The 72,089-nt window shown below is 48.3% G+C and overlaps 1 protein-coding gene across 4 annotated transcripts; it reads right to left on the bottom strand.

The window, feature by feature from the left end:
• Positions 1–12,415: 12,415 nt before the first annotated feature.
• On the bottom strand, positions 12,416–19,413 carry LOC100278107 (uncharacterized). 4 transcript variants are annotated; one of them, XM_023300757.2, is made up of 3 exons: positions 18,582–19,413; positions 14,387–14,991; positions 12,416–14,272 (listed from the first exon to the last, which is right to left on the bottom strand). In XM_023300757.2, exons 1-3 carry the CDS (start codon positions 19,312–19,314, stop codon positions 12,767–12,769), a joined length of 2,844 nt encoding a protein of 947 aa, XP_023156525.1. In that variant the 5' UTR covers positions 19,315–19,413; the 3' UTR covers positions 12,416–12,766. The 4 variants fall into 4 exon arrangements, with proteins under 4 accessions (XP_023156525.1, NP_001348235.1, NP_001348234.1 ...); NM_001361306.1 differs by having other exon boundaries at positions 12,418–14,991; positions 18,582–19,406; NM_001361305.1 differs by lacking the exons at positions 12,416–14,272; positions 14,387–14,991 and adding an exon at positions 16,432–16,961 and having other exon boundaries at positions 18,582–19,406.
• Positions 19,414–72,089: the final 52,676 nt, after the last annotated feature.

A 72,089-nucleotide genomic window follows, 5' to 3' on the forward strand; every position in this document is an offset into this window, starting at 1 on the left:
ACAAAGTTCAAGGGTTGAAGAACGCAAAGGAGATTTGGGATTTACTCAAAACCGCGCATGAAGGTGATGAGCTCACCAAGATCACCAAGCGGGAAACGATTGAGGGGGAGCTCGGTCGGTTCCGGCTTCGCAAAGGGGAGGAGCCACAACACATGTACAATCGGCTCAAGACCTTGGTGAACCAAGCGCGCAACCTCGGGAGCGTAAAGTGGGATGACCACGAGGTGGTTAAGGTTATTCTAAGATCACTCATTTTCCTTAACCCTACTCAAGTTCAATTAATTCGTGGTAATCCTAGATATACTAAAATGACCCCCGAGGAAGTTATCGGGAATTTTGTAAGTTTTGAGTGCATGATCGAAGGCTCGAGGAAGATCAACGAGCTTGACGAACCATCCACATCCGAGGCGCAACCGGTAGCCTTCAAGGCAACGGAGGACAAGAAGGAAGAGTCTACACCAAGTAGACAACCAATTGACGCCTCCAAGCTCGACAATGAGGAGATGGCTTTAATCATCAAAAGCTTTCGCCAAATCCTCAAGCAACGGAAGGGGAAGGATTACAAATCCCGTTCCAAGAAGGTTTGCTACAAGTGTGGTAAGCCCGGTCACTTTATCGCTAAATGTCCATTATCAAGTGACAGTGACAGGGATAACGACAAGAAGGGCAAGAGGAGAGAAAAGAAAAGGTACTACAAGAAGAAGGGCGGTGATGCTCATGTTTGTCGGGAGTGGGACTCCGACGAAAGCTCAAGCGATTCCTCTGACGACGAGGACGCCGCCAACATCGCCGTCACCAAGGGACTCCTCTTCCCAAACGTCGGCCACAAGTGCCTCATGGCAAAGGACGGCAAAAAGAAGAAGGTTAAATCTAACTCCTCCACTAAATATGAGTCTTCTAGTGATGATAATGCTAGTGGTGAGGAAGATAATTTGCGAACTCTTTTTGCCAACCTTAGCATGGAACAAAAGGAGAAATTAAATGAACTAATTAGTGCCATCCATGAGAAGGATGATCTCTTGGACTCCCAAGAGGACTTCCTAATCAAGGAAAATAAAAAACATGTTAAGGTTAAAAATGCTTACGCTTTACAAGTTGAAAAATATGAAAAATTATCTAGTGAGCTAAGCACTTGCCGTGAGATAATTGACAACCTTAGAAATGAAAATGCTAGTTTAAATGCTAAGGTTGATTCTCATGTTTGTAATGTTTCAATTCCCAATCCTAGAGATAATAATGATAATTTGCTTGCTAGGATTGAAGAATTAAACATTTCTCTTGCTAGCCTTAGATTAGAGAATGAAAATTTGATTGCTAAGGCTAAAGATTTTGATGTTTGCAATGCTACCATTTCCGACCTTAGAACTAAGAATGAAATGTTGCATGCTAAGGTTGTAGAACTTAAATCTTGCAAACCCTCTACATCTAATATTGAGCATGTTTCTATTTGCACTAGATGTAGAGATATTGATGTTAATGCTATTCAAGATCACATAGCAAAATTAGATGCTAAAATTGCCGAGCATAACTTAGAAAATGAAAAATTTAAATTTGCTAGAAGTATGCTCTATAATGGGAGACGCCCTGGCATCAAGGATGGCATTGGCTTCCAAAGGGGAGACAATGTCAAACTTAATGCCCCTCCTAAGAACTTGTCTAACTTTGTTAAGGGCAAGGCTCCCATGCCTCAGGATAACGAGGGCTACATTTTGTACCCTGCCGGTTATCCCGAGAGCAAAATTAGGAAAATTCATTCTAGGAAGTCTCACTCTGGCCCTAATCATGCTTTTATGTATAAGGGTGAGACATCTAGCTCTAGGCAACCAACCCGTGCCAAGTTGCCTAGAAAGAAAACTCCTATTGCATCAAATGATCATGTTATTTCATTTAAAACTTTTGATGCTTCTTATGTGCTTACAAGCAAATCCGGCAAGGTAGTTGCCAAATTTGTTGGGGGCAAACACAAGGGCTCCAAGACTTGTGTTTGGGTACCCAAAGTTCTTGTTTCTAATGCCAAAGGACCCAAAACAGTTTGGGTACCTAAAGTCAAGAACTAAATTTGTTTTGTAGGTTTATGCATCCGGGGGCTCAAGTTGGATACTCGACAGCGGGTGCACAAACCACATGACCGGGGAGAAAAGGATGTTCTCCTCATATGAGAAAAACCAAGATTCCCAACGAGCTATCAAATTCGGGGATGGAAATCAAGGTTTGGTCAAAGGTTTGGGTAAAATTGCTATATCACCTGACCATACTATTTCCAATGTTTTTCTTGTTGATTCTTTAGATTACAACTTGCTTTCTGTTTCTCAATTATGTCAAATGGGCTACAACTGTCTTTTTACTGATATTGGTGTCACTGTCTTTAGAAGAAGTGATGATTCAATAGCATTTAAAGGTGTGTTAGAGGGTCAGCTATACTTAGTAGATTTTGATAGAGCTGAGCTCGACACATGCTTGATTGCTAAGACTAACATGGGTTGGCTCTGGCACCGTCGACTAGCCCATGTTGGGATGAAGAATCTTCATAAGCTTCTAAAGGGAGAGCACATTTTAGGATTAACAAATGTTCATTTTGAGAAAGACAGGATTTGTAGCGCATGCCAGGCGAGGAAGCAAGTTGGAGTCCATCATCCACACAAGAACATCATGACGACCGACAGGCCACTTGAGCTACTCCACATGGATCTATTCGGCCCGATTGCTTACATAAGCATCGGCGGGAGTAAGTATTGTCTTGTAATAGTGGATGATTATTCTCGCTTCACTTGGGTATTCTTTTTACAGGAAAAATCTCAAACCCAAGAGACTTTAAAGGGATTCTTGAGACGGGCTCAAAATGAGTTCGGCTTAAGGATCAAGAAAATAAGAAGCGACAATGGGACGGAGTTCAAGAACTCTCAAATTGAAGGCTTCCTTGAGGAGGAGGGCATCAAGCATGAGTTCTCTTCTCCCTACACACCTCAACAAAATGGTGTAGTGGAGAGGAAGAATCGAACTCTTTTGGACATGGCAAGAACCATGCTTGATGAGTACAAGACACCGGACCGGTTTTGGGCCGAAGCGGTCAACACCGCCTGCTACGCCATCAATCGGTTATATCTTCACCGAATCCTCAAGAAGACATCCTATGAACTCCTAACCGGTAAAAAGCCCAACATTTCATACTTTAGAGTTTTTGGTAGCAAATGCTTTATTCTTGTTAAAAGAGGTAGAAAATCCAAATTTGCTCCTAAAACTGTAGAAGGCTTTTTACTTGGTTATGACTCAAACACAAGGGCATATAGGGTCTTTAACAAGTCCACTGGACTAGTTGAAGTCTCATGTGACGTTGTGTTTGATGAAACTAACGGCTCTCAAGTAGAGCAAGTTGATCTTGATGAAATAGGTAATGAAGAGGCTCCGTGCATCGCGCTAAGGAACATGTCCATTGGGGATGTGTGTCCTAGGAAATCCGAAAAGCCTCCAAGTGCACAAGATCAACCGTCCTCCTCCATGCAAGCATCTCCACCAACTCAAAATGAGGATGAAGCTCAAGTTGATGAAGGGCAAAATCAAGAAGATGAGCCACCTCAAGATGATGGCAATGATCAAGGGGGAGATGCAATTGATCAAGAAAAGGAGGATGAGGAAGAACCAAGGCCGCCACACCCAAGAGTCCACCAAGCAATCCAACGAGATCACCCCGTCGACACCATCCTCGGCGATATTCATAAGGGGGTAACCACTAGATCTCGTGTTGCTCATTTTTGTGAACATTACTCTTTTGTTTCCTCTATTGAGCCACACAGGGTAGAGGAAGCACTTCAAGATTCGGATTGGGTGGTGGCGATGCAAGAGGAGCTCAACAACTTCACTAGAAATGAGGTATGGCATTTAGTTCCACGTCCTAACCAAAATGTTGTAGGAACCAAATGGGTCTTCCGCAACAAGCAAGATGAGCATGGTGTGGTGACAAGGAACAAAGCTCGACTTGTGGCCAAAGGATACTCCCAAGTTGAAGGCTTGGATTTCGGTGAAACCTATGCACCCGTAGCTAGGCTTGAGTCAATTCGCATATTATTAGCCTATGCTACTTACCATGGCTTTAAGCTTTATCAAATGGACGTGAAAAGTGCCTTCCTCAATGGACCAATCAAGGAAGAGGTCTATGTTGAGCAACCTCCCGGCTTTGAAGACAGTGAGTATCCTAACCATGTTTATAGGCTCTCTAAGGCGCTTTATGGGCTCAAGCAAGCCCCAAGAGCATGGTATGAATGCCTAAGAGATTTCCTTATTGCTAATGGCTTCAAAGTCGGCAAGGCCGATCCTACACTCTTTACTAAAACTCTTGAAAATGACTTGTTTGTATGCCAAATTTATGTTGATGATATTATATTTGGGTCTACTAACGAGTCTACATGTGAAGAGTTTAGTAGGATCATGACACAGAAATTCGAGATGTCGATGATGGGGGAGTTGAAGTATTTTCTAGGATTCCAAGTCAAGCAACTCCAAGAGGGCACCTTCATTAGCCAAACGAAGTACACTCAAGACATTCTAACCAAGTTTGGAATGAAGGATGCCAAGCCCATCAAGACTCCCATGGGAACCAATGGGCATCTCGACCTCGACACGGGAGGTAAGTCCGTGGATCAAAAGGTATACCGGTCAATGATTGGTTCATTGCTTTATTTATGTGCATCTCGACCGGACATTATGCTTTCCGTTTGCATGTGTGCAAGATTCCAATCCGACCCTAAGGAATCCCACCTTACGGCCGTAAAACGAATCTTGAGATATTTGGCTTATACACCTAAGTTTGGGCTTTGGTACCCTCGGGGATCCACGTTTGATTTGATTGGTTATTCGGATGCCGATTGGGCGGGGTGCAAAATTAATAGGAAGAGCACATCGGGGACTTGCCAGTTCTTGGGAAGATCCTTGGTGTCTTGGGCTTCAAAGAAGCAAAATTCGGTCGCTCTTTCCACCGCCGAAGCCGAGTACATTGCCGCAGGTCATTGTCGCGCACAATTGCTTTGGATGAGGCAAACCCTGCGGGACTACGGTTACAAATTAACCAAAGTCCCTTTGCTATGTGATAATGAGAGTGCAATCAAAATGGCCGACAATCCCGTCGAGCATAGCCGCACTAAGCACATAGCCATTCGGTATCATTTTCTTAGGGATCACCAACAAAAGGGGGATATCGAGATTTCTTACATTAACACTAAAGATCAGTTAGCCGATATCTTTACCAAGCCTCTTGATGAACAGACCTTTACCAAACTTAGGCATGAGCTCAATATTCTTGATTCTCGCAACTTCTTTTGCTAGATTGCACACATAGCTCATTTACACTTTTGATCATATATGCTATGACTAATGTGTTTTCAAGTCTATTTCAAACCAAGTCATAGGTATATTGAAAGGGAATTGGAGTCTTCGGCGAAAGACAAAGGCTTCCACTCCGTAACTCATCCTTCGCCCTCGCTCCAATAAACGGACCTTGTCTTTGGGGGAGAGATTAAAAGCCCAAAGCAAAAGGACCGAACTTCGTCTTTGGTATAATCTTAACTCCTTTACTTATGACCAAAGGGGAAGATTGTACTTCTAGGGCTCTAATAATTCCGTTTTTGGCGATTCATGCCAAAGGGGGAGAAAGTATGAGCCCAAAGCAAAAGGACCGCACCACCACAAATTTCAAAAATTTAGTGCTTTCCAAGAGTATTTTTCAATTAGTATACTATTGTGTTCAAAAGGAGGAGAAAGTTAGTTTTTCAAAAATAAATATCAAAACCCTCTTGAACACTAAGAGGAGGATCTCCTTTAGGGGGAGTTTTGTTAAGTCAAAGGAAGAGCATTTGAAACAGGGGGAGAAAATTTCAAATCTTAAAAATGCTCTGCAAACTCTTATTCATTTACCTTTGACTATTTGCAAAAGATCTTTGAAATGGATTTACAAAAGGAATTTGCAAAACAAAACATGTGGTACAAACGTGGTCCAAAATGTTATATAAGAAAGAAACATTCCATGCATATCTTGTAAGTAGTTATATTGGCTCAATTCCAAGCAACCTTTACACTTACATTATGCAAACTAGTTCGATTATGCACTTCTATATTTGCTTTGGTTTGTGTTGGCATCAATCACCAAAAAGGGGGAGATTGAAAGGGAATTAGGCTTACACCTAGTTCCTAAATAATTTTGGTGGTTGAATTGCCCAACACAAAATCTTTGGACTAACTAGTTTGCCCAAGTGTGTAGATTATACAGGTGTAAAAGGTTCACACTCAGCCAATAAAAAGACCAAGTTTTGGATTCAACAAAGGAGCAAAGGGGCAACCGAAGGCACCCCTGGTCTGGCGCACCGGACTGTCCGGTGCGCCACCAGACATGTCCGGTGCACCAGGGGGACTCAGACTCAAACTCGCCACCTTCGGGAATTTCCGGGGCGACTCGGCTATAATTCACCGGACTGTCCGGTGTACACCGGACAGTGTCCGGTGCGCCAAGTGAGGTCGGCCTCAGGAACTCGCCAGCTTCGGGAATCGCCAACGGCTAGTCCGCTAAAAATCACCGGACTGTCCGGTGTGCACCGGACTGTCCGGTGCGCCTCCGGAGCAACGGTCTTCTCCGCGCCAACGGCTCTCTGCCGCGCATTTAATGCGCGCTCCGCGCGCGCAGATGGCAGGCTCGCCCATGCTGGCACACCGGACAGCAAACAGTACCTGTCCGGTGTGCACCGGACACCCAGGCGGGCCCACAAGTCAGAAGCTCCAACGGTCAGAATCCAACGGCAGTGATGACGTGGCAGGGGGCACCGGACTGTCCGGTGTGCACCGGACTGTCCGGTGCGACATCGAACAGGCAGCCTTCCAACGGCCACTTTTGGTGGTTGGGGCTATAAATACCCCAACCACCCCACCATTCATTGCATCCAAGTTTTCCACTTCTCAACTACTACAAGAGCTCTAGCATTCAATTCTAGACACACTAAAGAGATCAAATCCTCTCCAATTCCACACAAAGCCCTAGTGACTAGTGAGAGTGATTTGCCGTGTTCATTTGAGCTCTTGCGCTTGGATTGCTTCTTTTCTTTCTCACTTGTTCTTGAGATCACAACTCCATTGTAATCAAGGCAAGAGGCACCAATTGTGTGGTGGCCCTTGCGGGGAAGTTTTGTTCCCGGCTTTGATTTGAGAAGAGAAGCTCACTCGGTCCGAGGGACCGTTTGAGAGAGGGAAGGGTTGAAAGAGACCCGGCCTTTGTGGCCTCCTCAACGGGGAGTAGGTTTGAGAGAACCGAACCTCGGTAAAACAAATCCGCGTGTCTCACTTCATTATTTGCTTGCGATTTGTTTTCACGCCCTCTCTCGGACTCGATTATATTTCTAACGCTAACCCGGCTTGTAGTTGTGTTTATATTTGTAAATTTCAGTTTCGCCCTATTCACCCCCCCTCTAGGCGACTATCAGAAAGGCTCACTCAGTCTAAGTGAATGTTTGAGAGAGGGAAAGGGTTGAAAGAGACCCGGTCTTCGTGACCACCTCAACGGGGAGTAGGTTTGCAAGAACTGAACCTCGGTAAAACAAATCACCGTGTCATCCGCTCTTATTCGCTTGTGATTTGTTTTCGCCCTCTCTTTCGGACTCGTTTATATTTCTAACGCTAACCTCAGCTTGTAGTTGTGTTTAAGTTTGTAAAATTCAGATTTGCCTATTCACCCCCCCTCTAGGCGACTTTCAGAACCCCTGATCAGTATTGGGCTCGGAGCCCTGAAGTCCTAAGGCGGTTTGTCCGAACCCTGCTGAGGGCCGAGCCTTTGAACCTCTGAACAGTATCTTTCCATGCCTTTTTTCCTCCCGAAGCGGCAGGCCGAGGTAGAAGACGACTTTTTCTGATTCGTTGTTCCTTTTCCGAGGGGGGTTGACAGAAGACGCTTCTTTCCAGTCTGATTGCCGGGAGGATAAAGGGCAGTGAAGTCGAGGGGAGAGGGCGTACCATTTGAGACGGGATGCGGAGCGGCGCTCGATGCATTTTTCCTTGGAGGGGACACGATCATTTAATGTGACAGGACATCTTGCCTGTCAGCCGACCGTTCGCGGCACGCGTGCACGCGGGATTCGAAACGGTCGTCGCCCAGTCGTTTTTAAATCACACCTTGGTGGCTCCGTCTGTCCCTATAAAGCTGACCGAGAAGAGGGCTTTGGGCTGTTACCTTTGCAGTTTTAGCCTTTTGCCTCCCAACGCCGTTTCCACCTTCTTCTCAAAGAGCTCTTCATCTTCCTATCGCCCTTTCGTTCGTTTCGATGGCGGAAAAGATCATTGTCCTTCCTCCCCGCGACCCGTGGCCCATGTCCTCTGTCACCGATGGGGATCTAGAGGCGCTGGTTGACGTCGGCCTGCTCTGGCCTCGAACCACCGGCCCGCACCTGGAGTGGATCACGTCGCATGATGAGCAGGTGCCGAATCCGCTCACGGGCTACATCGTTAGCTTCACCTCATTCCATGAACGGGGCTTTGGAGTTCCGGTGAGCCACTTTATGCGGGCCTTGTCGTACTACTACGGGGTGGAGCTGCACAACTTCAACCCCAACTCCATCGCGCAGGCGGCCATCTTCTCCGCCGTCTGCGAGGGTTTCCTAGGGATTGAGCCCCACTGGGACCTGTGGCTCTACCTCTTCTACGCAGAACCCTTATCTCTCCCCAGTGAGGTGAGGAAGGTGCACCACGCCATCTGCGCCGGCGGCTGCACGCTCCAGCTACACTCGGACCGGACGGCATTGTACATCCCCGCCACCCTCACCTCTTCGAGCAAGGGGTGGCAGAGCCGATGGTTCTACCTCCGCAATGACGATGGGCGGATGCCGACGTTTAACCCCACTTAAAATGAATCTCGTCCTCAAGATTCGACTTATAAGGGTTATGGGTATAACTTTACTTTAGCTACAAATCTTTGTTGTGTAGACTCTTCTTTGAGGAGCATCTTGTTGTCGATTGCAAACGCAATTTCTGGCTACTCAAGGATCATCCCTTGGCTTCTAGTTTTCGCGTGGCAGCTAGCTTATTGAAGAAGCGTCAATGCCAACACACAAACCTTTTTAAATACAAACCCATGTATTTCTTCCTTGATTGGTCTTCTATTGCTTCATTAATAAAACTTGGGTGACCACTTCTCATTCAGAAACTTATATGCTCGGATGATCTGATCCTCCACAAGCTTGTTGCATATACATGTGAAAGTGCATTCATCCCTTTTGTGGGTTTTGGTGATTTGGATCACAACACATTTAATTGTCTAACAAATTTGCTAAGTGTTGAACAAGAAATTCAGTATGATGAACATACTTGAACAGTGCATAATGATCAGTGAACAAAAGTTCAATACAACGTTAAATAATCAATGAGACAATGCAAATGGATATAATATGGTCTATATATTGGTTTGAATATATGGACAAGATCTGAGAAATCACTATACATAAATATGATCAGAATAGGGATTGAAGTGATTAAGAGGATTGGTTAAGCCAAAATAAATAAAATATCTGTAGATGGGGCCCACTCGTTAGTTCTGAAAAAATTAGGTGACCCTTTTTTGACAAAGACTACAAACTTGAGCGGTCCATTTTTACAAGAACCACAAGTTACGACATATTTTATAGAGCGACAATGAAGGATGACCTATTTTGACAAATTTCTCGATGATAATGAAACTAAGTGAGAAATTGTTGGGGACTTGTTCTCAAATGCTATGAATTAAGAACAAGGCAACACAAAAAGAGGTTAATGGTTAATGCTCTTCGTCCTTCGAAGCATTATTGCCTTAGGATATAACGATCTTCGGACGAAGGTCATGAATGATGTACCTTCATCATCGCAGTACATGTTAATGAAAAACGAAACATATGAAACATAAGAAATAACATGAATAATCATATGAAATTATTAATATATCATTACTAAATCATCATGGATGAATAAGAACAATATTGAATTACATTTGTACCTTCGGCTTGACAGAAGGCAAAAAGTCCAAGTGTGACACACGAGCGAGTACAAGTCAGCGTGAACAGTACAGGGGTATTGTTCACCTATTTATAGGCACGGGACGCAGCCCGGTCAAAATTACATTTATGTCCTTGACAACTAGTTACAATCATGACACAAATTACCATGGACCGATTGGTCTTTTCCTCTTTAAGTCGGTGCAGCCCTTCGTCTCAAGGCATGTCGCTATGCCGAAGCTCCCTAGATGGTAGCTTCGGCATGTCCCTTCGCGCTGTATTTGCTTATGTGCTAATCTTCCGAAGGTGTTTCTTCTTAAAGGACATTCGGTGACGAAGCAGACCCCCAACAGAAATAGACATATGTATAGCTTTCACAAACCTCAACAACGAAACTAAACTTGGTTTGAAATGATGATTCTACTTGATTGCTATTCAGAGTACCATCAAATTTACATAATAGGACGACGAGCCGAAGACAAGCTTCGTAACACCTAACGACAATTTATTAGGGACCTAACAACAAGAGGGCAACATGGTTAAGGCATTAGTTTCCCCTATTTCAAGGGGAGAAAAGGTGGTGAAAGGGGTTTTAAACCACTGCTACCAGTAAATGGATAAGATAAGGTAATTGGCTTTCAATTCTTTTCCCCCTGGTCATTCTTGTGTGCCACAATAGCTTTTGAAACAAACTTTTGGCATAGACAATATATAATTTGGACACAAATCAATGAATAACAAAGTGTCTACATGAATAAAGACAAGAGCTTTAACAATAGCATTATACCTTTGGAAGCTCTTTGCTAACTCAAGATAATGTTGATTATAAACTCTACGATGGCCGGTCGGACGCACCGTTCATCTATTTATATGCATTGAGTTCTTATACCATCCTATGTGCAGTTATATTTTTACCCCTCTCTTATATAGAAACACTTCATATTGAAGGGTTTACACAGATTTTCACTATACATGTGTATATAGAAACACTTCACATTGAAGGGTTTACATTGATTTTTCACTATACATGTGTGACTAGTGCCGGAAATTGGACCGGATCGGTCTGGGCCCATCATGCTTTGGGCCAAACAGGCTCGGGCCAAGAAGGCCCAAAAAAACTTTTTGATCGTGTGTTGCCAGCCCAAATAGTAGAAAAAGTGGCATAGCCCGACCCTAAAGCACGTTGTGCCTTCGATGGGTCGTGTCGGCCCAAGCCCGACCCATATATTTGAACCACATAAAGTCTAAATATTACAACCACATAAAGGACATAGCTTACTAAATTAAAGATATTAAACAATGCGAGCATCATTTGACCACAGTCTAAATATTACAACTACCTAAAATCCAAAGCTTACTAAATTAAAGAAATTAAACAATATGGGCTTCATTGGGCCATGCCGGAGCCCAACAGACCAGAATTTGAGCAAGCTTATTAAAACGATAAAACGTTGGAACGCTCATGGGTGAAATTTTGACTTTTAAACGTTTAAACTTTGTGTAAACGTAGTTTTAAACAATATAGAAAAATACCAATATATCATAATTTCAGACAATAATATGAAGTTAAATACCAAAACAGAGAGGTTAGTGGCTTACCAAAACTTCACCCATGAGCTGGATTGAACCCCTAAAGTAACTAATAGACCGGGCCCAAAAATAGCTAATGGTCTAAAATGCATAAAACACTGCGTTTTACAGTTTAGAACGCCAAAACGCTAAAACGTGATTTCAACCTCTAATTAGAGTTTTGACGTTTAAACGTAGTTTTAATAACACTGAATTTGAGGCTCGGTCTAGGCCCGCCTTCGAGCAGTACTAGCACGGCTCATATTATTTCATGTTGACTCATGCTTAGGACTCATATTTTTGGGATGTATCCATGCTTACCCAAAAAGTCCGACCCATATTACGAGCGCTATATGTGACATGCACATTTTTCTTGGTTGAAGTTACTTCAAAGTGTTAGTTTAGAAACTCAAATCTCCTTTAGAGTTGAAGGTGGTTAGATGGAAATTAGTTCATTATTTCTTCAATCTCCCTCAACCCGGAGGAGATTTTGAGTTTTCAAACTAAACCTAAACGTCACTCTTAGACGAAGGTCTTTGCACTCCTGTTATCGTCCAAGCTCCACATAATGCGAAACTTCAATTATGTGCATCGTGCATCAAAGAAACCTGCCTAGTGGCTCATTATTTACTAACTCCTACGTTGCAGGGTGGTTTGACCTTAAGGCTAGTTTAGAAGTCTAAAAGTCAGAGAGGATTAGAGGGGTTAAAATCCCTTTCTTATTCAAAATGGAATAAGTAGTGAATTTTAGTCTCTTTAATTCTCTCCGGTTTTGTGGCTCCTAAACTAGCCCTTAGAGTTTTTCAATCTTTAATCCTCTCCAGTTTTGTGGCTTCTAAACTAGCCCGAGTTTTTCGATCGATAATACTGCAGTTATTATTAAATAGAAAATGAAGATGATTTCAAAAACAAAACAAAACAAGCACTACAACATCCTATTGTACAAGTCTACTTCCCAGTCAGCCCAGAGTCTACACGACGGAGCATAAACCAGAGTACTACGAAACCACACATACGTTACCAAAGGAACAAAGGCACCGGCCAGCCTTCACTCTCTCCGGCCCGGTTGCTATTACGGCTATTTTGCTACCACTGGCCCTGGGGCCCGACCCGACGGATACAACGCGGCAGCTCCATGCAGCTCAGCTGCGGCGACCCCACCTCTGCTGCGCTCGTGCATGCGAGCCCGTGGGGAACTGGGAGCAGGCTCACTGCGCTCGGAACAGGTGGTAGGGGAAGAAGCCGTTCTTGTCCGTGAGAGGCTCCACCATCTTGGCGATCCCCGTCATCAGCCTCCACACCTCCTCCTTGAACTCCTTCTCCCCCCTCCTCCACGCTGGACCCTCACTGCCAGCCTTGGCGTTGCTGGGACGAGGCGGGAACTGCGGCTGTCCAGCGAGGAGTGGCAGGTTGTCACCGGAGCGAGGCGGGTACCCCAGCTGCTGTCCACCGGGGAAGCCGGTGGGGCGAGGCTGGTACGGCAGCGGCGGCGGTAGCCCAGGAAGCGCGGAGGGGCCCTCGCCGTGGCCACGAGGCGGGTATGCCAGCAGCTGACCTGGGGGAGGGGCCAGCGGAGTCCCGTCGGCGCCGCGGGGGTGCTGGTGGTACGGGAGATGCTGAGGCAGCGGCGGCGGCGGGAGCTGCTGCGTGACGGCGGCGCGCGGAGGCTGCTGGTGCGCCGGGCGCATGGGCGGCTGCAGCGTGCGCGGTGGTGGCTGCAGAGCCTGGGAAGGAGCGAACCCGACGGATTTAGCGGCCTTGGCCACCATTGATGAGCCCCCGTCTGCGCCATTGCCATTGCCGCCGACGCTCGGCGGCGGCGCGAGCGTGCCACCGTCCGCGCCGTCCAGCACGAACTTCACACGGGAGACCTCCCTGGTGGTCCCAGAGCTTCCCTCGTCGGTGCTCTTCTTCAAGATCGACTTGGGCGGCTGCCCCACCCCCACGGCCGGACGCGCCGGCGCGGCCCCGGCCCTGGACATGGGCAGCGGAGCTCCGTTGCCGGAGGTGCCGGGCCTGAACGCAGCGGTCTCCATGAGCCGCAGCTCGGAGCGCTGCTGCGGGGCTGCTTCCGGCGCCGCCAGCGGCTCGCGGCCCGCCCCCGCCTCGACCTCGCGGAGGTGGTACTGCGTGTCCACCTGCCCGAACATGGCGTTGGCCTTGGCGTACCTGAGCGCGGCCTCCGCGTCGAACTTGAACCTGTACACGACCCGGCACATGTGGGACTTCCAGTACACGCGGATGCCGTCCACGTCCAGCGGGCCGAAGCGCGCGAACCGCGCCTTGAGCGACGCCACCGACGGCAGCGTGCTGTTCAGCGGGAACTTCATCATCAGCGCTGTCGGCGACGGGGTCCTGACTGTGCGAGCCGACGCCGGCTCCTTCTTCTTGGCTGCGCCCATCTCGGCCTTGTCCTTGGCGCCTGCAGCCCGTGCCTGCTGCTGCGCCGCCGCCGCCGCCGTGTCTTTCTGCTCCAGACCGGCGGCCTTCTTCTCACTGGACAGTACCTTGATCTTATCGAGCTTGGCTTTCTTCTTGATGGCCAGCTCCCCCTGGCGGTCCGATGGCCCGCGCTTGACGCCGGCTTTGGTGGGGTCGTTCCCTGCGCCAGGCCTCGGGGCAGGCTTCTTCTTCTTGGGCGACTGGCCGTCAGTGGCGGCGGCACTGGGCTTGTCCAGGCTCTTCAACTCCTCGGGTGGGTCGTTCTCGTAGCTCTTCTTGTAGTATTTTGAGCGGAACGCGAGGACGAAGGAGCGAGCGGCGTCAGAGATGAGACGTTCGGCGCCATGGAAGGGAGCCAGCGGGAGGTTCCGGATGTCCGATAGTACCTGCGTCAGATCAAGCACGTCGCGGCCCTCAACCACGAAGGCGACCTTGCCGCCAGCGCCGTCCACGTCGGAAAGCTTCTTCTTTTTCTTCTTCTTCTTGGGGTCGCCGGCGGCGTCCGCGGAGTCGGGGGTTGCATCGGGGCCTTCCTCCCGCTCGCGCTTGCGGGGCTTCTTGAGCTTGGTCGCGTTCTTGGGCGCGGCGGGGCCCTCGCTCGGCTGGGCCTGGACGGCGGGAGGGACATCGACGAGCGGGACGCGCCTCTGCAGCATGAAGTCCTCGTCAGCGACGGAGCTCCCGGGCAGCGGCGGTGTGGGCGGGTCGCCGCTGGCCGGGAAGCCAGGTGGTCCGTCCTCCGCCGCGAGCGTGGGTGCCGGCGGCGGCGCGTCTGGGAGCTGCGGCTGGCTGTGTGCGGAGGCCTCGGGCGCGTCCCGGCGCTTGAGCAGGTACTGGTCCTTCTTGCTGGACTTGGTCTTCATGGCGGGCGCTCCGGGCACGATCTTCTCCATGAGCCTGGCGGCGGCGCCGCCGGCGCCTCCCCTCCGGCGGCCGGCCGCCGGTGTGGCCTGGTCCGCCGTCTTCCTGGGGCCCCCTTTGAGCGGCCGCGCTGCAAGGCATCACCATCCGAGTGGGCCATGTCAGTCAGTCAGTCCCACTGTCTCCGTCAGCAGCAGCGAAGCAGAGCAGGCACACAAGAACATCGCAGTCAACGCAAGGCGGCAAGTGCTATCTACTGCCAGTACAAACGTGAATGCTTCACAAATGATTTCTACCTAACAATAATCAAACAAAATAATGCCACGGCCGTGGTATAAAGAAGCTAATTATGCAAAAAGTAGTTATATCTTTTAAACACAATGACTAGTGTCAAGTGTGGTGGCTCACACTTGAGACATGTGGGAGTGGCAACATGGCTAGATCGTGCTGTTCAAGTGATGAAGTCGTACTGTACTGGACGGCAACATGCAGAAGGACCGAATCGACCGGTGTGTCGTAGTGATGGCGGCGAGGACATGCATCAAAGGCCAACTTTAATTTAGCCGTAATTGCCTGGGAAATGTTAATTTACTTCTTGTGTGAAGGAGGAAGCTTAGCAGATGCGCTTGGCGACGCTAATCTCTGTAGACGTGGCAGCAGAGATGCGTGCTGCTGGTGTTGGATGCGGATGGCTCGCTGCCTGCGCCGTTGCTTTCACCTCTCTACCAGCACGAAACACGTCTCTTCTATCCATGAATCGGATGCCATGACAACTTCTTCTGCTTCTTTGTCTATTCATATATAACATTTTTTATATAAAAATAGAATTGAAACTGCAGCAACTCCTAATATTCTTTTCTTTTGGCAAAACAACTCCTAATATTTGGGTTGGTTGGATGGTCCTAATAGGGCAGAACGGGCTCAGACTGTATCGAGCAGCGTCACCTAGATCCATTTTTTTTTGTATAGTCTCGCTAAAAGATTTCGTGCTCTATATTTTATTCTCCTCCAGCAGTGCCATATATATTCCTCATATACCTCTATCTTTTTAAGTCTCCTCTAAAAGATTCAATCTTCCATATCTTATTCTTCTCCGGCAGCGTCATCTATACCATTTCTTTCACGGTTTCCTCTAAAAAGATTTTATCCTCTATCTAATTCTTATATCCCTCTTTTACGATCAAATATATCCCTCTTATTCCTCTCCAAAAGTGACCTCTATATCCCGTCTTGCATACAAAAATATCTATATTAGAGACTTATTTTACTCTAGATTTTTGTATATATGTATTTGTCATATCCTAAAATGTATGTTTTATACGTATTTTAGTTTTACTTAATCTGTTGCTTAAAGTATTAAAATGGATAGAAGAAAGGAGAGAAAATATATAGACAGAGGACAGAATAACATCCTCTAAACACTTTAGAGAACATTGTTAGAGGATAATATAGGAGGAAATCTTTCTAAACGCTTTGGGCCTAGTTTAGATACTCTAGTATTGACCTCAATACTCATGTATTGAGATAAATTGGGGTGTAACTTAAACTATATGGATTAGGGTCAATACTAGAGTAACTAAACAAAACCTTGTTGGGGAGAGTCTGAACCACACTGCTCTGCTGGGCCAAGCGACCAGCTGCAGGGTGACTGGTCCGGGCTAGCAGGAAGCCAAGACCTAGGAGGCAAGGAAAAGAACACAAAAGTACGCTGACGACCACCACCACCAAGGAGAATACTCCTACGTCATATTCTGCACTGCTTCCTGTTTCCGATGCCACCTCCAGGAGACCAGGATTAGTGTTTCATTTTGATCTAGTGCTTGCCTGTGCTTAATCTAAATAGGCTTGCAAAAAGGAGCCTGCTATATGCTCCAAGCCCTGTGCAAAACATTGCCAAGAGCTATCAAGTTAGGCTGAATCTACACTCTTTCCCCAGCGTATAATCTACATTGCCACCACTCTTTCCCCATAGAGCTTCGTCCTCAAGAGGAAGCTCAGAAAGCCTCCAATCGCAGCAATGGGGCACGCACGCACGCCAATCGCTAGTCCAACAGGCTCAATGGTCAGTGATGTACCATCGGAATCTTTCATGTTAGATCCCTGGAAGGCACAAACAACACATTTTGTGAACATAATGGAAGATCAAGGAGAGGCAAAAGGAAGATGATGCCAACATGACATGTGGGACTGGGCACACCAAGCTACTCATTGCATATATAGCAGTCCGCAATATGTTTGGTGAGGGTGGATTTTTCACAGTTGTAATGGGTTCAGTCTCAACGTAGGAATGTAGGATGCAACTTGGGCAAAAACACTCTCCCCGGGAACTTTCACCTAATGCCTGTAAGGCTGTGAAGTGATACCTCGTTTACAGATGTTAGGATCTTATTTAGGGCTTGTTCGGTTATTAATATTTCATGTGGATTGGAGTGGATTGGGTGGGATTGAGATGTATTTTGACTTGCTATGGTTTTAAACCAACTCAATCCCACCCAACCAACATGGATTAATATATAAACGAACAAGCCCTCAAGGAGCACAGTCTAACCAAACCAGTTACTCTGAATGCTCTGATTAACATATCTATTCTGACATATCGTATACATGCTTATATAAATACCAATAGCTAAGGAGCACCACAATGGATCAATGTGGAGCGCAGTGCCTTCCCCTTCACCGTGTACATGCGGACCCAACCAGCTTATCGCAGTGCCTCCTGCCCATAATGAACAGGCAAACAATGCATCCAGAACAAAAGTTTATTATTATTATTATGTCAAGGAATACCCCCAAAGCTATCAGTCCTCACATCTCAACGAGGGACCAACATATTTAATCAGTCGCATGGATGTTCACTCAGAATCAATTTCGCACAGACACAGGTTATAGTGGTTCGTCTATAAACATGAATTTTGTTGCTCTGTACTGACTATATGCATAAGGACTAATTAGGTGCATCCTCCTTGACAAAGCAGAATGAAAAGTTCGATAAAACATGCAGCTTTTATATGTGAACCCGTAATTTAATAGGAACATGCAGCTTTTATATGGATGGAATGAACAGAAAACTGATAATTGTGGTCGTAGTGCAAAAGAACTAAATATACTACAGGAAAAGCTTCCTATGCATGTTTGTAAAACACCTCAAGACTCTAATAACACCATGATGCTAACTAGTCATAGCTTTAAAACTTCATGATGCAAACAAGTCACAGCTTCAGACGCTTCATGCCCGCAAGATCGTGGATGGGTTTTTTTTTATCCGAGGACAAAGCTATAACAAGAAAAGACCTAACTCGCATGCATACTAGGATAGTATCGTATACACACATATATGATACTATCAGACAGATGTTCAATTTCTAGAACAAATGCAGATCGATCTGTGGATAAGCATATCTCATCTTACTAAGTTGGGTTCAATCCCGTGAAACAACACAAGTTATCATTTATTCAACAGCTTTCTGCATGACTACCATCCCAAATTCAATAATCGCTCTCCCTGATGAAAAAGATGCAACCAGCAGTTCAACAGAAAAAGCAGAATAGAAACTATTTGAATCAGATCCACTCCGCTATTCACATCAAAATAATTCGTTGCTTGATCTATAGAAGCAGTGCAGTAATAACGTTGTTTAGCCATCAATTTCAAGTACAGAGCAACAAGAACAACGGCGCAGTCAATAATACAGCTAGGATTGGGCGTGTGAGTGTTGATACCTCGTTGAGCTCGCTCTGCCGCGGCTTTCTGCTCGGCAGCAAGCGCCAGCTCGGGATCCACCCCGAACGCTTGGGCGTAGGTGTTGTCTATCGGCGAGAACACTGCGCGACGGTACGCCGAGAACAGCGCGGCCATCTCCATCCCAGGCACGGTGCGCGCCGCTTTTTCCGCCGCGTCCCGCTGAGTCACGGCGGCGTCCAGCAGGTAGTCGAGCGCCTTCCGCGGCACGAACCGCTGCCGTGCGGCCTGGATCTGGTCGGGGTGGTAGTCAGCGTCAGTGTCGAATGCCGGGACATCGACCAGGAGGAAGTTGCCGTCGCTGGGGTGGGGGCGGAAGGCGTCGGGGCTCTTGCACGGGCAGAGCAGCGCTAGCGCGCTGCGACGGGCTACCTCGTCGACGGCCTCCGCCACGGCGCCGGCGAAACTACTGCGGGTGCTGCCGCCCTGGGCCGCCTTCTCGGTGAAGTGCTCCTCGAAGGGGACGAGCTCGCTGGGCTCGAACCACCCGTAGCTTTTGTCGCCGAAGAAGGCGACCAGGACCAGCCCGTAGCGGTAGCCGCGGTGCACCTCCTCGTCGTCGGTGAGGCTGACGCTGTAGATGTGGCCCGGCCACCACGGGTGCGACTTCACCTTGGCCCAGACCATGTCGCCGAAGCGGGGGGCGCCGTTCGCCCACACGCTGCCGCCTCCGGCAGCGGGGACCATGGCGCCTCCGGCGGCGGGATCGGCCATCCTGTGGAGGAACCGAAAACCTAGATAAGCTTTGGACAGGGTCGATCGGTCTGGGCTTGGTTTGGGCTTCGGACGGTGTGACCCCGGGATCGGAGGAAGGAGGGCATTCCTGGTAATTTTTATTATTATCAGAGGAATAGGGTTTTCCATTATAACAAGGTTGAAATCTGAAAAAAAAAATTAGAGTTTAAGCGAAGGTACGGCCTTCCTCCTATTTCCATAAGAACCATGTGTAAAAACTTTTGTTAGGATTGATATGACGATTGGAGCAAGGATGAATAGTTTTTTAATAAAAAACTAATTATATCGGCTAATTGAAACAAAATATAAAATTGAACTAATCAAAACAAAAACAAAAAATCTAATCTAGATGCAAGGTGGGTAGATCTAGGCTTGGTTTAGGTTTAGGATTTGGAGAAGGGTGTTAATAAAGAAAAGGATGCTTTCATTATAATAAGGTTGATATTTGAGAAATTTAGACAGAGGGGTTGAGTGAAGGTGCAATATTTCTCCCATTTTTATAAGCATCATTTCATATATACAATTTTTTTGTAAAGATCAGCAAGAAGGCATAAATAGTTGTTCCAAAAATCAATTGTACTGATTGACTAAAATAAATATGAAATTGAACTAATAAGTCTAGCTTCATGTAAGTGATCTCACTCTAGCTCAAATATAAAATTGAAGGTAATTGGTCTAACATCAATTATACCTTACAAATATTTTATTTGGGTAACAATAATGTTGAGCAGATCAAGTCTAGTTAGAACAGTTGCCACTACTGCAGGATGGACCCCAATTTCAGCGTATGCCATATGCCCTTCTCCCGGTTTGGCTAGCGAACACATGTGTGCTCTTCTTTCTACCTCTCACTTAACAAGTGTAAGACCATGAAGAGCACTCAACTATTTGAGTTATGTTCCCTCCACCTCAATTAGCAAGGTGAGAGTAAATGTTGCCAAGCACCTCTTCATGAATGGGCCTTTGAAATTTTCCGAGAACATGTACAGTAACGGCTAGTTTCGAGTTGTTGGGGTATTTATACCCCCTCCACCAGCATCAATCATTGTCTTGGTGCCCCAACCATATAACATTCATTGCTTTGAGTTTGAAAGTTCCATGGCATAGTGAGGTCATTAGAAAATCATAATCCCATGATTAGTGTCTCATTAGTGCAAGAGAGAGCCACCTAGACCACCCACCACTCACATTAGGCTTGTCATGGTCAACTGAAAGCCTAGAGCTTGTTACTCTTGGTGATCGACATCACCTAGATGGTTTGGTGGTGATTGGAGCTCGATGATCACCCAAGAGGCTTTGTTGGTGACCCGGCTCAAAGATTGTATGCGGTCATGAGGAATCATCTTATAGTGAGCACTTGGTCCTTACGAGGACTAAGGTGGAGCTACACCCTTGTGCGGGTGCTCTAACAAGGACTAGTGGAGAGTGTTAACTCTCTAATACCTCGGGAAAAATTTGGAGGAGTTTTCTTGCCCTTGCTTTACATTCCGTAATTATTTTGAGCAATTTACTTTGAGTATTTACATTGCTAGTAGTTGCCATGATGACTTAGGTTTTGTTTAGATTTCCCTAGCTTTCGTGGTCTAGCTAAGTAGTTGGATGAAGTTGAGCTTAAGATTAGGGTTTAATCTTTTGCAAGAAATTTCAAAAAGCCCAATTCACCCCCCTCTTGGGCATCGTGATTGTTGGAACTTGCTGACATGTGGTCAAACTAATCCAAACAGTGGGAGAACAGGAATGATTTCATGCTTGTCAACATGGTGGATTAGAGCAACAATGTTTTTCCGCCACTCACATTAGGGTACTGTGCGGGGGTATTTATAGATAACCAGGGGGCGGTCTCACGTTGGCAAATACAATTATGCCCCTAGTTACCTACGTTATCACTGGAATATTCCCCATCCAAGGGTTATTACATGTCATTACTGAAAGTCGCCTAGAGGGGGTGGATAGGCGAAAACTAAAATTTACAACTTTAAACACACAATACAAACCGGGGTTAGCGTTAGAGCGAATATCAAGTCCGGGAGAGAGAGGAAAACAAATCAACCAAGAAAATAAAGTGGATGACACGGTGATTTGTTTTACCGAGGTTCGGTTCTAAAGAACCTAGTCTCCATTGAGATGGTCACAAAGACCGGGTCTCTTTCAACCCTTTCCCTCTCTCAAACGGTCACTTAGATCGAGTGAGGCTTCTTCCTTAATCTCACGGGTCACTTAGACCCCACAAGGACCACCACACAATTTGTGTCTCTTGCCCCGCTTACAAAGCTTGAGAGTAAGAAGTGAGAAAGAAAAGAAAGCCAAGCCAAGCAAACAAGAGCAACAATGAACACAAGGAATCCTCTCACAAGTCCTAATGCGCTAGAGTTGAATTTGTGACTTTGAGCGGATCAATCACTTGAATTGTGTCTTTGGAGTGAAGTGTATTGCTCTTGTATTGAATGCACTGTTGTGAATGCTTGGATGGTTGGAGTGGGGGTGGTTGGGGGTATTTATAGCCCTCAACCACCAAAACAATCGTTGGGGGTGGCTGCTGTCGATGGGCGCACCGGACAGTCCGGTGCGCCACCGGACATTGTCCGGTGTGCCAGCCATGTGACCCAACCGTTAGGGTTCTAAAGCAGTCGATCGTTGGAGCGCTGACTTCTGGTGGCACCAGACAGTCCGGTGCCGCACCGGACATCCACTGTTTAGTGTCCGGTGCGCCTCTGACCTCTGTTCTGACTTCTGCCGCGAACTATAGCGTTGTCAGGGGCACTGTGTAGTCAACCGTTGCGCCGAAGAGCCGTTGCTCCGCTGTCACACCAGACAGTACGGTGAATTATAGCGGAGCGACGCCTGAGAAACCTGAAGGTGAAGAATTCAGAGTCGTACGGTCTTGGTGCACCGGACACTGTCCGGTGGCACACCGGACAGTCCGGTGCGCCAGGCCAGGGCACACTTGGGTTTCTTTGCTCCTTTATTTTGAACCCTAACTTGATCTTTTTATTGGTTTGTGTTGAACCTTTAGCACCTGTAGAATATATAATCTAGATCAAACTAGTTAGTCCAATTATTTGTGTTGGGCATTCAACCACCAAAATCATTTATAGGAAAAGGTTAAACCCTATTTCCCTTTCAATCTCCCCCTTTTTGGTGATTGATGCCAACACAAACCAAAGCAAATATATAAGTGCAGAATTGAACTAGTTTGCATAAGTTAAGTGCATAGGTTACTTGGACTTAAACCAATTTATACTTTTACTAGATATGCATGGTTTGCTTTCTTTTATTTAACATTTTGGACCACATTTGCACCACTTGTTTTGTTTTTGCAAATTCTTTTGGAAAATCTTTTCAAAAACTTTTTGCATATGGTCAAAGGTATATGAATAAGATTTCGAGAAGCATTTTCAAAATTTGAAATTTTCTCCCCCTGTTTCAAATGCTTTTCCTTTGACTTAAACAAAACTTCCCCTGAATGAAATTCTCCTCTTAGTTTTCAAGAGGGTTTTAATAGATACCAATTGAAATTTATACTTGGGATGCTTTTGAAAATGTATTAATTGAAAATCAACATACCAATTTGAAATATATCAACTAAAATTTTTCATCATAAGACACCAATTGAAAAGACAAGCATTATCATTTCGAAATTTTTTGAAGTTTGGTGGTGTGGTCCTTTTGCTTTGGGCTTAATATTTCTCCCCCTTTGGCATTAATCGCCAAAAACGAAGATTTTGAGAGCCCTCTTTACTTTCTCCCCCCATTGGTACAAGTAAATATGAGCGAAAGATTATACCAATTGTGAGAGTGATGTGGAGTGATGGCGAAGGATAAATGATACTGATAGAGTGGAGTGAAAGCCTTGTCTTCGCCGAAGACTCCTATTTCCCTTTCAATCTACGACTTAGCATAGAAATACACTTGAAAACACATTAGTCATAGACATAAAAGAGATATGATCAACAGTAGATGTAGAGGGTTTGCGAGTATTTAATTCATCAATCTTAGCATGTAAAATAGCATTCTCATTTCTAAGATTAGAAATAGAAATATTGCAAACACTCAAATCTTTAGCCTTAGAAATTAACTTATCATTCTCAGTTTTAAGGCTAGAAATTGATTCATTCAATTTATCAATCTTAGCAATTAAACTTGTCGGGGAACATAATTAGGGGTACCCCCAAGACTCCTAATCTCAGCTGGTAAACCCCCATCAGCACAAAGCTGCAAAGGCCTGATGGGCGTGATTCCGGTCAAGGCTCCATCCACCCAAGGGACACGATCTCACCTCGCCCGAGCCCAGCCTCGGGCAGGAACAGTAGACCAAGGCAGATTCACGCCTCGCCCGAGGGTCTCCTCAAGCAACGGACGCACCTCCGACTCGCCCGAGGCCCAGTTCGGGCAGGCTTCGCGGAGAAGCAACCTTGGCCGGATCGCTGTGCCAACCGACCGTATCGTAGGAGCATTCAATGCAAGGATCGTCTGACACCTTATCCTAACGCACGCTCCTCAGTCGACAAGGCCGAAGTGACCGCAGTCACTTCGCCCCTCCACTGGCTGACCTGACAGGAAAACAGCACCGCCTGTGGTGCTCCGACTGCTGTGCCACTCGCCATAGTGAGGCTGACAGCAGCTAAGTCCAGCCTCGGGTGCCATAGGAAGCTCCTCCTCGCCCGACCCTAGGGCTCGGACTCAACCTCGATGCTGGACGACGGACTCCGCCTCGCCCGACCCTAGAGCTCGGACTCAGCCTCGACTCCGGAAGGCGGTCTCCGCCTCGCCCGACCCCAGGGCTCGGACTCAACCTCGACCTCGGACGACGGACTCCGCCTCGCCCGACCCCAGAGCTTGGACTCAGCCTCGACTCCGAAAGGCGGTCTCCGCCTCGCCCGACCCTAGGGCTCAGACTCAACCTCGACCTCGGACGACGATCTCCGCCTCGCCCGACCCCCGGGGCTCGAACTCAACCTCGACCTCGGACGACGATCTCCGCCTCGCCCGACCCCCGGGGCTCGGACTCAACCTCGATCTCGGACGACGGTCTCCGCCTCGCCTGACCCCCGGGCCCGGACTCAGCTTCGACCTCGGAGGAGCCTCCGCCTCGCCCGACCTCGGGCTCGGACCGACCACGACGATGGGGGGGCATCATTACCCTACTCCTAGCTAGCTCAGGCTACGGGGAACAAGACCGGCGTCCCATCTGGTTTGCCCCGGTAAACAAGTAATGATGGCACCCCGCGTGCTCCATGATGACGGCGGCTCTCAGCCCCTTACGGAAGCAAGGAGACGTCAACAAGGATCCGACAGCCCCGACAGCTGTACTTCCACGGGGCTCAAGCGCTCCTCCGACGGCCACGACATCACATGAACAGGGCGCCAAAACCTCTCCGACAGCCACGACGGCATGTACATAGGGCTCTGGCTCCCCTTTGCTAGACACGTTAGCACATTGCTACACCCCCCATTGTACACCTGGGCCCTCTCCTTACATCTATAAAAGGAAGGTCCAGGGCTCTCGCACGAGAAGGTGGCCGCGCTGGAGAACAGGCCGACGCACGAGGCTCGCACCCTCTCTCTCTCTCCCTCGCGAACGCTTGTAACCCCCTACTGCAAGCGCATCCGCCCTAGGCGCAGGACAACACGAAGGCCGCGGTTTCCCCTTACTGTTTTCCCCCCTTGTGTTCCTTCTCGCGCCGACCCATCTGGGCTGGGACACGCAGCGACAATTTACTCGTCGGTCCAGGGACCCCCCGGGGTCGAAACACCGACAAAACTAGCATTTTCATTTCTAAGATTGACAATTGAATCATCACAAACATTTAACTTTTCAACCTTAGTAATTAAACTAGCATTCTCAGTTCTAAGGTTGGAAATAGTGTCATGGCAAGTGCTAAGCTCCTTAGTCAAGTTTTTACATTTTTCTATTTCCTGAGCATAAGCATTTTTAACTTTAACATGCGTTTTGTTTTCCTTAATCAGGAATTCCTCTTGGCTATCAAAGAGTTCATCCTTCTCATGAATAACTCCTATCAATTCATTTAATTTTTCCTTTTGTTGCATGTTAAGGTTGGAAAAAAGAGTAAGCAAATTATTCTCATCTTCACTAGAGCTACCCTCATCACTAGATGTTGTATATTTAGTGAAGGCTCTAGATTTTACCTTCTTCCTTTTGCCGTCCTTTGCCATGAGGCACTTGTGGCCGATATTGGGGAAGAGAAGTCCTTTGTTGACGGCGATGTTGGCGGCATCCTCATCGGAGGAGGAGTCGGTGGAGCTCATGTCGGAGTCCCATTCCCGACACGTGTGGGCATCGCCGCCCTTCTTCTTGTAGTACTTCTTCTTTTCCTTCTTCCTCCCCTTCTTGTCGTTGTCCCTGTTACTAGACATAGGGCATTTAGCGATAAAATGATCGGGCTCACCACATTTGTAGCACACCCTCCTGTAGCGGGGTTTGTAGTCTTTCCCCCTCCTTTGCTTGAGGATTTGACGGAAGCTCTTGATGATAAGCGTCATCTCCTCATTGTCGAGCTTGGAGGCGTCGATGGGGAGCCTACTTGATGTAGAGTCTTCTTTCTTCTCCTCCGTCGCTTTGAATGCGACGGGTTGCACCTCGGGTGTAGAGGTGCCGCCTTGCTCCAAGTTGACAATTTGTTTGGAGCCTTTGATCATCAATTCAAAGCTCACAAACTTTCCTATAACTTCCTCGGGAGACATTAGCTTATATCTAGGATCACCATGTATTAATTGAACTTGAGTAGAATTTTGAAATACGAGTGATCTAAGAATAACCTTGACCATTTCATGGTCATCTCATTTTGTGCTCCCGAGGTTGCGCACTTGATTCACCAAGGTCTTGAGCCGGTTGTACATGGCTTGTGGCTCCTCTCCTTGGTTGAGGACGAAACGACCAAGCTCTCCCTCGATCGTCTCCCGTTTGGTGATCTTGGTCACCTCATCTCCCTCGTGCGCGGTCTTGAGCATGTCCCAAATCTCCTTGGTGCTCTTCAACCCTTGCACTTTATTATACTCCTGTCGACATAGAGAGGCGAGAAGTATAGTAGTGGCTTGGGAGTTGAAGTGCCGGATTTGGGCGACTTCGTCCGAGTCATATCCTTCATCCCCCACGGATGGAACCTGCACTCAAACTCAACAATATCCCATATGCTTGCGTGGAGTGAGGTTAGGTGATTCCTTATTTTATCACTCCACATACAATAATCTTCACCATAAAAACCGGTGGTTTGCCTAATGGAACGGAAAGTAAAGGAGTGCGTTTAGAAATGCGAGGATAGCATAGGAGGATCTTATTAAACTTCTTGCGCTCATGGCGCTTAGAAGTGACGGATGCGGCGTCAGAGCTGGAGGTGGAGGACGACGAAGAGTCGATCTCGTAGTAGACTAGTTTCTTCATCTTTTTCTTCTTTTCGCCACTCCGATGCGACCTGACGCGGGGAGGTGATTCCTCCCTTCCTTTGGTGCCAGACTCTCTTGATGGAGCCTTCCCGTGGCTTGTGGCCGTTTCTATCTCCCTCTTGGCGGATCCTTCTGACATCACTTCGAGTGGTTAGACTCTAATGAAGTACCGGCTCTGATACCAATTGAAAGTCGCCTAGAGGGGGGTGGATAGGCAGAAACTGAAATTTACAACTTTAAACACACACTACAAGTCAGGGTTAGTGTTAGAGCGAATATCAAGTCCAGGAGAGAGGGGAAAACAAATCAACCAAGAAAATAAAGCGGATGACACGGTGATTTGTTTTACCGAGGTTCGGTTCTAAAGAACCTAGTCCCCGTTGAGGTGGTCACAAAGACCGGGTCTCTTTCAACCCTTTCCCTCTCTCAAACGGTCACTTAGACCAAGTGAGGCTTCTTCCTTAATCTCACGGGTTACTTAGACCCCGCAAGGACCACGACACAATTGGTGTCTCTTGCCATGTTTACAAAGCTTGAGAGTAAGACGTGAGAAAGAAAAGAAAGCCAAGCCAAGCAAACAAGAGCAACAATGAACACAAGGAATCATCTCACAAGTCCTAAATGCGCTAGAGTTGAATTTGTGACTTTGAGCGGATCGGTCACTTGAATTGTGTCTTTGGAGTGAAGTGTATTGCTCTTGTATTGAATGCACTGTTGTGAATGCTGGGATGGTTGGAGTGGAGGTGGTTGGTGGGTATTTATAGCCCTCAACCACCAAAACAACCGTTGGGGTGGCTGTTGTCGATGGGCGCACTGGACAGTCTGGTGCGCCACCAGACACTGTCCGGTGTGCCAGCCACGTCACCCAACCGTTAGGGTTCTGACACAGTCGATCGTTGGAGCGCTGACTTCTGGTGGCACCGGACAACACTGTTCACTGTCCGATGCGCCTCTGACCTCTGTTCTGACTTCTGTCGCAAACTGTAACGTTGTCAGAGGCACTGTGTAGTCGAGCGTTGCGCCGAAGAGCCGTTGCTCCGCTGTCACACCGGACAGTTCGGTGAATTATAGCGGAGCGACGCCTGAGAAACCCGAAGGTGAAGAGTTCAGAGTCGTACAGTCCTGGTGCACCAGACACTGTCTGGTGGCACACCGGACAGTCCGGTGCGCTAGGCTAGGGCACACTTGGGTTTCTTTGCTCCTTTCTTTTTGAACCCTAACTTGATCTTTTTATTGGTTTGTGTTGAACCTTTAGCACCATTAGAATATATAATCTAGAGCAAACTAGTTAGTCCAATTATTTGTGTTGGGCATTCAACCACCAAAATCATTTATAGGAAAAGGTTAAACCCTATTTCCCTTTCAATTACAGTGTGATTAGGTACAACACAGATGGATACACCATTTACCCTACCTTCACTATGACTTACAAGTGGGACCAGGCAGCCTAGAGCGGTTTTACATGGGCCCGCTCTAACAGCAACACGCTGGTAGTAACAGTGGCTCCCGTGTTCCGTGTGCCGGGTCTTTGGAAGTCGGGGAGGCCTTCGCCATTCCTGGCCATGCTAGGAACCGGAGAGCCTTCACCTGCCTTGAACGCTCCATCCATCTTAAGACCTTCGCCCCCTCCGTCTTAGGGCCTTCGCTTCCGCTCCGTCCTAATTTATCCCTCTTCTTATAAATGAACCGAGCGAGGGGGCAATCCGCCTTCGCCCAACACTTGCCCCCCCCGAGGGGCCAGTTCAAGGGTCTCTTTCTCCTGCTGACTGCAGAGTGATAATTCTGCAAGGGCATCAATGTCTGGCCTGTACCCTTGAAATTTTATCAAGAATTTTTCGCGAAGTGTTTTCCATGAGTCAATTGATAATGGTGGCATTCTTGTATACCAAGTGAGGGCTGGGCCTTCGAGGACTATAATGAAGGGTTTGGCCATGGTGGCGTCATCTCCTCCGGATGAAGCGACCACAACTTGATAGCTCACGATGTATTATGCTGGGTCGGTGCTGCTGTTGTACTTGGGATAGGTACCCGCACTGAAATTGTTAGGCCAAGGTGATGCTTGGAGCTGTGAAGCAAGATGGCTTCACTCGTCAAGGTAATTTAGTCCTTGGAAAGTAGCTGGGGTCAAGGCTGGTATGTGGAGAGGGTTTTGTTGCGACTGGTGGTGGCCTTCGCCTTGCATGTCTGTGATTTGTCGTTCCAGCTCTTTGGCCTTCTATTCCTCATCCAGTATCATCTGCTGACCTTGGCCTGCATGGTGATGCGCTGACGCTTGGCTGCAAGTATTTCTTTCTGATTCCGTAAGTAATTGTTCTTGATGCGAAGAGCTCGCAACTTGAGTTGGTCCTCAGCTGAGATGCCTAGGACTTCGTCGTCTTCAATGATGTCATCAGCCTCTCAGGGTGAAAACTGACGGTGGCGTCCGAGGTAATCCCTCAGAGCTGCATGTGCGAACAGTGCCCTCTAGGTGGGTGGATTCTCTTGGTGATGTCTCCTGCTGATGATTGCCTCATCCTCGAGGACCTTATGAGGGATGTCGTCAACGAGGGCTGTCTTGCCCTTCTTCTCAGCGAGAAGGGCCACCTTCGCTGCGTCGTCGACGGAAGTGGTGGCCTTCGAAGTCGCTTTCTTGGGAGCCATCGCGGGAATGGTTTTTCGAAGCATGAACGGTGAGCGCCAAATGTTGGAACTTGCTGACACGTGGTCAAACTAATCCAAACAGTGGGAGACGGGAATGGTTTGATGCTTGTCAACACGGTGGATTAGAGCAACATTGTTTTTCAGCCTCTCGCGTTAGGGTACTATGCGGGGTATTTATAGGTAACCATGGGGCGGTCTCACCTTGGCAAATACATTAATTTATGCCCCTGGTTACCTACGTTATCCCTAGAATATTCCTCTCCCAAGGGTTATTACAGGTCATCATAGTGTGATTAGGTACAACACAGATGGATACACCATTTAGCCTACCTTCATTGTGACTTACAAGTGGGACCAGGTGGCCTAGAGCGGTTTTACACGGGCCTACTCTGACAACAACGCGCTGGTAGTAACAGTGGCTCCTGAGTTCCGTGCGCTTGGTATTCGGAAGTTAGTGAGGCCTTCACCATTCCTGACCGCGCAAGGAACCGGCAGAGCCTTCGCCTGCCTTGAACGCTCCCTCCGCCTTAAGGCCTTTGCTCCCTCCGTCTTAGGGCCTTCACTTCCGCTCCGTCCTGACTTATCCCTCTTGTTATAAATGTACCGAGCGATGGGGCAATCCGCCTTCGCCCCAACACTTGCCCCCCGAGGGGCCAGTTCAAGGGTCTCTTTCTCCTGCTGCCTGCAGAGTGATAATTCTGCTAAGGCATCTATATCTGGCTTGTACCCTTGAAAATTTAACAAGAATTTGTCGTGGAGTGTTTTCTATGAGTCGATTGATAATGGTGGCAATCTTGTATACCAAGTCAGGGTTGGGCCTTCAAGGGCTATAATGAAGGATTTGGCCATGGCGGCATCGTCTCCTCTGGATGAAGTGACTGCAACTTGATATCTCATGATCTACTGTGCTGGGTCGGTGTTGCCATTGTACTTGGGATAGGTACCTGCCTTGAAATTGTTAGGCCAAGGTGATGCTTGGAGCTATGCGGCGAGAGGGCTTCGCTCGTCAAGGTAATTTATTCCTTGAAAAGTAGTTGGGGTCATGACTGGTATGTGGAGAGGGTTTTGTTGCGACTGGTGGTGGCCTTCGCCTTGCATGTCCATGATTTGTTGTTCCATCTCTTTGGCCTTCTATTCCTCATCCAGTATCATTGAGAGCACCTAGAGGGGGGTGAATAGGTGATCCTGTAAAAATCAATACTAAACAACACAAACTTGGTTTATGAAATGTTAGTGAAGTCAAAACCACGATGCTAAGACTAGAGAGGGAGACAACTTCTTCACTTAACTGCTCTTTACAAGATGAGTATTAAACTTAGAGCAATTATAAAGTGAGTAGAAGTAAAGACAATCACACAAGAATAAAGACAACTGACACAGTGATTTTTATCCCATGGTTTGGCCAAGTGGAACACTTGCCTAGTCCACGTTGTGGCGTCCCAACGGACGAGGGTTGCACTCAACCCCTTCCAGGTGATCCAATGATTCACTTGAATACCACAGTTCTCTTTATCTCAAGTTTATCCCCTTTGTGAGGAATCTCCACAAGTTGGAGCCTCTCACCCTTACAAGATTGATCACAATGAAACCACAAGAGTAAGGTGGGAATAGAAACACACGCAAGAGCAAGAGGCACAACAATGACACGCACACAAGTCAAGAAACGAGCACAAAACACGGCACAACGAGTTCACAACTCAAACAAGTGCTCAAGTCTCAAAGACAATGAATCAGATGCGTGTTTGCGGAGTCTAGGCGTCTTAGGATGTTCAATGGAGGCTTGGTGTTCTGCTCCATGCGCCTAGGGGTCTCTTTTATAGCCCCAAGGCAGCTAGGAGCCATTGGAGCTCCATTTGGTAGGCAGTAATTGTCTTCTGTCCGTGGGCGCACCGGACAGTCTGGTGAACCACCGGACATGAACAGTGTGCGATCTCCTTCCTTATTTGGTGAAGCCGATCGTTGTAGCCAGAGTCCCCTTGGCACATAGGACAGTCCAGTGGCACACCGGACAGTCTGGTGTGGCCTGGTGACCGTTGGCGCTGGCCACGCGTCACCCGTTGATTGCACGCTGATTTCGTTGCCGACCGTTGGCGCGGGCGTTGCTGGCACACCGGACAGTCCAGTGAATTTTAGCCGCAGTGTCCCCAACAATTCCTGAGAGCAGCGAGTTCGTCAATGCGCTAGCCTGGGCAATGGACACTGTCCGGTGCATACCGGACAGTCCGGTGAACCTGCAGGCTGGTGCAAGTCTGGGTGGGCACTGCCATCCTTCTCTAATCCAATCTCATTTTGTTTGACAAGGTTCCAAGTACTTAGAGGAATGTGTTAGTACCAAAAACAATTCACTAAGGCTAGAGACATACCTTAATTCTTGATTTGCATCTCTTTATCACTTTAGCACATATACACTAAAACAATATATGTTGGGCATCTAATCACCAAAACATTTATAGAAATGGCCCAAGGGCACATTTCCCTTTCAATCTCCCCCTTTTTGGTGATTTATGCCAACACATTAAAAGCAACTAAAAATGCAACAACATTTTCAAAGAGAAGCTAAAGAGTGCAAATTTCAAGACAAATTTATCATAGGATTTGGCATATTTTGATCACTTTTGCCACCACTTGGTTTATTTTCACAAAACAAATTCTTTTTCCTATCTCGATGTCAAAAACACTTGTTTTGGCAAATCAAAAGATTTTTAAGAGTAAATTTGATCAAATGTCAAAAACTCCCCCTTTTCCCATAATCAAACCTCTCCCCCATAACAGAACAATTTTTGCAGTAATAGAGTTTTGATCAAACACCAAGAATCTAACTCTACAATTTTTAAAATTCACAAGTGGTTGGCTGATCCAGTTGCTTTAGCCTTAATTTCTCCCCCTTTAGCATTAAGCACCAAAACAGGAGAACTTGTTGGCCCTTTAATCCCTGTTGGGGACTTGTTCTCAAATGCTAAGAGTTAAGAACAAGGCAACATAAAAAGTGTTAAATTTTAAAGTCCTTCGTCCTTCGAGACTTTATTTCCCTTCGGATATAATGAATTCCGGACGAAGGTTGTGAAGGAAAAACCTTCGTAAGCACAATAAATGATGAAGAAGAATTCATATGCAAGATACGAAAAATAACATAAACACTTAAACATTATTATCAACTTATTTTTATTTACATTACCATATCAACAATAACAAATTATAAATGTACCTTCGGTTTGAAGGAAAGCAAGGGTACAAGTGTGATGCAAAAAGCGAATGCCAAGTTTGCGTGAACAGTACGAGAGTACTGTTCATCTATTTATAGGCAAGGGACGTAGCCCATGTAAAATTACATTCATGCCCTTTACATTTGCTAATAACTCTATAGTAATTCTTCGAGGTCTAATTTGCCTTTTCATCTTTAAGTCGGTTCCCCTTTTCTGCTGCCATGACGAAGCTTTCCTGCGCACAGCTTCGTGATTACCTTGTCCTTCGTCATAATCACCTTTCGTCTTGCTCAGGCTTCGTCCTGACCATGCTCTGTACGTTCATGATCCGAATCCGAAGATACCTGTTCACATATTTCACTTGGAAAAGATTGTCAAATTATGTTTTTGAGGACCTTCGGAAGCCGAAGGCCCCCAACAGTAGCCCCTCGCAATATTAATTTGTTAGAGTGATAAATTCAAATTGCAACATGGACGAAGGCCTTAAGCCGAAGGTCCGAAAAAACACCTTCCCTTTGCTAGAATAGCAACAGTCATTGACAAGCGGGACCCTCCAGTTTTCAACGCACTAGGCGTATAAATAAGAGCTCACCACGGGTTCATTTGGCACACTTTCTTACCATCTGCTATTTCTCACCCAACTTTTAGCTCTTGCGCACCAACACTTGCTTGGCTTTAAATTTTTTAAGCTTCGGTTTCAAGAGCACTTTCTCGGCATTTTCGAAGATGTCTGAAGATAAGAAAGCTGCCGCTGAAACGAAGCTGAGCCTTTCTGAGGAGATGAATCTCGAATTTCTTGAATCAATAGCAAAGACAAATACAGAGAAGATTACTAGGGAGATTTTAGAGGGTTTGTCTGAAGACACTGGTGACAGTGACAGCTATGATGTGGAAAGTGGTGGTGAAGATTCCGAAGATCGACCTTGGCGACCAAGCCATGTAGTTTTTGGAAAATCAAGCATTAAACAGAGCCATCTTGTCAATATGAGGGGTAGATATTTTCGGGATTTATCTATTGTGAGGGCTGACGAAGGAGAGAAAACTTGTCCGACTCCCGAGGAGAATGAAGTCATGATATTCCGAAGCTTCTTTAAGGCTGGACTTCGGTTTCCTTTGAGCAGTTTCGTGGTAGAAGTTTTGAAGATATTTGAAATTTGCCTCCATCAAATATCTCCCGAAGCAATCATAAGGATGGGAATCTTCGTATGGGCCGTGAAGAGCCAAGGTTTGGAGCCAAATGCAAAAAGTTTCTACAGTATGCATGAGTTATTGTATGAGACGAAACCATGGGGTAAGGATCAATATCACAACAATTTTGGCTGTTATGGCTTCGGTGCGCGCTCTGGGTCAAGCTGTCCCGTGCCAAATTTTCGGAAGAGATGGCCCGGGGACTGGATGAAGGAATGGTTCTATGTGAAGAACGACTTGAAGACGCGAGAAGATATTAAAGATATCATCATGCGCCCCATCTGACAGCGCTTCGACCTTCGGAAACCGAAGGTGGACATTGACGAAACAGCCGAAGAATGCCGGAGAGCCTTCGGTGTAGTTTGTTCTTTCATCGGGACGAGGGATTTGATCCAGGAGCATATTGCCTTCAGAGTATGGCCACTTGTGGAAAAGTGGGAAATGCCAAAAGAAACCATCAGCAAACCTGACGAAGGTGGACTAGTTAGGCTAAAATATACCTTCAGATATGGAGATCAGTTTGTCGAGCCAGATGATGACTGGCTGAAGTGTATTGAGGCCACAAGCAATGAACTGCTTGGACCATACTCGAAGGCAGAAGATACTGCACTATCTGCAACCTTCGGAGGCCAAAAGAAGAAAAGACTCAATCGAGTATTTGATGCCATTGGGTTCGTTTATCCTGACTACCGTTACCCAACACGGGGTCAAAAAAGGAAAGATACGGCTTCTGGGAAGGAAGTTGCTTCAGCCGCTCCTAGTGAGCCAGCGCCGAAGAGGAAAAAGTTGAAGGTTCTTACGCACCGGCCACGCTATATTGAACCGGCCACAGTGCCTGAATTTGTCGGTGAAACCTCTTCGGCCCCCGAAGCCAAGGAGCCGACTCCCCTGCCGAATATCGAAGAGCCGGTCATAGCTGGAGATAGAGAAAATAGAAGAACTGAAGGGTAAAGAAACAAGGACATCTGAAATTTTAAGTCCTTCAGCAAAAGTTGAAGTACCAAAAAGCCAAAAGGGTCCAGCAATGACCCCCAAAAGAAAAAGGATGGTTAATGTACTGGATGTATTGGAGACAATAAAGTCTTCGAGCACTACTCCGAAGAAAATTGCCGAAACTCCCGAAGTGCAAATCGAAGCCTTTGGTGCCGAAACTTCAAAGCACCAAGCTGAGACTGAAGCTGGGCCTTCAGATCCCGCCAATGTGAAATCCTTGGAAACCAAAGAAACAGAAGCAGCAGAACAAATTTTGGCTGAAGAAACTGGCACTGCCGCCCCCGAAGCATTTTTCCAAGGTTTCAATTATATTTTACGACATGCTTCGAGGAAAGAGTTGACTGAAAAAGAAAAGCAAGAGGCTCAGTTCTATGCCCAAAAACTAAAATATCCAAAGGGGGCGTTGATATTCAACGGCAGCGGAGAAGAAGACTTCTTGTATTGTCTCCCTGACAGCAAGGAGATTTCTGTCTGTCGGGAGATGAGCAAGAGCTTCAGATTCCCAACATTAGAAGACGGGCTCTCGGTGTTGTCAAAAAACTAGCTGGCCGACAGCTTGGTGTACAATAGCTTAAAGGTGAAAAAATGAGATCTTTGTATTATTTCTTGAAACCAAAATTTTTCGTTTGCCTGAACTTATTAACGCATTTTTTATAGGGCCTTATACTTAGCAATGCCCTCGGGGCACAAAAAGATGCCGAAGACGAAGGATGTACCATAGCCTTGAGCAACCTTCGTTCCGAAGTAATTGAACTAAGGAACGAAGGTCTCGAAAAAGATAAAATATTACACTCGTTAGTGAATAAAATAAAAGAAGACGAAGCTGCTTTCAAAGCTCAAGCTGAGGCTCAGAAGCGCGAAATTGAAGATCTTCGAAAACAGCTAGTTAGTGCTAAAGAAGAGTGCACACTTGAGGAAACAAAACGAGAAATTAGTGAACAATGGGCCAATCATTTAGAAAAAAACGTTGAAGAGCTTCGTGCATCCAAGAAAAGGTGTTATGAAAAATCTATAGAATGTGTTAAGAAAATAAGAACTAGCTTCGCCAGCGTTGGCGCATTCTCAAGTGAGGAAAACTTCATGAGGGGTGACCCCGAAGGCCCAATTGGATGGATCAGCCACGAAGCTGAAGCTTTTGAAGAAGTTTTGAATAGCCGCGGAGACATATGTGCCTTTTCGGGTGCCAGGGGGATTGCCACTATTTTGGAGAGGAAAGGCTGTGACCATGTGAAATCCTTGACACAATCCGAAGCCGCCTTATCTTCTGAAGATATAAAAGACCCCTCGGCCGAAGCAAGCCTGGTCGGTGGAAAATTTTTCACCGACATCTGGGACAATGGTGGCCGGGAGATGGCCCAAGAAATTATACGAAAAAGCGAGAAAGGTATTCATGACGCTAGAAAAGTAGCAGAGGCCGCTGAGAAAAGTGCGGATCTCGAAGGGCAAATAGGTATTGACTAGTAGTTTTGGCTCTTTGTTGTAATTTTTTGATTTCGAACTTGTTTACACTTTGTAACATAGCCGCACTTCCTCCTCCCTCAGAGCCAGCCGAGCCATCGGCGGTCCCCCACGCGAAGGGGGACGACGAAATTAGAAAAATGGCTGAAGCTATCATGGATAAAGTTGTTGATCAACTACTAAACGAAGCTGCAGAAGTAGTTCTAAGGGAAGATTAGATGTTATTGTAAAAATATTTGGAATGTAATATTTGTTGAACAAGATGTGTAATATCTTGTAACTTTGAATGTAAAATATAAGCTATTTATGGTTCAATTCTTTACGATGCATGAAACTTTACATATATACCGCTTTTTGAGCCTTCGGCGAAAAAACACCTTCCCTTCTTTTCATGCTTCGTAAATAATATCCGTATTTGCATAAAAACATCCAATCGTCGTAAAATCAGTAACCAATAGATCTTTTCATTTCAGAGTTTGACGAAGGTATGCTTCTTAGATAATTATTCTTGTGCCTTGGCACTGTTTCTTCGAAACAATCTTCGAATATCAACATTGAACCCCCTTCTTGCATCATTGGTGCAATATGATGTATGATGTTATGCTATGCAAATGATGTGATGATGTGATGTTATGCAAAATGATATTTGCCGAAGATCGACGTTTATTTTTCACTGTAAGCCTCCCTTAGGAGCTTCTTCGCCTTTTACTTCAGCGGAATCAACGTTTATTTTTCGTTGTAAGCCTCCCTTAGGAGCTTCTTCGCCTTTTACTTTCAGCGGAATCAGCGTTTATTTTTTGCTGTAAGCCTCCCTTAGGAGCTTCTTCGCCTTTTACTTTCAGCGGAATCAGCGTTTATTTTTCGCTGTAAGCTCTGCATTCCCTTCGGAACGACTTTTGAGCAGAGAACTTACGCTGCGCTCCCTTAAGAACGACTTTTTGTTACTTCGAAGGTTCTTCCTGTAACCATAAATTCTTATGCTTCGGTAACTTCGCCATTCTGCGGAGAAGGTATATTTTTACTGTGGCAAAAACGAAGCTATTACAAGAAATTGAAAACGACAAGAAGCACTTAGGCTTTCAATAATTGTTCCTTATTAAAAAGAAAATGATACTGAATGCAAAAACTGCTGCCAAGGTAGGATATTTGTTAGTAAATATGCTTCGATTCTGACACAGTACTATTGACTGTGCGAGCTTCGGACTCTTCTCTGAAGTCCCGTTGGAGATGGGTATGCTGACTCCCTTCTAGCTGATGGCCTCGTTGCATTGGTGGTGGCGGTGGAGGCTGTTGCCAAGATGCCTGAGGTTGGCTTGCCGAAGCAACAGAAGCTGCAGGGTGGTTGACTACATACTTTGGAATGTAAGGCGAATGGTACGAAGCAGTATGCATGACTTGCTTCGGCTGGCTCTGTTGGGCTGCAGCTTCTGCTATCTCCTTTTGTTTCTGGATGGTAACATGGCACATCCTGGTGGTGTGACCCTTGTCCTCACCACAGAATAAGCAATAAATTTTCCTGGACTGATCACCAAATCTTCCTCTAAAGCCCCTGGCACCTCTGCCCCTTGGAGCTGAAGGCCGAGGATAGCTCTGCTGCTGCCCCGAAGCCTGGGAGGAATATTGCGGCCTCTGCTGCTGGCTTCCCCTGTCATCAGTTTGAGTGGAATGAATCGATCTAACATGTCTGGGATGAAACCTCCCTCCGAAGCCCCTGGCTATTTCGGAGAATCTGTAAGCTTCCTCCCTTCTCTGTCGAAAGTCATTGTCAGCGCAGATGTATTCATCCATCTTCTGAAGCAATTTCTCCAGAGTCTTAGGGGGTTTCCTGGCAAAGTATTGGGCTGAAGGTCCCGGCCGAAGCCCTTTAATCATGGCCTCAATGACAATCTCATTGGGCACTGTTGGCGCTTGTGCCCTCAGGCGTAAGAACCTTCGGACATACGCCTGAAGATATTCTTCGTGATCTTAGGTGCACTGGAATAAGGCTTGAGTGGTGACCGGCTTCGTTTGAAACCCTTGGAAACTGGTGATCAGCATATCCTTCAGCTTCTGCCATGATGTGATTGTTCCTGGCCGAAGGGAGGAGTACCAGGTTTGTGCAACGTTCTTGACAGCCATAACGAAAGACTTCGCCATGACTGCAGTATTGCCACCATAGGAAGATATTGTTGCTTCGTAGCTCATCAGGAACTGCTTCGGATCTGAATGTCCGTCGTACATGGGGAGTTGAGGTGGCTTGTAAGACGGAGGCCAAGGTGTAGCCTGCAGTTCTGCTGACAGAGGAGAAACATCATCAAAAGCAAAATTTCCATGATGAAAATTCTCATACCAATCCTCCTCGTTGAAGAAGCCCTCCTGATGAAGCTCTCTGTGCTGAGGCCTTCGGTTCTGCTCATCCTGAGTAAGATGGCGAACTTCTTCGGAGGCTTCGTCTATCTGCCTCTGCAAGTCGGCTAGCCTAGCCATCTTTTCCTTCTTCCTTTGGACCTGCTGGTGGAGCATCTCCATATTTCTAATCTCTTGATCCAAGTCATCCTCCTGAGGCGTTGGACTGGTGGCCTTCCTCTTCTGGCTTTAGGCCTCCCGAAGAGAGAGGGTCTCCTGGTTGGGGTCCAGCGGCTGCAGAGCGGCAGCCCCTGTTGCTGAAGCTTTCTTTGGCGGCATGACGAAGGTCTATGCTTGCCGAAGGTGTTCGAAACTCAAAAAGTGGAAGTGAGTTCACCGGAGGTGGGCGCCAATGTTGGGGACTTGTTCTCAAATGCTAAGAGTTAAGAACAAGGCAACATAAAAAGTGTTAAATTTTAAAGTCCTTCGTCCTTTGAGACTTTATTTCCCTTCGGATATAATGAATTCCGGACGAAGGTTGTGAAGGAAAAACCTTCGTAAGCACAATAAATGATGAAGAAGAATTCATATGCAAGATACGAAAAATAACATAAACACTTAAACATTATTATCAACTTATTTTTATTTACATTACCATATCAACAATAACAAATTATAAATGTACCTTCGGTTTGAAGGAAAGCAAGGGTACAAGCGTGATGCAAAAAGTGAATGCCAAGTCAGCGTGAACAGTACGAGAGTATTGTTCATCTATTTATAGGCAAGGGACGCAACCCATGTAAAATTACATTCATGCCCTTTACATTTGCTAATAACTCTATAGTAATTCTTTGAGGTCTAATTTGCCTTTTCATCTTTAAGTCGGTTCCCCTTTTCTGCTGCCATGCCGAAGCTTTCCTGCGCACAGCTTCGTGATTACCTTGTCCTTCGTCATAATCACCTTTCGTCTTGCTCAGGCTTCATCCTGACCATGCTCTGTACGTTCATGATCCGAATCCGAAGATACATGTTCACATATTTCACTTGGAAAACATTGTCAAATTATGTTTTTGAGGACCTTCGGAAGCCGAAGGCCCCCAAAAATCCCATTGCCTCACCAAAATGTCAAATAAGATCAAAAGACGATGAGAACATAGAGAAGAACTTGGGACAAGATACATTGATACCGGAATGCAATGGAAACCCTTTCTTTGGCCAAGTTCATCTTTTTCCTTTCAATTCAACTTTGAGACTGTGTCAAAATCACTTAAGCAAACATATTAGTATCAAGGGGTCAAGTTATAGCACATCCTCCCCCTAAACATGTGCATCATTTGCATAAGGACTTGTGAGGTCCGGGGATGACTTGTATAACTTGAGCACAAAAAATAAGCATGTAAAGACATTAATGCTTAAAGTAACATGATCAAAGGCATAAAACACATGTATGTTAGAGATCAATCCAAGTTACGCGAATCTAAGACACTTAGCTCACTACGCAACCTGCAAAACCTTTTCTCATATAAAGGTCTGGTTAAGATATCGGCTAGTTGATTCTTGATGCTAATATGGTAAATATCGATATCTCCCCTTTGCTGGTGGTCTCTCAAAAAGTGATACCGGATGTCTATGTGCTTAGTGCGACTGTGTTCAACAGGATTATCCACCAAGCAGATTGCACTCTCATTATCACATAGGAGTGGGACTTTGCTGATTGTAGCTAAAGTCCTGGAGGGTTTGCCTCATCCAAAGCAGTTGCGTGCAACACTGTCTTATGGCAACATACTCGGCCTCAGCGGTGGATAGGGCAACAGAAGTTTGTTTCCTAGAGCTCCAGGACACCAGGGACCTTCCTAGAAACTGACAAGTCCCTGATGTGCTCTTCCTATCAACCTTGCACCCGACATAGTCGTAATCTTAGTATCCAATTAAGTCAAAGGTAGACCCCTTTGGATACCAAATCCCGAAGCAATGTGTATAAACCAAATATCTAAGAATTCGCTTGACGGTCACAAGGTGACATTCCTTGGGGTTAGGTATGGCAATTTTACCCGCGGGTTCGGATATCCGTCGGATATCCGACCCGTCGGGTACGGGTTCAGGCATGAAATTTGACCCGTGGGTCTTACCCGTACCCGACCCGATTTTATTACGGGTCAGGTACGGATTTGATTTCTTACCCGTGGGTACTCGACGGATATCCGAAAATAGTGATTTTAGATTTTCAACCTACCAGTACGCTAGCTAGCCGTCCACCCTCGACAGCTCATCCTACTGTCATTCCTCCCTGTCTGCTGATGCTTCTGATCTGGTTCTAGTACTAGTGCCAGTATGTTTGATAAAGTGCCAGTACGTAGTACCAGTGCTATCTAGTACAAGTACTTGAGCTAAGAGAGTGTTAATACACTAGACGACTATGCTAGCTACTCTCCAATTTTGACGAGTTGGAAGTTTATTAACAAAAAAACATTAGCAACACATGTCCAGGGCTACATCTACACGACTGCACTGTGCAACAACATTACGTGCCTCCGGTGATCATGGCGATGTGCGACGCTCAGAACTGCACTAGACTTCATTTAGGGAGAATGCACCAAGCTGCTATACCCGACGGATACCCGATATCCTGCCCGATACCCGATGGGTACGGGCACGGGTACAAAATTTTACCCGCGGGTATAGTCATGGGCGGATATGGATAATCTTCGCGGGTATGTGAAAGGGAATTAGGCTTACACCTAGTTCCTAAATAATTTTGGTGGTTGAATTGCCCAACACAAATAATTGGACTAACTAGTTTGCTCTAGTATATAAGTTATACAGGTGCTAAAGGTTCACACTTAGCCAATAAAAAGACCAAGAGTTGGGTTCAACAAAAGAGCAAAGGGCCATCCGAAGGCACCTCTGGTCTGGCACACCGGACTGTCCGGTGTGCCACCGGACAGTGTCCGGTGCTCCACCGGACATGTCCGGTGCACCAGAGGACTCCAACTCGAACTCGCCACCTTCGGAAATTTCCAGAGGCACTCGCGCTATAATTCACCGGACTGTCCGGTGTACACCGGACAGTGTCCGGTGCGCCAAAAAGGAGCGGCCTCAGGAACTCGCCAGCTTCGGGAATCTCCAACGGCTCGTCCGCTATAATTCACCGGACATGTCCGGTGTGCACCGGACTGTCCGGTGCAACTCCGGTGCAACGGCTATCTCCGCGCCAACGGCTACCTGCGGCGCATTAAATGCGCGCGCAACGCGCGCAGAAGTCAGGCGTGCCCATACTGGCACACCGGACAGTAAACAGTACATGTCCGGTGTGCACCGGACATCCAGGCGGGCCCACAAGTCAGAAGCTTCAACGGTCGGAATCCAACGGAACTGGTGACGTGGCTGGGGCACCGGACATGTCCGGTGTGCACCGGACTGTCCGGTGCGCCATCGAACAGACAGCTCCACCAACGGTCAAGTTTGGTGGTTGGGGCTATAAATACCCCAACCACCCCACCATTCATTGTATCCAAGTTTTCCACTTCTCAACCACTTACAAGAGCTAGGCATTCAATTCTAGACACACCAAAGAGATCAAATCCTCTCCAATTCCACAAAAGGCTTTAGTGATTAGCGAGAGAGATTTACCGTGTTCTTTTGAGCTCTTGCGCTTGGATTGCTTCTTTTCTTTCTCACTTGTTCTTGTGATCAAAACTCCATGTAATCAAGGCAAGAGGCACCAAGTGTGTGGTGGCCCTTGCGGGGAAGTTTTGTTCCCGGCTTTGATTTGAGAAGAGAAGCTCACTCGGTCCGAGGGACCGTTTGAGAGAGGGAAGGGTTGAAAGAGACCCGGCCTTTGTGGCCTCCTCAACGGGGAGTAGGTTTGCGAGAACCGAACCTCGGTAAAACAAATCCGCGTGTCACACTCTTCATTTACTTGCGATTTGTTTTGCGACCTCTCTCGCGGACTCATTTCTTTATTACTAACGCTAACCCGACTTGTAGTTGTGTTTATATTTGTAAATTTCAGTTTCGCCCTATTCACCCCCCCTCTAGGCAACTATCAATTGGTATCAGAACCCGGTGCTTCATTAGAGCCTAACCGCTCGAAGTGATGTCGGGAGATCACGCCAAGAAGGAGATGGAGACCGACGAAAAGCCCACTACAAGCCACGGGAGCACTTCATCGGAAGAGTCCCGCACCAAGAGGAGGGAGAAGAAGAAGAGCTCCTCCAACAAAGGGAAGGAGAAGAAATCTTCTTCTCACCACAAAGAGAAGAAGGAAAAATCTTCTTCCCACAAGCCGCATCGGAGTGAGGACAAGCCAAAGAGGATGAGGAAAGTGGTCTACTACGAGACCGACACTTCATCAACATCGACCTCCGGCTCCGATGCGCCCTCCGTAACTTCTAAACGCCAAGAGCGTAAGAAGTTTAGTAAGATCCCCCTACACTATCCTCGCATTTCTAAACATGCACCTCTACTTTCCGTCCCATTAGGCAAACCACCAACTTTTGATGGTGAAGATTATGCTAGGTGGAGTGATTTAATGCGATTTCATCTAACCTCACTCCACAAAAGTATATGGGGTGTTGTTGAGTTTGGTGCACAGGTACCATCCGTAGGGGATAAAGACTATGATGAGGATGAGGTGGCCCAAATCGAGCACTTCAACTCTCAAGCAACAACAATACTCCTCGCCTCTTTAAGTAGAGAGGAGTATAACAAAGTTCAAGGGTTGAAGAGCGCCAAGGAGGTTTGGGATGTGCTCAAAACCGCACACGAGGGAGATGAGCTCACAAAGATCACCAAGCGGGAAACGATCGAGGGGGAGCTCGGTCGGTTCCGGCTTCGCAAGGGGAGGAGCCACAACACATGTACAACCGGCTCAAGACCTTGGTGAACCAAGTGCGCAACCTCGGGAGTAAAAAGTGGGATGACCACGAAGTGGTTAAGGTTATTCTAAGATCTCTTATTTTCCTTAACCCTACTCAAGTACAATTAATTCGTGGCAACCCAAGATATACACTAATGACCCCCGAGGAAGTAATCGGGAATTTTGTAAGTTTTGAGTGCATGATCGAAGGCTCGAGGAAGATCAACGAGCTTGACGAACCCACCACATCCGAAGCTCAACCCGTCGCATTCAAGGCGACGGAGAAAAAGAAGGAGGAGTCTACACCAAGTAGAACACCTATCGACGCCTCCAAGCTCGACAATGAGGAAATGGCGCTCGTCATCAAGAGTTTCCGTCAAATCCTCAAGCAACGGAAGGGGAAGGATTACAAGTCCCGTTCCAAGAAGGTTTGCTGCAAATGTGGTAAGCCCGATCATTTTATTGCTAAATGTCCTATATCTAGTGACAGTGACCGAGGCGACGACAAGAAGGGGAGAAGAAAGGAGAAGAAGAGGTACTACAAGAAGAAGAGCGGCGATGCCCATGTTTGTCGCGAGTGGGACTCCGACGAAAGCTCTAGCGACTCCTCCGGCGACGAGGACGCCGCCAACATCGCCGTCACCAAGGGACTCCTCTTCCCCAACGTCGGCCACAAGTGCCTCATGGCCAAGGACGGCAAAAAGAAGGTTAAATCCAAATCCTCCACTAAATATGAGTCTTCTAGTGATGATAATGCTAGTGATGAGGAGGATAACTTGCGTACTCTTTTTGCCAATCTTAACATGGAACAAAAGGAAAAATTAAATGAATTGATTAGTGCTATTCATGAAAAGGATGACCTTTTGGATTCCCAAGAGGACTTTCTAATTTAAGAAAACAAGAAACATGTTAAGGTTAAGAATGCTTATGCTCTAGAAGTAGAAAAATGTGAAAAATTGTCTAGTGAGCTAAGCACTTGCCATGAGACCATTAACAACCTTAGAAATGAAAATGCTAAATTAATTGCTAAGGTTGATTCTCATGTTTGTAATGTTTCAACTTCCAATCCTAGAGATGATAACGTTGATTTACTTGCTAGGATTGATGAGTTGAATGCTTCCCTTGCTAGCCTTAGAATTGAAAATGAAAAATTGCTTGCTAAGGCTAAAATTTTTGATGTTTGCAATAATACTATTTCCGACCTTAGAACTAAGAATGACATGTTACAAGCTAAGGTTGTAGAATTAAAATCTTGCAAACCCTCTACATCTATTGTTGAGCATGTATCTATTTGTACTAGATGTAGAGATGTTGATATTAATGCTATTCATGATCACATGACTTTAATTAAACAACAAAATGATCATATAGCAAAACTAGATGCTAAAATTGCCGAGCATAACTTAGAAAATGAAAAATTTAAATTTGCTAGAAGTATGCTCTATAATGGGAGACGCCCTGGCATCAGGGATGGCATTGGCTTCCAAAGGGGAGACAATGTCAAACTTAATGCCCCTCCTAAAAGATTGTCTAATTTTGTTAAGGGCAAGGCTCCCATGCCTCAGGATAACGAGGGTTACATTTTATACCCTGCTGGTTATCCCGAGAGCAAAATTAGAAGAATTCATTCTAGGAAGTCTCACTCTGGCCCTAATCATGCTTTTATGTATAAGGGTGAGACATCTAGCTCTAGGCAACCAACCCGTGCTAAGTTGCCTAAGAAGAAAACTCCTAATGCATCAAATGAGCATAGCATTTCATTTAAGACTTTTGATGCATCTTATGTGTTGACTAACAAATCCGGCAAGATAGTTGCCAAATATGTTGGGGGCAAGCACAAGGGCTCCAAGACTTGTGTTTGGGTACCCAAAGTTCTTGTGTCTAATGCCAAAGGACCCAAAACCATTTGGGTACCTAAAGTCAAGAACTAAAATTGTTTTGTAGGTTTATGCATCCGGGGGCTCAAGTTGGATACTCGACAGCGGGTGCACAAACCACATGACAGGGGAGAAGAAGATGTTCTCCTCATATGAGAAAAACCAAGATCCCCAACGAGCTATCACATTCGGGGATGGAAATCAAGGTTTGGTCAAAGGTCTTGGTAAAATAGCTATATCTCCTGACCATTCTATTTCCAATGTTTTTCTTGTAGATTCATTAGATTACAATTTGCTTTCTGTATCTCAATTATGCAAAATGGGCTACAACTGTCTATTCACTGATATAGGTGTCACTGTCTTTAGAAGAAGTGATGATTCAATAGCATTTAAGGGTGTGTTAGAGGGTCAGCTATACTTAGTAGATTTTGATAGAGCTGAACTCGACACATGCTTAATTGCTAAGACTAACATGGGTTGGCTCTGGCACCGCCGACTAGCCCATGTTGGGATGAAGAATCTTCATAAGCTTCTAAAGGGAGAACACATTTTAGGACTAACAAATGTTCATTTTGAGAAAGACAGGATTTGTAGCGCATGCCAGGCAGGAAAGCAAGTTGGAGCCCATCATCCACACAAGAACATCATGACGACCGATAGGCCGCTTGAGCTGCTCCACATGGATCTATTCGGCCCGATTGCTTACATAAGCATCGGCGGGAGTAAGTATTGTCTTGTAATAGTGGATGATTATTCTCGCTTCACTTGGGTATTCTTTTTATAGGAAAAATCTCAAACCCAAGAGACCTTAAAGGGATTCTTGAGACGGGCTCAAAATGAGTTCGGCTTAAGGATCAAGAAAATTAGAAGCGACAACGGGACGGAGTTCAAGAACTCTCAAATTGAAGGCTTCTTTGAGGAGGAGGGCATCAAGCATGAGTTCTCTTCTCCTTACACGCCACAACAAAATGGTGTAGTGGAGAGGAAGAATCGAACTCTACTGGACATGGCAAGAACCATGCTTGATGAGTACAAGACTTCGGATCGGTTTTGGGCCGAGGCGGTCAACACTGCTTGCTACGCCATCAACCGGTTATATCTACACCGAATCCTCAAGAAGACATCCTATGAACTCCTAACCGGTAAAAAGCCCAACATTTCATATTTTAGAGTTTTTGGTAGCAAATGCTTTATTCTTGTTAAAAGAGGTAGAAAATCTAAATTTGCTCCTAAAACTGTAGAAGGCTTTTTACTTGGTTATGACTCAAACACAAGGGCATATAGGGTCTTTAACAAGTCCACTGGACTAGTTGAAGTCTCATGTGACGTTGTGTTTGATGAAACTAACGGCTCTCAAGTAGAGCAAGTTGATCTTGATGAGATAGGTGATGAAGAGGCTCCGTGCATAGCGCTAAGGAACATGTCCATTGGGGATGTATGTCCTAAGGAATCCGAAGAGCCTCCAAGAACACAAGATCAACCGTCCTCCTCCATGCAAGTATCTCCACCAACTCAAAATGAGGAAGAGGCTCAAGTTGATGAAGAAGAAGATCAATCAAATGAGCCACCTCAAGATGACGACATAGATCAAGGGGGAGATGCAAATAATCAAGACAAGGAGGATGAAGAGCAAAGACCGCCACACCCAAGAGTCCACCAAGCAATCCAACGAGATCACCCCGTCGACACCATCCTCGGCGACATTCATAAGGGGGTAACAACTAGATCTCGTGTTGCACATTTTTGTGAGCATTACTCGTTTGTTTCCTCTATTGAGCCACACAAGGTAGAGGAAGCACTTCAAGATTCGGATTGGGTGGTGGCGATGCAAGAGGAGCTCAACAACTTCACTAGGAATGAGGTATGGCATTTAGTTCCATGTCCTAATCAAAATGTTATAGGAACCAAATGGGTCTTCCGCAACAAGCAAGATGAGCATGGTGTGGTGACAAGGAACAAAGCTCGACTTGTGGCCAAGGGATACTCCCAAGTCGAAGGTTTGGATTTCGGTGAAACCTATGCACCCGTAGCTAGGCTTGAGTCAATTCGTATATTATTAGCCTATGCTACTTACCATGGCTTCAAGCTTTACCAAATGGACGTGAAAAGTGCCTTCCTCAATGGACCAATCAAGGAAGAGGTCTATGTTGAGCAACCTCCCGGCTTTGAAGACAGTGAGTATCCCAACCATGTCTATAAGCTCTCTAAGGCGCTTTATGGGCTCAAGCAAGCCCCAAGAGCATGGTATGAATGCCTTAGGGATTTCCTTATTGCTAATGGCTTCAAAGTCGGAAAGGCCGATCCTACACTCTTTACCAAAACACTTGAAAATGATTTGTTTGTATGCCAAATTTATGTTGATGATATTATTTTTGGGTCTACTAACGAATCTACATGTGAAGAGTTTAGTAGGATCATGACACAAAAGTTCAAGATGTCAATGATGGGGGAGTTGAAGTATTTCTTAGGATTTCAAGTTAAGCAACTCCAAGAGGGCACCTTCATTAGCCAAACGAAGTATACTCAAGATATTCTAAACAAGTTTGGGATGAAGGATGCCAAGCCCATCAAGACACCCATGGGAACTAATGGGCATCTCGACCTTGACACGGGAGGTAAGTCCGTGGATCAAAAGGTATACCGGTCAATGATAGGTTCATTACTCTATTTATGTGCATCTCGACCGGACATTATGCTTTCCGTTTGCATGTGTGCAAGATTCCAATCCGACCCTAAGGAATCCCACCTTACGGCCGTAAAACGAATCTTGAGATATTTGGCTTATACTCCTAAGTTTGGGCTTTGGTACCCTCGGGGATCCACATTTGATTTGATTGGTTATTCAGATGCCGATTGGGCGGGGTGCAAAATCAATAGGAAGAGCACATCGGGGACTTGCCAGTTCTTGGGAAGATCCTTGGTGTCTTGGGCTTCAAAGAAGAAAAATTCAGTCGCTCTTTCCACCGCCGAAGCCGAGTACATTGCCGCAGGTCATTGTTGCGCGCAACTACTTTGGATGAGGCAAACCCTGCGGGACTACGGTTACAAATTAACCAAAGTCCCTTTGCTATGTGATAATGAGAGTGCAATCAAAATGGCCGACAATCCCGTCGAGCATAGCCGCACTAAACACATAGCCATCCGGTATCATTTTCTTAGGGATCACCAACAAAAGGGGGATATCGAGATTTCTTACATTAACACTAAAGATCAATTAGCCGATATCTTTACCAAGCCTCTTGATGAACAAACTTTTACCAAACTTAGGCATGAGCTCAATATTCTTGATTCTCGCAATTTCTTTTGCTAGATTGCACACATAGCTCATTTGTATACCTTTGATCATATCTCTTTCATATGCTATGACTAATGTGTTTTTTTCAAGTCTATTTCAAACCAAGTCATAGGAGTATTGAAAGGGAATTGGAGTCTTCGGCGAAGACAAAGGCTTCCACTCCGTAACTCATGCTTCGCCGTCGCTCCAAGCCACTCTCCATCTTTGGGGGAGAGAGCAAAAGGACTTCGTACTTGGTATAATCTTAACTCATTTGTTTATGACCAAAGGGGAAGAAATTACTTCGAGGGCTCTAATGATTCCGTTTTTGGCGATTCATGCCAAAGGGGGAGAAAGTAAGAGCCCAAAGCAAAGGACCGCACCACCACCAATTTTCCAAACCTTCGTGTTTTCAAAGAATTTTATCAATTGGAATCCTATTGTGTTCTAAAGGGGGAGAAAGTAGTATTTCAAAAATGATATATCAAAACCCTCTTGAACACTAAGAGGAGGATCTCATTTAGGGGGAGTTTTGTTTAGTCAAAGAAGAAGCATTTGAAACAGGGGGAGAAAATTTCAAATCTTGAAAGTGCTTTGCAAAATCTTATTCATTTACCTTTGACTATTTGCAAAAGAACTTTGAAAAGGATTTACAAAAGAGTTTGCAAAAACAAAACATGTGGTGCAAGCGTGGTCCAAAATGTTATTTAAGAAAGAAACATTCCATGCATATCTTGTAAGTATTTATATTGGCTCAATTCCAAGCAACCTTTGCACTTACATTATGCAAACTAGTTCAATTATGCACTTCTATATTTGCTTTGGTTTGTGTTGGCATCAATCACCAAAAAGGGGGAGATTGAAAGGGAATTAGGCTTACACCTAGTTCCTAAATAATTTTGGTGGTTGAATTGCCCAACACAAATAATTGGACTAACTAGTTTGCTCTAGTATATAAGTTATACAGGTGCTAAAGGTTCACGCTTAGCCAATAAAAAGACCAAGAGTTGGGTTCAACAAAAGAGCAAAGGGCCATCCGAAGGCACCTCTGGTCTGGCACACCGGACTGTCCGGTGTGCCACCGGACAGTGTCCGGTGCTCCACCGGACATGTCCGGTGCACCAGAGGACTCCAACTCGAACTCGCCACCTTCGGGAATTTCCAGAGGCACTCGCGCTATAATTCACCGGACTGTCCGGTGTACACCGGACAGTGTCCGGTGCGCCAAAAAGGAGCGGCCTCAGGAACTCGCCAGCTTCGGGAATCTCCAACGGCTCGTCCGCTATAATTCACCGGACATGTCCGGTGTGCACCGGACTGTCCGGTGCAACTCCGGTGCAACGGCTATCTCCGCGCCAACGGCTACCTGCGGCGCATTAAATGCGCGCGCAGCGCGCGCAGAAGTCAGGCGTGCCCATACTGGCACACCGGACAGTAAACAGTACATGTCCGGTGTGCACCGGACATCCAGGCGGGCCCACAAGTCAGAAGCTTCAACGGTCGGAATCCAACGGAACTGGTGACGTGGCTGGGGCACCGGACATGTCCGGTGTGCACCGGACTGTCCGGTGCGCCATCGAACAGACAGCTCCACCAACGGTCAAGTTTGGTGGTTGGGGCTATAAATACCCCAACCACCCCACCATTCATTGTATCCAAGTTTTCCACTTCTCAACCACTTACAAGAGCTAGGCATTCAATTCTAGACACACCAAAGAGATCAAATCCTCTCCAATTCCACAAAAGGCTTTAGTGATTAGCGAGAGAGATTTACCGTGTTCTTTTGAGCTCTTGCGCTTGGATTGCTTCTTTTCTTTCTCACTTGTTCTTGTGATCAAAACTCCATGTAATCAAGGCAAGAGGCACCAAGTGTGTGGTGGCCCTTGCGGGGAAGTTTTGTTCCCGGCTTTGATTTGAGAAGAGAAGCTCACTCGGTCCGAGGGACCGTTTGAGAGAGGGAAGGGTTGAAAGAGACCCGGCCTTTGTGGCCTCCTCAATGGGGAGTAGGTTTGCGAGAACCGAACCTCGGTAAAACAAATCCGCGTGTCACACTCTTCATTTGCTTGCGATTTGTTTTGCGCCCTCTCTCGCGGACTCATTTCTTTATTACTAACGCTAACCCGACTTGTAGTTTTGTTTATATTTGTAAATTTCAGTTTCGCCCTATTCACCCCCCTCTAGGCGACTATCAGTATGGTCACGTGCGGGTATTTACTCTACCCGATCCGAACCCAACCCATTGCCATCCCTACTTGGGGTCGGATTGAAATCTAGCACACATGCATACACTTAGCATAATATCTGGTCTAATAGCACAAAGATAAAGCAAAGAATCAATCATAAACCGGTATGCCTTCTGGTCAACGGGCTTATCTCCTTTGTTGAGGTCCAAGTACCTGTCTGTTCCCATCGGTGTCTTTGCGAGCTTTGCATCCTTCATCCCAAACCTCTTTAGTAGGCCTTGAGTGTACTTCATTTGGGAGATGAAGGTCCCTTCCTTGAGTTGCTTCACTTGGAATCTAAGGAAGTAGTTCAACTCGCCCATCATAGACATCTCAAATTTTTGCATCATCACCCTGCTAAACTCCTCACAAGACTTTTGATTAGTAGAACCAAATATTATGCCATCGACATATATTTGGCATACAAAAAGATCACCATTACAAGTCTTAGTAAAGAGAGCAGGAACAACTTTCCCAACCTTGAAAGCATTGGAAATAAGGAAATCTCTAAGGAATTCATACCATGCTCTTGGGGCTTGCTTAAGTCCATAGTGTGCCTTAGTGAGCCTGTAGACGTGGTCGGGATACCTGTCATCCTCAAAGCCAGGGGGTTGTTCCACATAAACTTCCTCCTTGATTGGTCCATTGAGGAAGGAGCTCTTTGCTTCCATTTGAAACAACTTAAAAGAATGGTGATCAACATAAGCCAATAATATGTGAATCGATTCAAGCCTAGCTACAGGAGCAAAAGTCTCCTCAAAATCCAAATCTGTGACTTGGGCATAACCTTTTGCCACAAGTCGAGCCTTGTTTCTTATCAGCACCCTGTGCTCATCTTGCTTGTTACGGAACACCCACTTGGTTCCCACAATGTTTTGTTTCGGACGTAGCACCAGGTTCCACACTTTATTTCTCTTGAAGTTGTTGAGCTCTTCCTGCATGGCCAATACCCAGTCTGCATCCTGCAAGGCTTCTTCTACCCTGAAAGGCTAAATAGAAGAAACAAACGAGTAATGCTCACAAAAATTAGCTAAGCATGAGCGAGTAGTTACTCCCTTGCTGATATCACCCAGAATCTGATCCATTGGATGATTCCTTTGAATAGTTGCCCGGACTTGAGTTGGAGGAGCTTGTGGTGCTTCTTCCTCCTTATCATGTTCTCCATGTGCTCCCCCTTGATCCAAGCCTTCATCTTGAGGTACATGTTCCTCATCTTGAGTTGATGCACCAATGTAGAGGAAGAAGATTGATCTTGCTCTTGTTGTTCCCGCGGTCGCACAACACCTATCGCCATTTGAAAGTCGCCTAGAGGGGGGTGAATAGGAGAAACCTGAAAATTAAAAACTTTGAACACACACTTCACCCGGGGTTAGGGTTAGAAATAAATAATCTTGAATTCGGAGTGCGGAAGATAGTTCCTCTTGCTATGAGTTGCTCAATCAATACGGATAACTTTGGGAGCAAACACAAAACAATATGAGCAAGGGAAATTTAGAGAGAGAAGAGGGAAGAAACAAATCGAGTGATGAAGATAAAAACAAATGAACATGGTGATTTGTTTTCCGAGGTTCGGTTCCAAAGAACCTACTCCCCGTTGAGGAGACTACAAAGGCCAGGTCTAATCCAACCCTTTCCCTCTCTCAATCGGTCACTTAGACCAGTCGAGTGCTTCTTCTTAATCACACGGGTCACTAAGACCCCACAAGGATCACCACACAATTAGGTGTATCTTGCTAGATTTACAAAGCACTTGGAAAGATTAGAGTGAGAAGAAGAAAGCAATCAAGCAACAAAAGAAACACAAAACACCCTCTCCCAAGTCAATAAACACTTTTGAGCACTTGACATGATTTTTGGAACTTGGAGAGGATTTGATGCTTTGATTGTGTCTTGGAGTGTATGCTTTTGCTCTAGTATTGAATGGAGAGGTTGCAATGCTTGGATGGCTTGAATGGTGGTGGTTGGGGGGTATTTATAGCCCCAACCACTATTCCAGTCGTTGTTGTCGATGGGCACACTGGACAGTCCGGTGGTGCACCGGACACTGCACTGTTCACTGTCCGGTGCGTGCCACGTCAGCCGACCGTTGGGGTTTGGACCTGTTGACCATTGAAGCCTTTTGTCCTCTTGCGGCACCAGACAGTCTGGTGGCACACCGGACAGACCGGTGCGTTCTGACTTCTGACTTTTGCTGTGCTGACTGCGCTGCAGTCAGCACAATCGATCGTTGGGAGAAGTTGATTATTGCTTCGTTGGCTCACCAGACAGTCCGGTGGTGCATCGGACAGTCCGATGAATTATAGCGGACGCGCGCTAAGAAAATCCGAGAGCGGCAAGTTCGCGAGGTGCTCTAGCCTGGCACCGGACAGTGTCTGGTGTGCCTCAGGCTGCACCAATTTCTGTTTTTGCTCCAAACTTTGTATAATTCCCCAAATCACTTTCTTTATCCAAATCACTTCCTTTATTTGTTATCTGAACTTTATGCACCTGAGAAAAACATTCACTAGGCAAACTAGTTAGTCCATATGGTTTGTGATGGATGTCAAACACCAAAATCCATTATAAGAAATGTTGAGGCCATTTCCCTTTGAATCTCCCCCTTTTTGGTGATTGATGCCAACACAAACCAAAGCAAATGTAAAGTGTAAAAATGTAACTAGTTTGTAATTTGACAGATGTGCATAAGTTATTTTGAATGCAGTTTTTAGACATATATGGTTGCTTTGATCTATTTTTACATTTTGGACCACGTTTGCACCACTTAGGTTGTTTTTGCAAATCTTTTGGAAGAGCCTTTTCAAATTCTTTTGCAAATATCCAATGGTAAAAAATATGATTTCAAAAAGCATTTTCAAGTTTTTGAAAATTCTCCCCCTTTTTCAAATGCTTTTCCTTTGGCTACATAAAAGCTCCCCATGAAGCAGTTCTCCCCTTAGCTGTCAAGAGGGGCTTTGCAATTTGAATAATCTCACCCCCTTTTGATTTTTTTTTGAAATAGAGTGGTGGTGAGGTGGTGGTGCAGTCCTTTTGCTTTGGGCCTATTACCCTCTCCCCCTTTGGCATTAAGCGCCAAAAACAAAGAGAATCAGAGGCCTATTACTCTCTCTACCTTTTGAAATAGGATATGAATGAAAGTTAATAAGTAGGGCAAAGGATAAATGATACCGACAGAGTCATAGTGGAAGCCTTGCCATTGCCGAATTCTCCATTTCCCTTTCAATCCAAGACTAAGGATAGAAATACACTTGGAAGCACATTAGTCTTAGCTTTGGCACAAGAAGAATAAGAAATATGCATTTGTACCAAGTGAAAGAGACATCATCAAAGGTATATACATGAGCAATGTGTACAAGATTTCAATCAAAGTTCCGAGAATCGAGGATATTGAGTTCATTCCTAAGCTTGCTAAAAGTCTTTTCATCTAGGGGCTTGGTGAATACATCGGCTAATTGGTTGTGGGTGCTAACATAAGCAATTTCGATATAACCCTTTTGTTGGTGATCTGTCAAAAAGTGATACCAGATGTCTATGTGCTTAGTGCGGCTGTATTCAACGGGATTATCCGCCATGTGGATTGCACTCTCATTATCCCATAGGAGAGGGACTTTGCTCAACTTGTAGCCATAGTCCCTAAGGGTTTGCCTCATCAAGAGTAATTGTGCACAACAATGTCCTGCAACAATATACTCGGCCTCGACGGTGGATAGAGCTACTGAGTTTTGTTTCTTTAAAGCCTAAGACACCAGGGATCTCCCCAGAAACTGACAAGTCTCTGATGTGCTCTTTCTATCAATTTTACATCCGGCATAATCAGTATCAGAGTACCCAACTAAATCGAAGGTAGATCCCTGGGGTACCATAGCCCAAACTTAGGAGTGCAAACTAAATATCTCATGATTCTTTTCATGGCCCTAAGGTGAATTTCCTTAGAATTTGCCTGGAACCTTACACACATGCATACAGAAAGCATAATATACGGCCGTGAAGCACATAAATAGAGTAAAGATCCTATTATCGACCGGTATACCTTTTCATCTACGGATTTACCTCCCGTGTCGAGGTCGAGATGCCCATTTGTTCCCATGGGAGTCTTGATGGGTTTGGCATTATTCATTCCAAACTTCTTGAGTATGTCTTAAATGTACTTAGTTTGGCAGATGAAGCTGCCCTCTTGGAGTTGCTTGATTTGGAATCCAAGAAAATACTTCAACTCCCCCATCATAGACATCTCGAATTTCTATATCATAATCCTACTAAACTCTTCACAAGATGACTTGTTAGTAGACCCAAAGATAATATCATCAACATAAATTTGGCATATAAACAAGTCTTTAACAATTGTTTTAGTGAAGAGAGTAGGGCCAGCTTTTCCAACTTTGAAGCCATTAGTGATAAGAAAGTCTCTTAGGCATTCATACCATGCTCTTGGGGCTTGATTGAGCCCATAAAGTGCCTTTGAGAGCTTATAAACATGTGTAGGATACTCACTATCTTCAAAGCCGGGAGGTTGCTCAACTTATACCTCTTCCTTGATGGGGCCATTGAGGAAGGCACTCTTCACGTCCATTTGATATAACTCAAAGCCATGGTAAGTAGCATAGGCAAGTAATATACGAATTAACTCAAGCCTAGCTACAGGTGCATAGGTTTCATCGAAATCCAAACCTTCGACTTGTGAATATCCTTATGCAACAAGTCAGGCTTTGTTCCCAGTCACCATACCATGCTCATCTTGTTTGTTGCGGAATACCCACTTGGTACCTACAACATTTTGGTTAGGACATGGAACTAAATGTCATACCACATTCCTTGTGAAGTTGTTGAGCTCCTCTTGCATTGCCACCACCCAGTCTGGATCTCTTAGTGCACCCTCTATTATGTATGGCTGAATAGAAGACACAAAAGAGTAATGTTCACAAAAATGAGCAACTCGAGATCGAGTGGTTACCCCCTTGTGGATGTTACCAAGAATAGAGTTGACGGGGTGATCTCTTTGAATTGCTTGGTGGACTCTTAGGTGCGATGGTCTTTGATCCTGAATTTCTTGATCATCTTCCTTGTCTTGATCATCTTCATCTTCCCCTTGATCAATGTCTTCCTCTTGAGGTGGCTCATCGTCTTGGTCATCATTCTCTTCTTGAGCCATTTGCTCATCTTGAGTTGGTGGAGATGCTTGTATGGAAGATGATGGTTGATCTTGTGCTTGTGAAGGCTCTTCGAATTCTTTTGGACACACATTCTCAATGGACATGTTCCTTAGTGCGACGCATGGAGTCTCTTCATTATCTATTTCATCAAGATCAACTTTCTCCACTTAGGTGCCATTAGTCTCATCAAACACAATGTCACAAGAAACTTCAACTAATCCAGTGGACTTGTTGAAGACTCTATATGCCCTCGTGTTTGAGTCATAACCAAGTAAAAAGCCTTCTACTTCTTTAGGAGCAAATTTAGAATTTCTACCTCTTTTGATAAGAATAAAGCATTTGCTTCCAAAAACTCTAAAATAAGAAACATTGGGCTTTTTACGGGCGAGGAGTTCATATGATGCTTTCTTGAGGATTCGTTGGAGGTAGAGTCAGTTGATGGAGTATCAAGCGGTGTTAATCGCCTCCGCACAAAACCAAACTGGGATCTTGTATTCATCAAGCATGGTCCTCGTCGTATCCAAGAGAGTTATATTCTTTCTCTCCACAACACCGTTTTGTTGAGGTGTGTAGGGAGAAGAGAACTCATGCTTGATGCCCTCCTCCTCAAGAAATCCTTCAATTTGAGAGTTCTTGAACTCCGTTCCATTGCCGCTTCTAATCTTCTTGATTCTTAATCCAAACTCATTTTGAGCCCGTCTTAAGAATCTTTTTAAGGTCTCTTGGGTTTGAGATTTTTCTTGCAAAAATAACACCCAAGTGAAGCGAGAATAATCATCCACAATAACAAGACAAGACTTACTCCCACCGATGCTTATGTAAGCAATCGAGTCGAATAGATCCATGTGGAGTAGCTCAAGCGGCCTTTCGGTCGTCTTGATGTTCTTGTGTGGATGGTGAACTCCAACCTGCTTCCCTGTTTGACATGCGCTACAAATTCTGTCTTTCTCAAAATGAACATTTGTTAGTCCTAAAATGTGCTCCCCTTTTAGAAGCTTGTGAAGATTCTTCATACCAACATGAGCAAGTCAGCGGTGCCAGAGCCAGTCCATGTTAGTCTTAGCAATTAAGCAAGTGTCTAGTTCAACATTGTTATCATTGAAATAGACTAAATATAGCTGACCATCCAACACTCCCTTAAAAGCTATTGAATCATCACTTCTTCTAAAATCAGTAACACCAACATCAGTAAAAAGACAGTTGTAACCCATTTTGCATAATTGAGAAATAGAAAGCAAGTTGTAATCTAAAGAATCTACAAGAAAAACATTAGTGTCGGGGACCATAATTAGGGGTACCCCCAAGACTCCTAATCTCAGCTGGTAAACCCCCATCAACACAAAGCTGCAAAGGCCTGATGGGCGCGATTCCGGTCAAGGCTCCGTCCACCCAAGGGACAAGATCTCGCCTCGCCCGAGCCCAGCCTCGGGCAGGAACAGTAGACCAAGGCAGATTCACGCCTCGCCCGAGGGTCTCCTCAAGCAACGGAAGCACCTTCGACTCGCCCGAGGCCCAGCTCGGGCAGGCTTCGTGGAGAAGCAACCTTGGCCGGATCGCTACACCAACCGACCGTATCGCGGGAGCATTCAATGCAAGGATCGCCTGACACCTTATCCTGACGCGCGCTCTCCAGTCGACAGAGCCGAAGTGACCGCAGTCACTTCGCCCCTCCACTGGCTGACCTGACAGGAAAACAGCGCCGCCTGCGCTGCTCCGACTGCTGTGCCACTCGCCAGAGTGAGGCTGACAGCAGCTAAGTCCAGCCTCGAGCGCCATAGGAAGCTCCGCCTCGCCCGACCCCAGGGCTCAGACTCAACCTCGATGCTGGATGACGGACTCCGCCTCACCCGACTCTAGAGCTCGGACTCAGCCTCGACTCCGGAAGGCGGTCTCCGCCTCGCCCGACCCCAGGGCTCGGACTCAACCTCGACCTCGGACCACGGACTCCGCCTCGCTCGACCCCAGAGCTCGGACTCAGCCTCGACTCCGGAAGGCGGTCTCCGCCTCGCCCGACCCCAGGGCCCGGACTCAACCTCGACCTCGTATGACGATCTCTGCCTCGCCCGACCCCCGGGGCTCGGACTCAACCTCGACCTCGGACGACGATCTCCGCCTCGCCCGACCCCCGGGCCTGGACTCAGCTTCGACCTCGGAGGAGCCTCCGCCTCGCCCGACCTTGGGCTAGGACCGACCACGTCACAGGGGGGGCATCATTACCCTACTCCTAGCTAGCTCAGGCTACGGGGAACAAGACCGGCGTCCCATCTGGTTCGCCCCGGTAAACAAGTAATGATGGCACCCCACGTGCTCCATGACGACGGCGGCTCTCAGCCCCTTACGAAAGCAAGGAGACGTCAGCAAGGATCCGACAGCCCCGACAACTGTACTTCCACGGGGCTCAAGCGCTCCTCCGACGGCCACGACATCACATGAACAGGGCACCAAAACCTCTCCGACAGCCACGATGGCATGTACATAGGACTCTGGCTTCCCTCTGCTAGACATGTTAGCACATTGCTACACCCCACATTGTACACCTGGGCCCTCTCCTTACATCTATAAAAGGAAGGTTCAGGGCTCTCGTACGAGAAGGTGGCCGCGCGGGAGAACAAGCCGACGCACAAGGCCTTCGCTCTCTCTCTCCCACGCGAACGCTTGTAACCCCCTACTGCAAGCGCATCCGCCCTGGGCGCGGGACAACACGAGGCCGTGGTTCCCCCTTTACTGTTTTCCCCCTTGTGTTCCATCTCGCGCTGACCCATCTGGGCTGGGACATGCAGCGACAATTTACTCGTCGGTCCAGGGACCCCCCGGGGTCGAAACGCCGACAGTTGGCGCGCCAGATAGGGGCCTGCTGCGTGTTGACAAACAGCTTCCCATCAAGCTCCAGATGGGTAGTCTCCAGCAACCTCTCCAACCCGGGCCGGTGCTCCGTTTTGGGAGCCTTGAGTTCATGTCCCCCGACGGCAGCTACGACATGATACTCCTTCCTCCGCCGCGTGACAACAACAATGGCGGCTGTCAGCCCGCCCGCCGGTGGCGGAATCGACGATGTCTTCCCCACGTGGCGGAAGAGCAACATCCGGGTCTGTCCCGTCACCTTCCCCACCGACGGAGGAGGAGGCGGGGCAGGCATGGCCAAGCAGGAGGCGGCACCTCGTCGGTTGTCGAGCGAGTCGACGGCGCCGGCGCCCCAGCGGGGGACACGTCGGGCGTTGACCTCGCGTCTGATACGAAGACGAGCGTCGTTTCCCCGCAACACGCCAACCCCAAGCAGACGGATGACGTCAGCACACTCGCGAAGGACTTGCTGAGCGTTAGCCTCATACCTGAGATAACGGTGCAGTCCGTCCCTGACACGACTTCGTCACCATCCGTCGATCAAGAGGTACCGTCCGTTTCCCATCCTATGCCTTTTAGATTCAGCTGCGACTCACCAAGCGACCCCGCTTCGGTGGACGCTTTCATAAAGGCATATCCAAACCTTCCGGGGTATCATATGCGGTCAACCTGGGACCGACTGACGGCCGTCTCGACCTACGGGCCCCCGGGTTCCGAGGAAGATGACGAGCCCAACTCTGGTTGGGATTTCTCCGGGCTCGATAACCCCAGTGCCATGCGGGACTTCATGACCGCATGTGACTACTGCCTCTCCGATTGCTCCGATAGTAGCCACAGCCTCGGCGACGAGGACTGTGGCCCAAGTCGCGAATGTTTCCACATCGATCTAGGGGGTCTCGACGAAGGCAACCATCTTGGTATGCCAGAGGACGGTGATCCCCCTAGGCCTGCGCCTCACGTTGACATCCTTCGGGAGCTAGCTGTGGTCCCAGTCCCTGCGGGGGGTCAGGACGCACAGCTCGAGCAAATCCGCGAGGTACAGGCCAGGCTCGATGAGGAAGCAGGACAACTTGTGCAGCTTCAGCAAAATATCGGGCAGGAGTGGGCAGGCCGAGCACCGGCCGGAGAAGCGCGTCATCTGGCCCAGGACGTCAGGCACCACATCGCCGATGATGTCAGGGCAAGGCTGCCCCCGGCTTCCAGTGGGGTCGGCCAGAACCTGGCTACAACAGCAATACTACTCCGAGCGATGCCGGAACCATCCACCACCAAGGGGCGGCGAATCCAGGGAGAGCTCAAGAATCTCCTGGAGGATGCCGCGGTCCGACGGGCCAAAAGCTCTGCCTCCCGAAGGCAGGGGTACCCCCCGGAGCATCGCGCCGCGACTTCCCGATTCATGCGGGAAGCCTCGGTCCACACCAGGCGCACGCGGGACACAGCGCCTGCGGCCCCGGGCCGCCTCGGCAACGAGCACCACTGCCGTGACCGTCGAGCCCACCTCGACGAGAAGGTGCGCCGAGGCTACCACCCCAGGCGTGGGGGACGCTACGACAGCGGGGAGGATCGGAGCCCCTCGCCCGAACCACCCGGTCTGCAAGCTTTCAGCCGGGCCATACGACGGGTGCCGTTCCCGACCCGGTTCCGAACCCCGACTACCATCACCAAGTATTTGGGGGAGACAAGGCCGGAACTGTGGCTCGCGGACTACCGGCTGGCCTGCCAGCTGGGTGGAATGGATGATGACAACCTCATCATCCGCAACCTCCCCCTGTTCCTCTCCGACGCCGCCCGAGCCTGGCTGGAGCATCTGCCTCCTGCGCAGATCTCCAACTGGGACGACCTGGTCAAAGCTTTCGCCGGCAACTTCCAGGGCACATACGTGCGCCCTGGGAACTCCTGGGATCTCCGAAGCTGCCGCCAGCAGCCGGGAGAATCCCTCCGGGACTACATCCGACGATTTTCGAAGCAGCGCACCGAGCTGCCCAACGTCACCAACTCAGATGTTATTGACGCGTTCCTCGCCGGTACCACTTGCCACAACCTGGTGAGCAAGCTGGGTCGCAAGACCCCCACCAGGGCGAGCGAGCTGATGGACATCGCCACCAAGTTCGCCTCTTGTCAGGAGGCGGTCGAGGCCATCTTCCGGAAGGACAAGCAGCCTCAGGGGCGCCAGCCAAAAGATGTCCCCGAGGCGTCCGCTCAGCGTGGCACCAAGAAGAAGGGCAAGAAGAAGTCGCAAGCAAAACGTGACGCCGCCGACGCAGACCTTGTCGCCGCCACCGAGCACATGAACCCTCGGAAGCCTCCTGGAGGCGCCAATCTGTTCAACAAGATGCTCAAGGAGTCGTGCCCCTACCATCAGGGTCCCGTCAAGCACACCCTTGAGGAGTGCGTCATGCTTCGGCGCTACTTCCACAAGGCCGGGCCACCGACAGAAGGAGGCAGAGCCCCTGACAACGACAAGAAGGAGGGCCACAAGGCAGAGGAGTTCCCCGAGGTCCACGATTGCTTCATGATCTACGGTGGGCAAGTGGCGAACGCCTCGGCTCGGCACCGCAAGCAAGAGTGCCGGGAGGTCTGCTCGGTGAAGGTGGCGGCGCCAGTCTACATAGACTGGTCCGACAAGTCCATCACCTTCGACCAGGGCGACCACCCCGACCATGTGCCGAGCCCGGGGAAGTACCCGCTCGTTGTCGATCCCATCATCAGCAATGTCAGGCTTACCAAGGTCCTCATGGATGGAGGCAGCAGCCTCAACATCATCTACGCCGAGACCCTCGGGCTCCTGCAGATCGATCTGTCCTCGATCCGGGCCGGGGCGACACCCTTTCACGAGATCATCCCCGGGAAACGCGTCCAACCCCTTGGGCAACTCGATCTGCCCATCTGCTTCGGGACTCCCTCCAACTTCCGAAAGGAAACCCTCACATTCGAGGTGGTCGGGTTCCGAGGAACTTACCACGCAGTGCTGGGGAGACCATGCTACGCCAAGTTCATGGCCGTCCCCAACTACACCTACCTCAAGCTCAAGATGTCGGTCCCCAACAGGGTCATCACCGTCGGCTCCACGTACCGACACGCGTACGAATGCGACGTGGAGTGCGTGGAGTACGCCGAGGCTCTCGCCGAATCCAAGGCCCTCATCGCTGACCTGGAGAGCCTCTCCAAGGAGGCGCCAGATGCGAAGCACCACGCCGGCAACTTTGAGCCAGCTGAGACGGTTAAGTCCATCCCTCTCGACCCCAGCAACGACGCCTCCAAGCAAGTCCGGATTGGCTCCGAGCTCGACCCCAAATAGGAAGCAGTGCTCGTCGACTTTCTCCACGCGAACGCCGAAGTTTTTGCGTGGAGTCCCTCGGACATGCCTGGCATACCGAGGGATGTCGCCGAGCACTCGCTGGATATCCGAGCTGGAGCCCGACCCGTGAAGCAGCCTCTGTGCCGATTCGACGAAGAAAAGCGCAGAGCCATAGGCGAGGAGATCCACAAGCTGATGGCTGCAGGGTTCATCAAAGAGGTATTCCATCCCGAATGGCTAGCCAACCCTGTGCTTGTGAGAAAGAAAGGCGGGAAATGGCGGATGTGTGTAGACTATACTGGTCTAAACAAAGCATGTCCGAAAGTGCCCTATCCTCTGCCTCGCATCGATCAAATCGTGGATTCCACTGCTGGGTGTGAAACCTGGAGAAAATCACGGCCATCACCAACATGGGCCCCATCAAGGACTTGAAAGGAGTACAGAGGGTCATGGGATGCCTTGCGGCTTTGAGCCTCTTCATCTCGCGCCTCGGCGAAAGAGGCCTACCTCTGTACCGCCTCTTAAGGAAGACCGAGCGCTTCACTTGGACCCCCGAGGCCGAGGAAGCCCTCGGGAACCTAAAGGCGCTCCTTATAAGCGCGCCCATCCTGGTGCCCCCCGCTGCCAGAGAAGCCCTCTTGATCTACGTCGCCGCTACCACTCAGATGGTCAGTGCTGCGATCGTGGTCGAGAGACGAGAAGAGGGGCACGCATTGCCCGTCCAGAGGCCGGTCTACTTCATCAGTGAAGTACTGTCCGAGACCAAAATCCGCTACCCGCAAATCTAGAAGCTACTGTACACGGTAATTCTGACGCGGCGAAAGTTGCGACACTACTTCGAGTCTCATCCGGTGACTGTGGTGTCATCCTTCCCCTTGGGGGAGATCATCCAGTGCCGAGAGGCCTCAGGTAGGATTGCAAAGTGGGCGGTGGAGATCATGGGCGAGACGATCTCGTTTGCCCGTCGGAAGGCCATCAAGTCCCAAGTCCTGGCAGACTTTGTGGCTGAATGGGTCGATACCCAGCTTCCAGCGGCTCCAATCCAACCGGAACTCTGGACCATGTTTTTCGACGGGTCGTTGATGAAAACAGGAGCGGGCGCGGGCCTGCTCTTCATCTCACCCCTCGGGAAGCACCTCCGCTACGTGTTGCGCCTCCATTTCCCGGCGTCCAACAACGTGGCCGAGTACGAGGCTCTGGTTAACGGGTTGCGCATCACCATCGAGCTAGGGGTCCGGCGCCTCGACGCTCGTGGTGACTCGCAGCTTGTCATTGACCAAGTCATGAAGAACTCCCACTACCGCGACCCGAAGATGGAAGCCTACTGCGATGAGGTTCGGCGCCTGGAGGACAAGTTCTACGAGCTCGAGCTTAACCACATCGCCCGACGATACAACGAGACTGCGGACGAGCTGGCTAAGATAGCCTCGGGGCGGACAATGGTTCCTCCAGACGTCTTCTCCCGAGACCTACATCAACCCTCAGTCAAGACCGACGACACGCCCGAGCCCGAGAAGGCCTCAGCTCAGCCCGAGGCGCCCTCGACTCAGCCCGAGGCACCCTCGGCCCCCGAGGGTGAGGCACTGCGCGTCGAGGAAGAGCGGAATGGGGTCACGCCTGATCGAAACTGGCAGACCCCGTACCTGCAATATCTCCACCAGGGAGAACTACCCCTCGACAGGGCCGAAGCTCGGCGACTGGCACGGCGTGCCAAGTCGTTCGTCTTGCTGGGTGATGGAAAGGAGCTCTACCACCGCAGCCCCTCAGGCATCCTCCAGCGATGCATATCCATCGCCGAAGGTCAGGAACTATTGCAAGAAATACACTCGGGGGCTTGCGGTCATCACGCAGCGCCTCGAGCCCTTGTTGGAAATGCCTTCCGACAGGGTTTCTACTGGCCAACTGCGGTGGCCGACACCACTAGGATTGTACGCACCTGCCAAGGGTGTCAATTCTACGCAAAGCAGACCCACCTGCCCGCTCAGGCTCTGCAAACGATACCCATCACCTGGCCGTTTGCTGTGTGGGGTCTGGACCTCGTCGGTCCCTTGCAGAAGGCACCCGGGGGCTACACGCACCTGCTGGTCGCCATTGACAAATTCTCCAAGTGGATCGAGGTCAGACCCCTAAACAGCATCAGGTCCGAACATGCGGTGGCATTCTTCACCAACATCATCCATCGCTTCGGGGTCCCGAACTCCATCATCACCGACAACGGCACCCAGTTCACTGGCAGAAAGTTCCTGGACTTCTGCGAGGACCACCACATCCGAGTGGACTGGGCCGTCGTAGCTCACCCCACGATGAATGGGCAGGTAGAGCATGCCAACGGCATGATTCTGCAAGGACTCAAGCCATGGATCTACAACAACCTCAACAAATTCGGTAGGCGATGGATGAAAGAACTCCCCTCGGTGGTCTGGAGTCTGAGAACGACGCCAAGCCGAGCCATGGGCTTCACGCCGTTCTTTCTAGTCTATGGGGCCGAGGCTATCTTGCCCACAGACTTAGAATACGGATCCCCGAGGACGAGGGCATACGACGACCGAAGCAATCGGACCAACCGAGAAGACTCACTGGACCAGCTAGAAGAGGCTCGGGACATGGCCTTACTACACTCGGCGCGGTATCAGCAGTCCCTGCGACGCTACCACGCCCGAGGGGTTTGGTCTCGAGACCTCTAGATGGGCGACTTGGTGCTTCGGCTACGACAAGACGCCCGAGGGCGCCACAAGCTCACGCCTCCCTGGGAAGGGCCGTTCATCATCGCCGAGATTTTGAAGCCCGGAACGTACAAGCTGGCCAACAGTCAAGGTGAGGTCTACAGCAACGCTTGGAACATCCGACAGCTACGTCGCTTCTACCCTTAAGATGTTTTCAAGTCATTCATACACCTCGTTTACATACACAAATAAAGTCTAACCATCAAGGAAGGGTCAGCCTTGCCTCGGCAAAGCCCGACCCTCCCTCGGGGGCTAGAAGGGGGGAACCCCCTCTACGTCAAAATTTTCCTCGGAAAAAATCTTTCTGCCAGAACATCTTTCGTGCTTTTCGACTACTTCGATAGTGGGATCCTGAAAACGATGGAGTACACGTAAGCAGGCAAGGCTGACCGAGCCGAGGGACTCCTACGCCTCCGGGATACGGATACCTCACTCATCACCTTCTGCGATAAGTAACTCACGCTCGGATAAGCGATTCCGCTGGCCGAACAAGTCTTAACGTTCGAAAGCTTTTCTGCCGAAACGATTTTTCGTGCCTTCTCGACTATATCGATAACAGAATCCAATGGACGAGTAAGAGTACACGTAAGCGGCAAGGCCGACCGAGCCGAGGGACTCCTACGCCTCCGGGATACGGATACCTCACTCATCACCTTCCGCAAGAGGCAACTCACACTTGGTTAAGCGGTTCGGCTAGCCGACAGGCGAGTCCTAGTGCTCGAAATGAGAAAGAAACTTGGCTTCACGCCAAAATACATAGATGTTCAGGCCCCGACAGCCACAATGAACAGACACCAGCACTCAAGGTGCCATTACAAACGGGACTCCGGTTCCGCCCCCGCAGGTACGAACAACCCCCCACATCGGAGGGCCTGCGGGACGACAACTTTCGGGTGGCTCACCGACGCCCGCTCTGGCAGCAGCGACAACGACCTCCGCTCCGGGCGGCCAAACAGCAGCAGCGATGACCTCAGGGCAGACGCTACTGTGATAAGGCCCTTGCCCACTCCTCCACTCGAGGGGCGAGGACAAGCTACCAAGGCCGTAGAGCCGGAGGTCAGTCCGCAGGTGGCACCGACTATCTTGTCGGCAGAGAAACCTCTTCCGGCTGCCTCGGTGGGAGGTGACACCGGAAGCAGCGCCGGAGCCGCTCAGGCCGGAGAGCCAGACACGCGGCAGCTGCCAGCGCCATGAACGGCGAACCCCCTTCCCCCCCGATCACTAAGGGAAGGAGCGGGCCGCTGCCCGCGCGGGGACAGGCCCCAACTCGGCGCACTCCCCTCCCCAGCACGGATGATGAACATCCTTGAAGCTGAGGGCGGGGCAGAGGCCGCAGCCCGGCTTGCTCCTCCCCACCATCAAACTGGTGGTCACCGTCTTGGGTGACCATCGGCAAGGGGATGCAGCCGGGCTGCCTGATGAAAATCCTTGAAGCCGAGCGATGGCTGAAAGGTACCAACTTCCGTGAAGTTGCATTCCTCCAATGACGGCAAGACGAAAGCGACGCGGGCGCTCCCCACCCGGGGGCTCGGAAGGTGGAAGGACACGACGCATGAGGGAAGTGCGAAGGCATGGCTGCCATCCAAGGGGGTCGCCCTCTTTTTAAAGGCGACTCTCCCCACTAGCGTCCTCAGGCGTCACGGACTGAGTCTTCACCAACACGCTCCAAGGTCTTCCCCCCTACGACACGGGGGCTGGGTCCCGCGCGTCATGCAAGCTGGCCCAGGGCAAAAGAAGCCAAACCACCGCGCGCAGAGCGCGTAACTGCCCAGTGGTTACAAGCACTCCTCCACTTTCGCCCAGACCAGCGGGTGAAAGGGCGGACCACCATGCAGACGGCATGCAACCACACCAAGGGGGTGCACCCTTTCGACTTCGACGCGTCCAGCATGGAGGCGCAGGCCCACACGTCATGTAACCGACGCGCCAGTTACTACGTGCGAGAAACTGCACCGCCACTTGCGCCAGTACCGCGCCTTCTCGATTGCGGAACCGGAGTCGCGACTCGAGACGACCCTGCGCATGGCCCAACAGTGCAAACCGAGCACATCGGTCACGGGTCAGTCAGCCGCGGGAGAAGGCGTGACGGTCGATACGACCAGAAGTGGGCCGACAGTAATGGCGGCAGCAGGCGAGCGGAACCAGCGATCAAATCGACTGCAGGCTCACGTCCCCTCCTGGAGCAGCAGGAGAGCCCTCTCCCACGGCGTGAAGACGACGCGCCCGTATTCCGTTCCTCGAACGGCTCGCGCACGCACAATGGCTGCCCCGCGAACCACTCGTCCCGTCGCATTAACTCTGCGGCAGGACAGGCGGCACCTTTGGCAGGCAAAGCAGGCGACGCTTCACCTCCGCCATGATGACCGCGTCAAAAAAGGTACGCCACGTCGTTCGATTTCATATCCCTTTTTCTCTTCCCCTTTCTCTCTCTTGCTACATGCCCCTCGGAAGGGTTCGACAGCCGCCTCAGGCCACTCGGGCTCCGCGCCCACTATTGATCAGGGGTTCGTAGGCTGGCCCCCGAAGGGTTCGACAGTCGCCTCAGAGCACGCAGAGCGAGGGATGACTCTGGGTACGTCCGATACATGGCCGAGGCTCGGGCTACGCTCCCGAGGTACCCTAGGACATTTCCGAGACCAGCAGGAGCGATTCTGTAACGGAATCCCACCAGAGGGAGGCATCGAGCCCTCGGACCCTATCAAACGGGTCCGGGTCCGGCAAATCACCTGCAGGTACTTTTGGAGCGCACCTCTGGGCCACTAGCCGACCCTTATCGAACGGGGCACGGGCGTCCACTCGGATCACCCGTTAGCAACTCACTGGAGACACCATGTTCGGCGCCCTCCGAGGGAAACATGGCGCTTTCCCCCCTCCTCCTTGCGGAAAGGCGACGCAGGGGCATATGAAAAAAGCCGAGTCAGTCCTTGACCGTCCTCTCGCTCTGTGCGGAGGCTCGGGGGCTGCTCTCGCAAACCCGGCTCCGGCCAAACCGTTGACAGCGTCAACATATTAGCCCGAGAACTCGGAACCTGACTATGCACCCGGGCTACGACCAGCTCGCATGAGGGAACAACCAGACTGGCCGAGGCATCACGAAAGGCATTAAGACCTCGAAGGAGTCAAACCACTCCTCCGAGGCCTCAGGGGCTACACCCGGTGGGTGCGCTCGCGCGCACCCATCGGAACGAAATGCAACCGAGAAAGGCCGACCCCCTTGCAAAAAAGTGCGACAAAAGCCTCCAAGCGAGTACTAACACTCCCTTCGAGGCTCGAGGGCTACTGTCGGGGACCATAATTAGGGGTACCCCCAAGACTCCTAATCTCAGCTGGTAAAGCCCCATCAGCACAAAGCTGCAAAGGCCTGATGGGCGCGATTCCGGTCAAGGCTCCGTCCACCCAAGGGACACGATCTCGCCTCGCCCGAGCCCAGCCTCGGGCAGGAACAGTAGACCAAGGCAGATTCACGCCTCGCCCGAGGGTCTCCTCAAGCAACGGACGCACCTTCGACTCGCCCGAGGCCCAGCTCGGGCAGGCTTCGCGGAGAAGCAACCTTGGCCGGATCGCTACGCCAACCGACCGTATCGCGGGAGCATTCAATGCAAGGATCGCCTGACACCTTATCCTGACGCGCGCTCTCCAATCGACAGAGCCGAAGTGACCGCAGTCACTTCGCCCCTCCACTGGTTGACCTGACAGGAAAACAGCGCCGCCTGCGCTGCTCCGACTGCTGTGCCACTCGCCAGAGTGAGGCTGATAGCAGCTAAGTCCAGCCTCGGGCGCCATAGGAAGCTCCGCCTCGCCCGACCCCAGGGCTCGGACTCAACCTCGATGCTGGACGACGGACTCCGCCTCGCCCGACCCCAGAGCTCGGACTCAGCCTCGACTCCGGAAGGCGGTCTCCGCCTCGCCCGACCCCAGGGCTCGGACTCAACCTCGACCTCGGACGATGGACTCCGCCTCACCCGACCCTAGAGCTCGGACTCAGCCTCGACTCCGGAAGGCGGTCTCCGCCTCGCCCGACCCCAGGGCTCGGACTCAACCTCGACCTCGGACGACGATCTCCGCCTCGCCCGACCCTCGGGGCTCGGACTCAACCTCGACCTCGGACGACGATCTCCGCCTCGCCCGACCCCCGGGCCCGGACTCAGCTTCGACCTCGGAGGAGCCTCCGCCTCGCCCGACCTCGGGCTCGGACCGACCACGTCGCAGGGGGGCATCATTACCCTACTCCTAGCTAGCTCAGGCTACGGGGAACAAGACCGGCGTCCCATCTGGTTCGCCCCGGTAAACAAGTAATGATGGCACCCCACGTGCTCCATGACGACGGCGGCTCTCAGCCCCTTACGGAAGCAAGGAGACGTCAGCAAGGATCCAACAACCCCGACAGCTGTACTTCCACGGGGCTCAAGCGCTCCTCCGACGGCCACGACATCACATGAACAGGGCGCCAAAACCTCTCCGACAGCCACGACGGCATGTACATAGGACTCTGGCTTCCCTCTGCTAGACACGTTAGCACATTGCTGCACCCCCCATTGTACACCTGGGCCCTCTCCTTACATCTATAAAAGGAAGGTCCAGGGCTCTCGTACGAGAAGGTGGTCGCGCGGGAGAACAGGCCGACGCACAAGGCCCTCGCTCTCTCTCTCTCTCTCCCACGCGAACGCTTGTAACCCCCTACTGCAAGCGCATCCGCCCTGGGCACAGGACAACACGAGGCCGTGGTTCCCCCTTTACTGTTTTCCCCCTTGTGTTCCGTCTCGCGCCGACCCATCTGGGCTGGGACACGCAGCGACAATTTACTCGTCGGTCCAGGGACCCCCCGGGGTCGAAACGCCAACAATTAGAAATAGAATGATCAGGAGATATAGCAATTTTACCTAACCCCTTGACCAATCCTTGATTTCCATCCTAGAAAGTGATTGCTCTTTGGGGATAATCATTTTTCTCATATGAGGAGAACATCCTTTTCTCCCCTGTCATGTGGTTTGTACACCCGCTATCGATTATCCAACTTGTCCCGTCGGATGCATAAACCTACAAAACAAATTTAGGCCTTGTTCTTAGGGATCCAAACTGTCTTGGGTCCTTTCACATTAGAAACAAGCACCTTGGGTACCCAAACACAAGTCTTGGGACTCTTGTGTTTGCCCCCAACATATTTGGCAACTATATTGCCTGATTTGTTAGTGAGCACAAATGATACATCAAAAGTTTTAAATGAAATTATATATTTATTGGATGCATCAACAAACTTCTTTTTAGGCATTTTGATATGAGTTGAATGCCTAGAGATAGAAGCCTCATTACCATACATAAAAGCATGATGAGAAACAGAATGAGATTTTCTAGCATGAATTCTTCTATTTTTGTGCTCAGGATAATTCTCAGGGTATAAAATGTAACCTTCCCTATCCTGGACCATGGGAGCTTTGCCCTTAATAAAGTTATAAAGCATGTTCTTAGGAGCATTAAGTTTGGTGTTGCTTTGGATTCCTTGTTGGAAACCAATGCCATCCTTAATGCTAGGATGTCTCCCATTATAAAGCATACTACAAGCAAATTTAAATTTTTTATTTTCTAACTCATGCTCGACAATTTTAGCATCCAATTTAGCTATGTGATCATTCATAGCATCAATATTAACATCTCTACATCTAGTACAAATAGTGATATGCTCAACAATAGATGTAGAAACATTGCAAGCATTCAATTCTTCAATCCTAGCAATTAAACTAGCATTCATTTCTAGAAATTGAATCATTGCAAATATCAAGCTCTTTAGACAAGTTTTCATATTTTTCTACTGCAAGAGCATAGGCATCTTTGAGCTTAACAAATTTTTTTATTTTCCTTAACGAGCAAGTCTTCTTGGCTTTCCAAGATATCATCCTTCTCGTTAATGGTTTCTATCAATTCATTAATCTTCTTCTTTTGATCTTCGGTAAGGTTTGCAAAAGAGTAGTTAAATCATCATTATCATCACTAGAGCTACCCTCATCATCGGAAGTAGTGTATTTAGGGATATCTCTAGAATGTACCTTGTTCTTTTTGCCATCCTTAGCCATGAGGCATTTGTGGCCGACGTTGGGGAAGAGAAGGCCTTTGTTGATGACGATGTTAGCGGCGTCCTCGTCGGAGGAGGAGTCGGTGGAGCTATCATCGGAGTCCCATTCTCGTCCCATGTGCGCTTCGCCACCCTTCTTCTTCTTGTAATATCTTTTCTTTTCCATCCTCTTCTTCCCTTTCTTGTCGTCGTCCCTGTCACTGTCACTTGTATATGGACATTTAGCAATAAAGTGACCGGACTTACCACACCTGTAGCACACCCTCTTGGAACGGGGTTTGTAGTCCTTCCCCTTCCTTTGCTTGAGGATTTGTCGAAAGCTCTTAATGATAAGAGCCGTCTCCTCGTTGTCGAGCTTGGAGGCGTCGATTGGGAGTCTACTTGGTGTAGATTCTTCCTTCTTTTCTTCTAATGCTTTGAATGCAACGGGTTGCACCTCGGATGTGGAGGTGGCGCCTTGCTCCAAGTTTACAATGTGTTTGAAGTCTTTGATCATAAGTTCAAAGCTCACAAACTTGACAATGACCTCCTCAGGAGACATCTGTTTATAACTTTATATCTAGGATCTCCATGAATTAATTGAACTTGAGTGGGATTATGAAAAACAAGAGATCTTAGAATAACCATGAACATTTCATGGTCATCCAAGTTGGTGCTCCCGAGGTTGCGCACTTGGTTGACCATCGCCTTGAGCCGGTTGTACATTGCGTGTGCCTCCTCTCCTTTGTTGAGGACGAATCGACCGAGCTCTCCCTCAATCGTTTCACGCTTGGTGATTTTGGCCACCTCGTCCCTTTTATGCGCTGTTTTGAGGACGTCCCAAATTTCTTTGGCACTCTTCAATCCTTGCACCTTGTTATACTCCTCTCGACACAAGGAAGCAAGGAGTATAGAGGTGGCTTGGGAATTGAAGTGCCTTATTTGGGCGGCCTCATAAGAGTCGTAGTCCTCGTCGCCCACCTGTGGTGCCTGCACTCCAAACTCAACAATATCCCATATGCTTTCGTGGAGTGAGGTTAGATGGTGCCTCATTTTATCACTCCACATACAATAATCCTCACCATCAAAATATGGTGGTTTGCCTAGGGGTACGAAAAGTAGAGGAGCACATTTAGGAATGCGAGGGTAGCAAAGAGGCATCTTACTATACTTCTTACGCTCTTGGCGCTTCAAAGATGTAGACTCAGCGCCGGAGGTGGAAGGTGATGAAGAGTCGGTCTCGTAGTAGACCACCTTCTT

The sequence above is a fragment of the Zea mays genome, chromosome 8, assembly GCF_902167145.1.
Source record: "Zea mays cultivar B73 chromosome 8, Zm-B73-REFERENCE-NAM-5.0, whole genome shotgun sequence".
Classification (NCBI taxonomy): Eukaryota; Viridiplantae; Streptophyta; class Magnoliopsida; order Poales; family Poaceae; genus Zea; species Zea mays.

Coding starts and splice junctions, on each gene's coding strand:
- LOC100278107 (NM_001361306.1), bottom strand. CDS start 19,314: ATGGCCGATCCCGCCGCCGGAGGCGCCATGGTCCCCGCTGCCGGAGGC. Junction 14,992..18,581: donor GGCAGAGCGAGCTCAACGAG/GTATCAACACTC, acceptor GATGCCTTGCAG/CGCGGCCGCTCAAAGGGGGC.